The sequence below is a fragment of the Chiloscyllium punctatum genome, chromosome 29, assembly GCF_047496795.1.
Source record: "Chiloscyllium punctatum isolate Juve2018m chromosome 29, sChiPun1.3, whole genome shotgun sequence".
Classification (NCBI taxonomy): Eukaryota; Metazoa; Chordata; class Chondrichthyes; order Orectolobiformes; family Hemiscylliidae; genus Chiloscyllium; species Chiloscyllium punctatum.
The window spans coordinates 25,103,383-25,175,471 of record NC_092767.1 but is presented as its reverse complement, the minus strand read 5'-3'; the positions used below and the strand labels follow the sequence as shown (position 1 = coordinate 25,175,471).

Sequence of the window (72,089 nt, the reverse complement as noted above, 5' to 3'; positions counted from 1 at the left end):
GGAAGGGACATTGACTCTGATCTTCTCGGCACAGGTACTGATCTGAGACATTGAAAGAATTCTCGCTCCCGTACGCGAGGAATACAAACTTCATCTGGACTGTGGGATAATGAAAAACTCTGGAACACTCAAGACAGTATCCAAATATTGACTGAGATCACTGCAGTACGAGAACTATAGATGGGTCAGTTTTTGTCCACTGTGTGCGGGAGGGCTTCCTGACACAGTATGTAGACATGCCTTCAAGGGAAGAAGCCACTTTCGATTTAGTACTGGGTAACGAGCCTGGCCAGGTTTTAGATTTGGAAGTAGGTGAGCACTGTGGAGACAGCGATCACAATTCTCTCAGGTTTACTTTCGTGATGGAAAGGGATAGGTGTACTCCACGGAGCAAGAGTTTCAGCTGGTGGAAGGGAAATCACGATGCAATGAGGTAAGATTTAGGAATCGTAGAGTGGGGTAGGAAACTGTAGGGGGTGAGCACATTAAAAATGTGGAGGTTATTCAAGGAAAAGCTCCTGTGTGTCCTAGATAAGTATGTATCTGTCAGGGAGGGAGTAAGATATAGAACGCGTGAGCCGTGCTTTACTAAGGAAGTGGAAACCCTGGTCAAGAAGAACAAGAAGTCTTATGTTAGGACAAAACGTGAAAACTCAGTTCGAGCGCTCGAGGGTTCCAACGATATCAGGAAAGACCTAAAAAGAGAGCTGAGAAGAACCAGGAGGAGACATGAGAAGTTGTTGGCAGATAGGATCAGGGTTAACCCTAAGGCTTTCCATAGGTATGTGAGCACTAAAAGAATGACGAGAGTTAAATTTGGGACAATCAAGGATAATAGTGGGAAGTCGTATGTGGAGTCAGTGGAGATAGAGGAAGCACTAAATAAATATTTTTCGACAGAGTTCACTATAGATAATGAAAATGTTGGCGAGGAAGATAGAGAGATACTTGCGTCTAGACCAGAAGAGATTGAGGTTCACATGGAAGAGATATTAGAAATACTGCAGAGTGTGAAAATAGATAAGTCATCTGGGCCGGACGGGATCTATCTGATGTTGTTCAGCAAATGCACGACAGGAAGGTACAAATCAAGCTGATGCTAACAACGGCTCGTTTTGAGCCGCTAATTTGCAGTGATGTGGCGGCGCCAATAAAAGGTGTCACGCAGCTCGTCTAATTCCACATCCTGAGCTCGAAATGACCAGATGTCTCTCGCAGAGTTTCGGCAGGGTCTTGCTTAGACGACACCATGACAGGTTTTCACTGGAGTGGATCATGAATTCGCGTCGGGACTGCGAATAAAACGATGGAAACTTCCAGCGGAGAAGGAGGCGACCCTGAAGCAGGCAGCTGAGGACAAATGTTTCACCTTTGCCAGTGAAAGTCACTGCTTCAAAATTTGGAAACTTCGAAGTGAAGCAGTGTTGGTGATTTTCTTCGCTGCTTGTTCACCTTTTTAATTCTGATTCCGTGAAAGTCCATGGCATTACATATCGACATTCTGCCAGCGCTGAGCGTGTCGGTTGGGCCAGTGGCGTAATGGATAACGCGTCTAACTTCGGATCAGAAAATTGTAGGTTCGAGTCCTACCTGGCTCGAGAGGAATGTCTGACTTTAACCGTGCCCCACGTTGACGCTCCCCTGTGATGTCCTGCCGGGACGTCGCTTCTGTGCTTCCATATTTGAAACTTGCATTTGTCCTATTATCAATTTCAAATTCCAGCTCACCACAACGGAGACCTCTGTCGCTTTGGGGGTATCTTTCTGTGTGTCTCCCTTTGTGGGTGAAAATGAGCATAAGTTCCTCAAAAGAGTTACAAGTCGCTGTGCAAAGGTCACACATCTGCCCCATTATTGTGCCATTTAAGAACACAGGATAACGTCATTGACATTTGCACTGGGAACATTAGAACACACGAGACTTTGGGCCAAAGTTGGAAACTGCGACTGGAATGATTGGCTCTCTGATTAGCCGCGATGCACACAGGTGGAATGGCCTTTTCCCACTTTGTAAATCTACGAAGACAAGTTGAAAATGTTCATAAAGTGTGTTTTATTTACACCAAATACGACAGTATCTATCGCCTTGTCTTGTTATTTACATGTGAGGATTCCATACTCTCAGAACCGTGGCCCGGATCGTATTCCAGCTCATGGAATGCTGGTATTGTTCAGCTAACATGTCGGTGTTCCAGTACTTCTGCCGATTTTCCGATGCTAGGAGGTCATTGGTTTTGTCCAAAACATTATGAATGTTAACATAATACGAATAGCTGCAGTTGCTGGAAATCTGAGCCAAAAACGAAAATTGTTTGCGGAACGCAGAAAGACTGGCAACAGAAACATCGACTTTCCTGCTCCTCGGATGCTGCTGTGCTTTTCCAAAATTTTCTGATCTAAAATCAGGTTTCCAGCATCTGCAGTCCTCACTTTTGCCGAGTTCCTTCAGTGTCGCTGGTTCCCAATTCAAGAACTCCATCTCTAGCGGTTTCATGTCTGTACCTCCATGCTGTCGAGTTGAAGAGTGAAGAAAAGTAACTCACCCCCTCCATCTCTGGGGTAATTAGGGGCTGAAAGTGAATCGTACCACATTGAAGTGTATCTACAAGCGACTTAATCTCTGTCTTTTATTGGGAACCATCTCTTTCATTGTAACCATCAGGAAAGACCATTTCGTTCGCTAAAAAGAGAAATGAATATGTCACTAACCTTTGTTTGTTTCATGGCCAAGAATACTCAGATCAATAGCTCCCTTGATTACCTCTGCTGGTCATGTTCGCAAAGAGGTCTAGCAAATTGCCAAGTGTGATTTTCCTTTCAATAAATAATGTTTAACCAATTTTGCTGCAAATATCTTGTCCTAACTTTGTGCTTTTCTTCTTTTACATTGGTGTCTCGCACCTTACAAATGACAGCAAAGGTATGAATGGAAATGGAAACATGTAACTCAAGTCAGCTGCAGCTTTCAATGAGATCACGGCTGATTTGGTCACTGCTCAACGATGCCGCTTTGTCTGTCGTCATGGCCGCGTGGTTAAGCTGAATGATGAGAAGTTCTTTGGGGTTTCCCCACGTCGGTTCGTGTCCTGCTGACGTACGTTGTGAATGCTTTCCCGCTGGAACAATTTCTACTCGATGTTCAGAACGCTAATCTTGCAAACCAGACCGGTAATTTGATTAGACTTGGGAAATTCGAGTTCTTCATCAGAAATGTTCTGTATTTAAAGCATTATCTCTAAGAATGACGAGAGTTAAATTTGGGTCAATCAAGGATAATAGTGGGACGTTTTGTGTGGAGTCAGAGGAGATAGGGGAAGCACCAAATTAATATTTTTCGACAGTGTTCGATATAGAAATGAAAACGTTGGCGAGGAAGATACAGAGATACTTGCGTCTAGTGTAGTAGAGATTGAGGTTCACAAGGATTAGGTAATAGAAATACTGAAGATTGTGAAAACAGACAAGTCCCCTGGGCCGGATGGGATCTGTCCTAGGAACCTTCTGGGAAGCAAGGGAAGACATTGATGAGCCTTTGGAATTGATCGTCAAATCATCGTTGTCTACAGGAATAGAGCCCGTGGAATGGAGCATAGCATATGTTGTTCTCTTGTGCAAAAGGTTTCGTAGAGACAACCCTGATAATTACAGACCAGTGAATTCACTGCAGTTGTTGGTAACGTGTTGGAAAAGGTTATTTTCGATAGGATTTATGACCATCTCGCAAAGAATAATCTGATCAGGGACAGTCAGCACAGTTTTGTGATGGTTAGGCCTTGCTTAACGAATCTCGTTGACTTTTTTGACAAAGTGACCAAACAGGTAGATGACAGTAACCCGGTTGATGTGGTGTATATGGGTTTCAGCAAGTTGTTCGATAAGTTTCTCCACAATAGGCTTTTATACAAAATGCGGACGAATGGAATTATGGGAGAGTTTCCAGCTTTGATCAGTAATTGGCTTGCCAACAGAAAACAGTGTTGTAGTTGATGTAACATGTTCTTCTTGGTGTTTAGGTCCTGGCGCTGTAACACAAGGGTTGGTGTTAGGTCCACTGCTGTTACATGAGATCTAACCTTGCCAATCAGTCTCCCATGGGAAACATTATTGAACACCTTACTGAAGACCGTATGGATCACATTTACTGCTCTGCCCTCATCAATCTTCTTTGTTACTTCTTCAAAAAAATTATCAAGTTTGTGAGACATGATTTCCCACGCACAAAGCCATGTTAATAATCCCGAATCAGTCCTTGCCTTTCCAAATACATGTACATTCTGTTACTCAGGATTCCCTCCAACAATTAGAGTAAACTTGGCAGATGCAGTTTCATGTAGGGAATGCGAGGTCATATACTTTGTTGGGAAGAATCAAAAGACACACTAGTGTTAAAATCGATCGATAAATAAAGAAGTGCGGTGCAGAGGAGTCTCAGTGTTCTTATACATGAAACGAACAAAGGTTCATCACGTATTTATTTCTTGCTGGCAAAACAAAGCCTTTTCTGATGCTCACAATTAAAGAGATGGTTTGCAAGAAAATAGGAAAATTAAGTCACCAGTAGAGTCATCAATTACCAAGATATCCCTCGTGATGTTTTATGGGACACCTGGCGGGAGGGTGGTCCTCCAACCAATCAAAGTGAACTAGAGGCAGAACTAGACTAAACCACGTGATCACCCTCGCGCGCGGAGGAGAGTCGCTGTAATGAATGATCGGGAAGTTATGGAGCGAAAGGATACGGTAAGGAAAGAAATAAATAAACAGAGGGAAACGGGAGAAAAACTGTGTTACTATGAGCGGAGAGGTTTTACAAACATGTTGTGCACGTCGGAAAACACAAATTTGAAGAACCCAGTCCCGTGTTTGTCGTAAACGGGGAATTGCCTCAGCGCGGCTGCAGGCCTGAGTGAGCGCCGCCATCTTTATTCGGGGCAACGATTCAGTGGACACGTGTGCGGCCGCCATCTTTGTAGGGGGCAAGGTGCAGCATGGCGCATGTGCAGCCTTTCTCTGGTACAGAGTCATTGGGCAGGATTTACACAGAACACATTCACACTCAGAGTAATGGATGTTTATTTCTGGATTTGTTTCGTCATTCATTTAAATGACTTGCTGTCGTAACTGAGTTTGCATGTCATTCAAAATTGGAGGTATTGTGCATAGTGAAAAAGGTTACCTCAGGTTACAGTGAGATATTGATCAGATACGGATTAATTTAGATAAATGTGTGGTGCTGCGTTTTGGAAAAGCAAGTCAGGGCAGGACTTATACACTAGGGGAAAGTGAAGACTGCAGATACTGGAGATCAGAGCTGAAAAATGTGTTGCTGGAAAATCACAGCAGGTCAAGCAGCATCCAAAGATCAGGAGAATCGACATTTCGGGCATGAACCCTTCTTCAGGATTCCTGAAGAAGGGCTCATGTCCGAAACGTCGATTCTCCTGATCTTTGGATGCTGCCTGACCTGCTGTGCTTTTCCAGCAACACGTTTTTCAGCCCAGGACTTATACACTGAATGGCAAGGCCCTGGAGACGCTTGCGGAACAAAGAGACCTTGGACTGCAGGATCATAGTCCTTGCAAGTCAAGTTGCAGGTAGATAGGATGATGAAGAAGGTGTTCAGTATATTTTCCTTTATTAGTTAGAGCATTGAGTATAGGATGTGGGAGGTCATGTTGCTGTACAGGACATTCGTTCGGCCACTTTTGGAATATTGTGTGCAGTTCTGGCCTGCCTCCAATCAGAAGGGTGCTGTGAAACTTGAAAGGTTTCAAAAAAGACTTACAAGGATGTTGTTAGGGTTGGAGGATTTGAGCTATAGGGTGAGGCGTAAAAGGCTGGGGCTGTTTTCCCTGGAGTGCCATTGGCTGAACGGTGATGTTATGGAGGTTTATACAATCATGAGGAGCATGAACAGGGTAAATGAACAAGATGTTTTCCCTGGAGTAGTGGTCTCCAAAAGTAGAGGACATTGCTTTAGGGTGAACGGGGCAAAATTCAAAGGGGGCTGAAGGGCAACTCTTTAATGCAGTGAGTGGAATGAGCTGCCAGAGAAAGTGGTGGAGGCTAGTACAATTAAAACTTGTTGAAGGCATCTAAATGGACACGTGATATGAATGGGAAGCGTTTACAGGGATATGGGCCAAGTGCTGACAAATGGGAATTGATTAGGTTCGGATACCTTGTTGGCATGGATGAGTTAAACCGAAGGGTCTGTGTCGGTGCTATACATCTCGATGACTGTGGGATCATAACAGCTTAGACAGCTTTGCTTCATCTCTGGGCTCCCTTATGACCACTTTGTCAATATCTAGCTTGCTCAGTACCGAACAATGGGTGTATTTTTGGTCTGTTTAGTATTTTACAATTACTTTTACAGACATTTTTGTAAGTTAATTTTTCTCTGCCGCCCAGCCCCTGACCATGTGCTGCTTATTAACTTTTTCTGGAAAATCTTTGACAGTCAAGAATTCATTTTTCCAATAAGCAAGTGTATTTTCCTTCCATTTCTGACGATCACATTCTGCACCATTTTCATTCCCTGTAATCTGTTTTGCAATCCCTGAAACATCAACTGTGTTTCTCCTTCCACAGAAACCAGTGATTAATGCCAAAGCCCTGTTGCTTGTTGAGAGGGTGATGTTTGACTTTCTTGTACAGCTGCAGTGGTGAAGGTGCTCCCACAATGTGGTTGGGTAAGAGACATTACAGAGTATTCATTACAGCAACAGTGATGATTTGAAGGTAATGTCCACATCAAGAACAGTTTGTAGTTTTATTATCCTGCTTATAATTTCACAAAAATATTATTGGGAACTTTAGACATGAGGCCAGAGAAGGATGATATTAGGTCAGGTGACCAAAAGCATTGCCAAATAAGCAGGCTTTGAGGAATGTCTTAAAGGAGGAAAGCAGACCTGTGAGGTTTTGGCTGCGAATTTCAGAAAATGTTGCTTTGGCAACTGTAAAAGCAGCCACACAGGTGAAGTAATCAATTAACAGGTCATTGGGAGTCTCGAACAGAATGGGTTGTCGAGATCTTCAAGGATGTGTGATGCAGCGAGCTAGGGATGATCACAACCAGGAATTAAATCAAGGGTGAGAATTTTAAATTGAGGGATGTGGACCGGATGCTGGCAGGTGGGACGGAATTGGGTTGGAATATCTGGTCGGCATGGACGGGTTGGATTGAAGGATCTGTTTTTCATGCTGGACATCTCTTTGGCTCTATTTTGTTGATTATGAATAGGAGCATTTTGATGGATCGACAAGTTTTGGTACGAGGGAGTACTTGGGCAGCAGAGATTCAGTTTTTAAGATTACAGGGAGATTGAATGTGGGAAGCTGGCCAGGAGTGTGTTTGGATACTGAAGTCTGGAGATAACACAGGGTGGATGAGAGTGTATGAGCTGAGACAAGGGTTTTACACAACTAGAAATCGTAGTCTTGGAGTGGGACTGGGCTGTCACCCACACCTCGCCTCTGGGATTCAGTTAGTTGCCAGGTTGTGAATCAGGGCAGTAACACAATCGGGAGCTGAGTGGCCCTGGTGGAGCCTAAAATGAGTGTCACTCAGCTGGCTGTTGCTGAGCAGCAGCTGCTTGATAGCCCTGTCGATGACATCTTCCATCACTTTACTGCTGATCGAGTGTGGACTGATAGATGGAAATTGCCTGGGTTGGGTTGCCCTGTGTTTTTGTGTTGAACATTCCTGGGCAATGTTCCACATTGTCGGTAGATGCCAGTGCTGGAGCGGTACCTGGCTTGGTGGGTGGTAAGTTCTGGAGCTCAAACCATCAGTATTATTGCCAGAATATTGGTCGGGCCCGTAGCCTTTGCACTACTTAACCATTTCTTGATGTTATTCGCACTGAATCATACAGGCTTAAAACTCACATCTGTGATGTTAGAAACCACTGGAGAAGGCTGAGATGGATCATCCCACTTTGCACTTCTGGCTGCAGATTGCTGCAAATGCTGTCATATTATCTGGTGCGTGGGTGTGTGAGACCCCTCCATCAGTAAGGGTGGGGATATCTGTGATGTTTTCTCCAGAGAGTTGTTCAATTGTCCATCACCGTTCACAACTGGGTGTGGCTGAACTGCAGAGCTCCGATCTGATCTATTGGTTGTGGGATTTGTTTACCTCTGTTGCTTGCTGCTGATGCTGTTTGACATGAAATAGCTTCAGGAAATGGTTTAAGTAGAAATCAAAGAGATTAAACAAATATATCACAGACAAAAGTTGAACTGGACCAGAGAATAGGACCCCTTAAAGATTAACGAGGCTGTCTATGGAACCACCGGGGGGTGGGAAAGATATGCAAATATTTCACGTCCTTTTTACTGGAGAAAGATATGGAATCTCGAGAATTTGGGGAAATAAACAGAGAGAACTTGAAAAGTATCCATGTTACAGTGGAGGTGTTCCTGGACGTCTTGAATCGCATCAAGGTAGATAAAGCCCTGGGACCTGATCAGATGTATCCCGGAACTGTCTGGAAATCTAGGAAAGTGATTGTTGGGCCTCTCCTGAGGTATTTGTATCATTGATAGCGACAGGTGAGGTGCCATTATTTTAAAAAGGTGATAAGGAGAGGCCATGGAACAAGAGAATAGTGAGCCTGAAGTCAGTGGCAGGCAAGTTGTTGGAAGGGATTCTGAGGGACAGGATATCCATTTATTTGGAAAAGTAAGGAATACTCATTGACTGTTGTCACTGTGGCTTTGTACGTGCACAATCGTGTCTCACTAACTTGAGTGAGTGTTTTGAAGTGACAAAGAAAATTGATTAAACCAGGCTGTGAACATTGTTTATGTGGACATTCGACAAGGTTCCACAAAGCAGACTGGTTAGCAGGGTTAGATAACATGGAATGAAGGGAGAACAAGCCATTTGTGTACAAAACTGGCTTCATGGTAGGAGACAGAGGGTGATGATGGAGATTTGCTTTGTGGACTGGAGGCCTGTGAGCAGCAGTGTGCAACAAGGATCGATTATTGGGTCCTTAAATAAATGACTTGGATGTGAATATATGAGGTATGGTTAGTAGCTTTACACAAGACACCAAAATTGGAGGTGTAGTTGACAGCGAAGAAGGTTAGTTCAGAATACAACAGGATCTTGATCAGATGGGCCAGTGGAGCAAGGAATGGCAGATAGAGTTAAATTTCGATAAATGTTAGCTGTTGGATTTTGTAAAGGCCAATCAGGGCAGGACGTATACACTTACTGGTAAGGTCCTGGGGAGTGTTGCTGAGCAAAGAGACCTTGGAGTGCAGGTACATAGTTCCTTGAAAGTAGAGTCACATGTCGGTAAGGGAGTGAATGCAGTCTTTGTTATGCTCTCCGTCATGTTGTGGCTGTACTAGACATTGATTAAGCCTCTTCTGGAATTCCGTTTTCAGTTCCAATCTACCTGTTCCAGGAATGATGTTGTGAAACTTGAAACATTTCAGAAAATGTTTGCAAGGACTTTGCCAGAGTTGGACAGTTTGAGGGCAGTGCATGTTTGGAGTGAGCTGTCAGAGGAAGGGGTGGAGGCTAGTACAATTACAACATTTAAAAGACATTGATTAAGCCACTTCTCGTATTCTGTTTTCAGTTTGAATTTCCCTGTTCTGGGAAGAATGTTGTGAAACGTGAAAAGGTTCAGACAAGATTTACAAAACGTTGCCAGGTTTGGAGGATTTGGGCTACAGGGAGCGGCTGAATAGGCTGGGGTTAATTTCCCTGCAGAGTCCAAGACTGAGAGGTGACTTCATGGAGGTTTATAAAATCACGAGGGGCATGGATAAGGTGAGCAGCCGGGGTTCTTTTTCCTGAGGTTAGGTGGGTCCAAAACTAGAGCACATGGTTGAGAGGGCAACGATTTAAAAGGAATCTAAGGGCAACGTTTTCAAGCTGAGTGTGGTGTGTGTATGGAATGAGCTGCCAGATGCAGTAGTGGAGGCTGATAAAATCACAACATTTAAAAGGCATCCGATTGGGTACGTGAACAGGAAGGGTTTTGATGGATGCAGGCCAATAGCTGGCAAATGGGACTCCAGTAGTTTAGGATTCCTAGTTGGCATGGACGAATTGGACCGAAGTTCTGTTTCTGTGCTGTATATGTCTATGACGTTAATAAACTAAGATGCGTTCCTCTTTTGTGGAGAGCAAGCTGCAGCACAGATAATTGTCCTTGGAGCTGAGAAGGTGAAGCAGTGATTTTGACCTGGTGCAGATTTGGTTCCAAGGTCTTGAATTTGTGGAGAGAGAGGAATTGTTAACACTGTCCCAACTTTTAGTAACTACTTTCAAGTAATTGGCAAATAATACAAAGTGAAAATGTGAACACTATTTTACTCGGTAAGTTCTGAGCATCTGGAACAGTCTGAACGACACAGATTCAGCAGGCATTCTGAAAGAGACTTGGAATTTTAATTTTTAAGGAAAGATTTGCGGGGCTGTGGGCAAATAGAAGGGGAATTGGGACAGATTTGCAGCATCTCCAGAGGGAGAGAGTCCAGCCCCAATGGGCTGAATAGCCCCCAGGCCCTGTGATGTGTGTATCTGTGATACTGTCCCATTCACTGTGAATGATGAAGCTCATCCCAGGGCAGAGAGAGGGAGGAGCCCTCCACTCTCATCACAATGGGGCCTGGCTGATTGACGGCAGCTCCAGACCAATGGGAGGAGAGTCTGTGTGGTCCTGCAGCCAATAAGAGTGAATGAGGTGTGTGGCCAGCAAAATGACACCTGTCGATGAGCTCTGCAGGTGCAGTGTCACTGTTTGGGGTTGGGAGAGACAGCAGAGACTGGGACAGAGGCTGTGGGACCTGAATTACAAACTCCCGGTAAATAAAAACCAAAAGAATTGTGGAAGATGTAAATCAGAAACAACAACCAGGAGGTTCTGGAAAAGCTCAGCAGGTCTGGCAGCATCTGTGATGAGAAATCAGAGTTAAAGTTTCAGACCCAGTGTCCCTTCCTCAGAACTGATAATGAGAGAAAAAATGTTGGTTTACATGCAGCAGGTAGGGTTTAGGGGAGGATTTAAGGATTAAAGGATAGGTGGGGATAGAGCGAGAAGAAGGGAGTGGATAACGATCTGGCTGGGGGAGGGCGACTAGCTGTTACTGGAGCCTGTTAGTGGTTAACCATTGGTAGTATGTAATGGCAGGCTGTGAGAACAAGGTCTGGTGTGTGGGGATAGGGGGGCTAGGACATGGGGTTGTTAAACTATGGTCAGCCACTAACTGTCTCCGTTGTAAGCTGTTTCCCACAGACATCACTCCATGATTGGAGCTGCAGAGGACAGCTGCAGATGGGCGGCACGGTGGTATAGTGGTTAGCACTGCCGCCTCTCAGCGCCAGAGCCCTGGGTTCTATTCCTAACTCAGGCAACTGTCTGTGTGGAGTTTGCACATTCTCCCAGTGTCTGCGTGGGTTTCCTCCGGGTGCTCCGGTTTCCTCCCACAGTCCAAAAATGTACAGGTTAGGTGAATTGGCCACGCTAAATTGCCCGTAGTGTTAGATGTAGGGAAATGGGTCTGGGTGGGTTGCTCTTTAGATGGTTTGTCTGATCTAAAAAACTCTTCAATATCCTTCCCAACCCCCTCTGTACTCCTCCTCAAAGATGTATCTTAAAGTTGTTCTCTTTAATCAATGTTTCCAGCATTCGTGAAGCACTTTAGCAGAATAGTCAGTGCGAAAGGCTCCATCCAATGCAGGTCGTTGTTGTTAATGTCTGACATGAGGAGAAACAGGAATGAACACTCTCTCTTATACCTGATGAACAGCAGCAAAAGCAGGAAGCACTGAGCATGCTCCAACCCACAAAGGGCCTCTGGTGATTGATCTCAGTGCAGGACCAATAAGAGGATGGGGATGGGGCTGGAAGACAAGGTCGTGCCGGTTGGTCTGAGTGAATGAGGGGCGTGGCTACACTCACCCACGTGATAAGCTTCTGGATTAGTGGTGCTGGAAGAGAACAGCAGTTCAGGCAGCATCCAAGGAGCAGCGAAATTGACGTTTCGGTCAAAAGCCCTTCATCAGGAATAAAGTGATACAACGTGATAAGCTTCACTGGCAGCACTGTGATGTTGTGACCAAGACATTGGAAATGTGTGAAGGTGCAGGGCATGGTTAAGGAAAGACATATTGACCAGGAAGATAAGGAAATTTTAATGGAACGGACTGAGACGTTTTACAGAACTTAGTGCACATCGGAAAACACAAATTAGAAAATCCCAGGCCCGTGTTTGTGGCAAATGGCAAAATGCTTCAAATGGTGAAAGGTGTGAGTGATCACCGCCATCTTTATTGGGGGCAGTGATCCACGGGACACGTGTGTGGCCGCCAACTTTGAGAGGGGCAAGCTGTAGGGGGACGCATGCGCAGCCTTCCTTGGTAGGGAGTGATAGGGCAGGATTTACACAGTGTCAGAGTCAGGATGTTTTCAATGTCAAAGAGTGTGATGCTGGAAAAGCACAGCAGGTCAGGCAGCAGCCGATTGGTGGGAAGGAAGATGGAAACGTAGGACAGCTCAAGAGGGCAGTGCCGAGTTGGAAGGCTGGATCTGGGATAAGGTGGGGGAGTGGAAATGAGGAAACTGGTGAAATCCACATTGATCCCATGTGGTTGGAGGATCTGAACACAGATGATGAGGCGTTCTTCGTCCAGGCATCAGATGCCTGGGATTTGGCGGTGGAGGTGGCCCAGGACCTGCATATCTTTGGTGGAGCGGGAAGGGGAGTTAAAGTCTTTGGGCACAGGCAGTTTGGCTTGTTTAGTGTTTTACTGTTACTTTCACAGACCTTTTGTAAGTTAATTTTCCTCTGCTGCCCAACCCCTGACAATGTGCCGCTCTCTCAACGGACTAAATTTTCCACAGTATCTTGGATAGTGAATAATTCTTTTTTTCAACAAAAGAGTGCATTTTCATTCCATTTCTGACCATCAAATTCTGCAACATTCTCACTTCCTGTAATGCATTTAGCACTCCCTGAAATATCAACTATGTGTTTCTCCCTCCACAGACACCAGTGATTAATGCCAGAGTCCCATTGCCTGTGGAGAGGGTGATGTTTGACTTCCTTGTCCAGCTGCAGTTCGTGTGGTGAATGTGCTCCCACAATTAACTTGGGGAAGAGATGTTGCAGATTATTCACTCAGCGACAGTGAAGAGTTGACAATGTGTGTGCAAATCAACAACGGTTTGTATTTTTATAATTTCACAGAAATTGAGAATTTCTGACATGTCCCCATTCTGATGGGGATATTGGGTCAGGTGATCAAAAGTATTGCCAAATAAGCAGGTTTTCAGGAATACCTTAAAGGAGGAAAGCAAGTCTGAGAGGGTCAGGGTGCGAATTCCAGACAGTGTTCCCTTGACCGTGTCGAAACAGCCAGACCGGTGAAGCAATGAATAAATGCATCTTTGGGAGTCTGAAAGAAAATTAGTTATCGGGGTCTCTCAGTTTGTGTGGTGCAGGAAGACAGGGATGTTCACAGCCAGGAATTGCATCAAGGGAGAGAATATTAAATTGTTGCTTGTTAATAGGAGCCTTTTGATGGATCAACAAGTTTTGGTACAAGTGAGCACTTGGGCAGTAGGGTTTTAGATACTCTTGAGCCTATATGTAAGTTGAATGTGGGAGGCTGGCCAGGACTGTGTTTGGATAACGAAGTCTGGAGATAACACAGGGCTGGATGAGTATTTCAGTAAATGAGCTGAGACTAGGGTGGAGTTGGGTGATGTCACTGATGTAGAAATAGCAGTTTTGGAGTCTGGCTCCTCCCCATCACTCCCCCTCCCCAATTCACAAATATTGTTCCTTGTTCTGTCTGTCTTTTCTGGTTATGTCCTTCTCTCTAATTCTGCTAAGAACTAATATTTGACCTCAAGGTTGTTGGAAAATCCTGCTCCATCTCCACTCTCCCTTTCATTTCTGAATTCCTCGTATGTGGTGTCCATCCAGGATCTATCTTTGTTCCCTCCTGTATCTCACCTACACACTGCCAGGAGGTGACATCGTATTGGTTTCCCATGTACACTGGCAATGCCCAGCTCTCTCTCCCGATCATCCCTCTCCATTGCTCCACTGTTACCCATTCATCAAACTGCTTACCACACGCCTACAACTCGATTGGCTGCAATTTCCTCCAATGAAACACTGCAATGGTTAAACCCATTGCCTTCAGTTGCTATTCCTTTCCCTTACTGCTGAGCCCCTCCCTCTTACTGGGAAATGCCTGAGGCAGAACTTCACAATATTGCTCTCATATTCTGACCCCAAGGTGACCTTCTAATCAGACATCTACATAATCGCAAACACCAGGAATTCCAATCTCTAAAATGTTGCTTTTCTCCATCTCACCCCAGCTCCATTGCTACTGAAACCCCTTACCCATGTCTGTGTTGCATTAATGTTGACAAATCTAAAACAGAACCCTTGATTCTGTAACTGACCCAGAGTCTGGTTCTAGGTTCCCTCATGATGGGACACATCCTCTCAGTATTTACCCTGTCATACCTCTTAATAAGCCTATATGTTTCAATAAGATCCCCTCTTATTCTCCCCCAAATCCAGTGAGTCGAGTCCCAACTTCTTCAGCCTTTTCTTCAAAGAGAGTCCCTACAAACCAGGGATCATCCCAGTCAATCTTCTCTGAATGTTTCCGATGAAGTGATGTATTTCCTTAAATAAAGGGACCAAACCTTCTCTCATTACTCCATATTGCGTCTCACTCGCACTATATAATGTGGCTCTCAGGTATATACTCCAAACTCTTATACTGCAAATCCCCTGAAATCAGGAATAATATTCCATTCCCCTTCCTGATGACCTGTTGTAACTGTGTGCTAGCTTTCTGTGTTTCCTGCACAGTTACCCCCTGGTCCCTTTTGTGTTGCAGGTTCCTACAGTTTCCACCATTTAAATAGTCCTCTGTTCTTTTATTACCTCCTCCAAAATGAACAACTTCACATTATCCCAAGTTATGCTCCATTTACCAACTTGTCCACTTCTCCGAATCCCCCTTTGTAAACTGTTTATAATCCTTTTAGAAGTTTACTGTTCTACATTTTCTAGGAGATTCCCCCCTCATTCTTCTAAATCTTTCCAGGGAGCACCGGACAGTGGGAAACATGCTGAGTTGCTGTCTTTTCAGAGAGACTCTTTGGAGTGACTGGGAGGATCTTGCTGCCCATTGGTCAGAATGGAGACAACTTGCCCATCGAGCTGCATGAGCCTTTCACCCCCCATGTCTTATTGATGAGGCACAGCGGCAGCACGGAAGGGAAGAAAAGGAAGAAAATCCTGCTGTCCGCATCTCACTGACAGCAACTCAGCATGCTTCCCACTGCCCGGTGCTCCCTGGAAAGATTTAGAAGAATGAGGGGGGAATCTCCGAGAAAACGTAGAACAGTAAACTTCCAAAAGGATTATAAACAGTTTGTCCCATGTCTCAAAGATCTGCCCTGTTCAGTCACATGAAGTCCCAAGGTGGAAACTCATAGAAACCCACACAGATTTCCCCCTGAACTGATTGCTGACCTCCACAAGGGGTAATGTGTCCAGTCATCCTGGACCAGGAGGAGGGGATGGTGTGAGTTTCTAACCTGACCTGACAGTGACAGATTTTATAAACTTGTATTACAGGATACTACAGGTGGATATTCAGATGGGAATCTCAGTAATTGTAACGCCAAACTCTGATTGAATTGCTCCATTCATCAGGACCTGGATATTTGCACTCTGTGTGAGTATTTTGTTCCAGCTCAATTCCATTTTCTGCATAAAAATTCTCCTTTGAATCAAACCGTCCTGTCAACAGATCTCCCCAAAATCTTCAATATGTGTCCAGTCATCCTTTTATGATGAGTTGATGAGTGTAAGGTTTAACATCCTACTGTATATGTTTTGTAAGCACTTGTCTCTCAGCTCCCCTCAATTCCCTTTGCTACAAGGAGAACAATCTCAGTTTTCCCAAACCCCTGCTTCCCCAATGTCTGTTTGCTCTCTATAAGGCACACATCAGGATCGTGTTGGAACATTCTCCACTTGCCTTCATCAGTGCAGCCCTCAACAGTATTAAAGAAAGCGAACAAAACACTGTGCCTGAGTGGTGTCCCATCCACCACCTTCAGCATTCCCTCTTTCCACCCCCGAGGCACAGTGGCATCACTGTGTAAAAGGTAAAGTCAGCATTGTCCTACCAGACCATAGGGCTGCTCTCTTATTGGGGAGAGATGTCTGGTGGTGGTTTAACCTGAAGGTTACCACAGCCCAGGCAAGGGGAGAGATTGAGAATGAGAGTCCATCTATTCTAGATGGATGTTTTTGATATGTATTAACAAGAATACCGTTGTGGTAAGTAGCCAAGGGCTGAAATTTGCTTGTTGTATTCTTTAGACCCAGTTTTGTTTTAAAATAAAGGTTAGCTTTAGAGGGATGGCAGTGAAGGCAGTGCAGTGTTCCTCCTGCAACATGTATGAGGTGAGGGATGCCATGGACGTCCCTGCTGATTACACTTGCAGGAAGTGCACCCATCTCCAGCTCCTCCAAGACCGTGTTAGGGAACTGGAGCTGGAGTTGGATGAACTTCGGATCATTCGGGAGGCAGAGGGGGTCATAGATCGGAGCTATAGGGAAGTAGTAACTCCAAAGATGGCAGACAGATGGGTGACAGTGAGGGGGACAGGGAGGAAGCAGCCAGTGCAGGGACCCCCTGCGGTCGTTCCCCTCAAGAACAAGTATACAGTTTTGGATACTTGTGGGGGGTCGACTTACCAGGGGTAAGTGACGGGGCTCAGGCCTCTGGCACGGAGCCTGTCCCCGCTACTCAGAAGGGAAGGGTGGAGAAGAGCAGAGCAATAATAATTGGGGACTCGATAGTTCGGGGCACAGATAGGCGGTTTTGTGGGAACGAGAGAGACTCACGTTTGGTATGTTGCCTCCCAGGTGCAAGGGTACGTGATGTCTCTGATCGTGTTTTCCGGGTCCTTAAGGGGGAGGGGGAGCAGCCTGAAGTCGTGGTCCATATTGGCACCAATGACATAGGTAGGAGGAGTGCTGAGGATGTTAGACAGGCTTTTAGGGAGCTAGGTTGGAAGCTCAGAGTTAGAACGAACAGAGTTGTTGTCTCTGGTTTGTTACCCGTGCCACATGATAGAGAGTCGAGGAATAGGGAGAGAGAACAGTTAAATGCGTGGCTACAGGAATGGTGCAGGAGGGAGGGATTTCGGTACTTGGATAACTGGGGTTCTTTCTGGGGAAGGTGGGACCTCTATAAACAGGATGGTCTGCACCTGAACCTGAGGGGCACCAGTATCCTTGGGGGGAGTTTTGCTAGTGCTCTTGGGGGCGGTTTAAACTAACTCTGCAGGGGCATGGGAACCCAGACTGTAGCTTTAGGGTGCAGGACCTGGAGTGTAAGGAGGTTAGGAATATGGCATCAATCTTAAAGGAGGGTGCCTGTAAACAGAAGAGTGGCTTGAAGTGTGTATACTTTAATGCCAGAAGTATACAAAATCAGGTAGGTGAACTTGCAGCGTGGGTTGGTACCTGGGACTTCGATGTTGTGGCTATTACGGAGACATGGCTAGATCAGGGACAGGATTGGCTGTTGTGGTGGCTTTGCTTGTCAAAGATCGTATTACAGCGGTGGAAAGGAAGATGGACGAAGATTTGCCATCTGAGGTAGTTTGGGTTGAGGTTAGGAATAGGAGAGGTGAGGTCACCCTGTTAGGAGTCTTTTACAGGCCTCCTAATAGTCCTAGAATCGTTGAAGAAAGGATTGTGAAGATGATTCAGGAGAAGAGTGACAGTAATAGGGTGATTGTTATGGGAGACTTTAACTTTCCTGATATTGATTGGGAAAGCTATAGCTCAAGTTCGTTAGATGCGTCAGTGTTTGTGCAATGTGTGCAGGAGAGTTTCCTGACACAATATGTAGATAAGCCAACAAGAGGTGAGGCCATACTGGATTTGGTTCTGGGTAACGAACCAGGCCAGGTATTAGAACTAGAGGTAGGTGAGCACTTTGGGGACAGTGACCACAATTCGGTGATTTTTACTCTAGTGATGGAGAGGGATAAGTGTGTACTACAGGGCAAGAGTTATAGCTGGGGGCAGGGAAATTATGATGCGGTGAGGCATGACTTAGGATGTGTGGATTGGAAAAGTAGATTCCAAGGCAAGAGCGTAATTGATATGTGGAACTTGTTCAAGGAGCAACTATTGAGTGTCCTTGATAAGTACGTACCTATCAGGCAGGGAGGAAAGGGTCGAGTGAGGGAGCCGTGGTTTAATAAGGAATTGAAATCCCTTGTTAAATGGAAGAGGGCGGCCTTTGTAAAGATGAGGCGTGAAGGTTCAATAGGGGCGATTAAGAGTTATAAGGTAGCCCGGAAGGACCTGAAGAGAGAGCTAAGAGCAGCAAGGAGGGGACATGAGAGGTCCTTAGTTGGTAGGATTAGGGAAAACCCTAAGGCTTTCTATAGGTATGTTAGGAATAAAAGAATGACTAGAGTAGGAATAGGTCCAATCAAGGATAGTAATGGGAAGTTGCGTGTGGAGGCTGAAGAGATTGGGGAGGCACTGAATGAATACTTTTCGTTAGTATTCACTCAGGAACAGGACATTGTTGTCGATATGAATACTGAGGCATGAATAAGTAGAATGGATGGCTTTGAGATATGTAGAGAAGAGGTGTTGGAAATTCTGGCAAGGGTGAAAATAGATAAGTCCCCTGGGCCTGATGGCATTTATCCTAGGATTCTCTGGGAAGCAAGGGAGGAGATTGCAGAGCCATTGGCCTTGATTTTTGTGTCCTCTTTGTCGACAGGAGTAGTGCCAGAGGACTGGAGGCTAGCAAACGTGGTTCCCTTGTTCAAGAAGGGCAGTAGAGATAATCCTAGTAAATATAGGCCAGTGAGTCTCACTTCTGTTGTGGGCAAAGTCTTAGAGAGAATTGTAAGGGATAGGATTTATGCACATCTGGATAAGAATAATGTGGTCAAGGATAGTCAGCATGGTTTTGTGAAGGGCAGGTCGTGCCTCACAAACCTTATTGAATTCTTTGAGAAGGTGACTAAGGAGGTAGATGAGGAGAAAGCGGTAGATGTGGTATATATGGATTTTAGTAAGGCGTTTGATAAGGTCCCCCATGGTAGGCTACTGCAGAAAATACAGAGATATGGCATTGAGGGTGAGTTGGAGGTTTGGATTAGGAATTGGCTCTCTGGAAGAAGACAGGGGGTAGTAGTTGATGGCAAAGCTTCATCTTGGAGTGCCGTCACTAGTGGTGTTCCGCAAGGATCTGTTTTGGGACCATTGCTGTTTGTCATTTTTATAAATGACCTGGAGGAAGGGTTAGAAGGTTGGGTGAGCAAGTTTGCGGATGATACGAAAGTCGGAGGAGTTGTAGACAGTGAGGAAGGATATGGCAGGTTACAGCGGGATATAGAGAAGCTGCAGAGCTGGGCAGAAAGGTGGCAAATGGAGTTCAATGTAGCTAAGTGTGAGGTGATTCACTTTGGTAAGAGTAACAAAAAGATGGGGTACTGGGCTAATAGTCGGATACTTGGTAGTGTGGAAGAGCAGAGGGATCTTGGTGTCCATGTACAGGTCCAAAGATGTGCAGGTCAGGTGAATTGGCCGTGCTAAATTGCCCGTAGTGTTAGGTAAGGGGTAGATGTAGATGTAGGGGTATGGGTGGGTTACGCTTCGGCGGGGTGGTGTGGACTTGTTGGGCCGAAGGGCCTGTTTCCACACTGTAAGTAATCCAATCTAATCTAATCTAATCTAATCTAATCTAATGTACACAGATCTCTGAAAGTTGCCACCCAGGTAAATAGTGCAGTGAAGAAGGCATATGGCGTACTGGCTTTTATTGGTAGAGGAATTGAGTTCCGGAGTCCTGAGGTCATGCTGCAGTTGTAAAAGACTCTGGTGCGGCCGCATCTGGAATATTGTGTGCAGTTTGGGTCGCCATACTATAGGAAGGATGTGGAGGCACTGGAACGGGTGCAGAGGAAGTTTACCAGGATGTTGCCTGGTATGGTAGGAAGATCCTATGAGGAAATGCTGAGGCACTTGGGGTTGTTTTCATTGGAGAAAAGAAGGTTTAGGGGTGACTTGATAGAGGTGTACAAGATGATTAGGGGGTTAGATAGGGTTGACAGTGAGAACCTTTTTCCACGTATGGAGTCAGCTATTACAAGGGGGCATAGCTTTAAATTAAGGGGGGGTAGATATAGAACTGATGTGAGGGGTAGGTTCTTCACTCCGCGAGTCGTAAGTTCATGGAATGCCCTGCCAGTAGCACTGGTGGACTCTCCCTCTTTATGGGTATTTAAGTGGGCATTGGATAGGTATATGGAGCATAGTGGGTTAGTGTAGGTTAGGTGGGCTTTGATCGGCGCAACATCGAGGGCCGAAGGGCCTGTACTGCGCTGTATTCTTCTATGTTCTATGTTCTAACACCCATGTCCCTGCAACTAAAATCCCTCATTCCTTGAACCATCCTGGTAACTCTCCTGTGCCCCCTCTCCGGGACCCTGCCATCCTTCCCAATGTGTGGGCGATCTCTGGTTTGCACAGACCCAGCTGCTCTGTGTTCCTGTGGGTGATGTCATCATCGAACAACAGTTGCACTAAACCTCACTGTCTGTGAGGGTGGGAGACATAAATCCCCAAAACATTTGAGATGTATTTAGTGTGCACTTGCTCTGCCATGATAGTTGACACTTTTCCACAAGTACTGGAAAATAGCTGAGGATAGTAGTATGGTGGTAGTTTTCGGTGATAATTTTCTTTCTCACAGACTCGATGGACCACCAGTGCCTTTTTCTGTTCTGTGGACCGCTGAGATGTTTATTATAGGAATACGACAGGCTCCATTGGACATCAGGTCAGAAGAGGTGATACTAGAATAGATGACACGTGATTGGTCGATTTTCTTGTGAGGAAAGTGAGACGCAGAGGTTTAAGAGGAAATTCAGAAGCTCAGCGCAGGAATTGTAAAGGGCTATTATCAATGAGAAATAAACATTGGGCATCCTGAAAGCTGGAAATAACGAAAGGCACGTATAGCAGAGCTTTGAGAGACTGGAGGGGATTAGACATGGGGAGGATAATGAAGCTGGAGGAGATGCAAGTTGGAAAGGATTGTGAGGATGGAGGATGTTACAGAGATAGAGATATTTGTGATTGAGGTTTTTGGATTTTGAGGCTGGAGTGGAATTATAGAGATGAGGAAGATTTGTAAGGCTGGATGACGTGGCACTGATAGGGAGAGTTCCAAGCAGAGAGGAATTTACAGAGATAACGAGTCATAAAGTTACACAGCATCGACACAGACCCTGTGGTCCAACCAGTCCGTGTCGACCATAAATTCGAACTGAACTAATTGCACCTGCCTCCACTTGGTCCAAGTCCATCCTGGCATTCCCTATTGATATACGAGTCCAAATGGTTTTTTTCCTATTAGAATCCCATTCCCCTACCCTTTTGCTCTATATTTACACCTGACTAATTCACTCAACCCTATCATCCCTGAACACTATGGGCAATTGAGCACGGCCAGGTCACCTCCCCTGTACATCTGTGGATTGTGGGAGGAAACGGCAGCACCTGGAGGAACCCACGCTGTCATGGGGAAGAATATGCAAACTCCACATGGACAGTCACCCAATACAGGAATTGAGCCTGTGTCCCTGGTGCTGAGAGGTAGCAGTGCTAACCGTTGAGCCACAGTGCCACCCTGAAATTGTAATTGTATTCACATCTACCACGTCCTCTGCAAGTTTATTCCACATGTGAACCACTCTTTGTGCAAAAACAAAAAATAAAATCCCGAACTTCTTTTGAAAGCCTTACTTTTTAACGTGAGAAACGTATGTCCCCAATCTTGAATCGCGCCCCCTCTTGGAAAGGGCACCTGCTGTTCACATTACCGAAACTCTTCAGGATTTTATAAACCTCTAATAAGGTCACCCCTCAGCCTCCTGTGCTCCAGTGAAAAAGGACCCAGCCTATCCAGACTCTGCTTATAACTCAAACCATCGATTCCCATCACCATCCTGGTAAATCTCTTCTGAACCTGCTCCAATTTAATAATATCCTTCCTATAACAACACAAACAGAACTGGGCACAGTATTCCAGAAGAGGCCTCACCAACATCCTGTACAACTTCCCAACTCCTATATTCAAAGATCTGAGCAATGAAGGCAAATGTGCTAAAGCCCTTCTGAACCACCCTGTCTGCATGTGACACATAGTTCAAAGATCTGAACCCCTCGGTCTCTTTGTTCCATATCACTATCCAAGGCCCAACTTTTAATCAGTGTAAGTCCTGCCCTCGTTTGTTTTACCAAGATGTAATATTTTGCATTTATTCCAATCCAACAAATCACAAATATCCTTTGAGTATAAAGGCAAGAGGAGTATACTTAAGAGTAAAATCAGTAAGGCAAAAAGGGGATAGGACACCGCTTTGGCGAATAGGGAAAGGGTTTTTAGAAATACATTAAGAGCAAATGGGTCACTAGAGAGAGAATAGGCCACCTCAAAGATCAACAAGGCAGCCTTTGTGTGAAGACGCAGGAGATGGGGTTGTTGGGGGGATACTAAACGTGTGGCATCAGTGTTTACTGTGGAGAAGGACAGATTTGTGGAGGTTGTCAAGATTAGAGATCGTGAGGGTGATGAGACAGGAGGAGATTGGAGGATGTTACAGAGATTGAGATGTTTGTGATACCAGAGATAGTGATGGTTCTGAGGCGAGAGAGGATTTCTAGAGATAAGGAAGAGATTAGTCTGGATGAGGTGACAGTGATCTGGGGAGTTTTGAGCATGGAGGAATTCACAGAGATAGCGTCATAAAGTGATACAGAACAGAGACAGACCCTGTGGTTAAACCAGTCCGTGTCGACCATAATTCCCAACTAATCTAATCGCACCTCCCTCCGCTTGGTCCACATTCATCCAAACATTTCCTGTTTATGGACTTGTCTAAATGTCTTTTAAACATTGTAATTGTATTCACAGCTGCCTCTTTTTCTGGGAGTTCACTTCACACATGGAAAAGTAAAAACAAATCCCCAATTTGTTTTTTAAACCTTTCTCATCTATTTTCAAATTGTATGCACCCAGGTCTTGAATTCCCACCCCTGGCCATTCACCTTGTCTACACGTTTCATGGTTTTATAAACCTCTAAGGTCATCCCTTAACCTCCTATGCTCTAGCGAAAAAGCATCCCAGCCTATCCAGTTTCTCCTTGTGACACAATCCCTCCATTCATGCCAACATCCCGGTTAGTCTCTTCCGAATCCACTCCAATTTAATAATATCCTTCCTATCACAGCACAACCAGAACTGGACACAGTATTCCAGAAGAGGCCTCCCGAACATCCTGTACAGCCTCAACCTAAATTCCCAACTCCGGTACTCAGAGGTCTGAGCAATGAAGGTAAGTGTGCTAACCACCTTCTTAACCACTCTGTCTACATGTGACACAGACTATGAAGACCTGAACTCCTCGGTCTCTTTGTTCCATATAACTACTCAAAGCCTTACTTTTAATGAGTGTAACTCCTGCCCTTGTTTGATTTATCAAGATGCAATATTTTACATCAGTATTTACTGTGGAGAAGGACATGGGAGATGTAGAATGTGGGGAAATAAATGGTGACATCTTGAAAATTGTCCATACTACAGAGTACTGGATGTCTGGAACCGCATAAAGGTGGATCAATCTCCAGGCTTTGATCAGGGGTATCCAAAAATTCTGTAGAAAGCAAGGGAAGTGATTTCTGGGTCTCTTGCTGAGATTTTTGTATTATTGATAGTCATAGCTGAGATGCCAGAAGACTGCGAGTTGGTTAATATGGTGCTACTATTTAACGAAGGTGGTTTGGACAAGCTCGGGAGCTACAGATGCTGTGCTAGACTAGGTGTTGGAGGGAGCCCTGAGCGACAGGATTTGCGTGTATTTGGAAAAGCACGGACTGATTAGGGATAGTCAGCATAACTTTCTGTATGGGAAATCATGTCACGTACTTGATCTGGTTTTTAAGAAGTAACAAAGAGGATTGATGAGAGAAGAGCAGTCGATGTGATCTATATGGACTTCAGTAAGGCGTTCGACAAGGTTCCCCATGGGAGACTGGTTAGCAAGGTTAGATCTCCCGGAAGTAGCCATCTAGATATAGAACTGGCTCAAAGGCAGAAGACAGAGGGTGGTGGTGATGGATGATTATTTTTCAGACTGGAGGCCTGTGACTAGTGGAATGCCACAAGGATCTGTGCTGGGTCCACTACTTATCATTTATATAAATGAATTGGATATGAACACAGGAGGTATAGTTAGTAAGTTTGTAGATGGCACCAAAATTGGAGGTGTAGTGGACAGTGAAGAAGGTTACCTCAGATTTCAATGGGATTTCGATCAGATGGGCAAATGGGCTGAGGAGTGGCAGATGGAGTTTAATTCAGATAAGTACGAGGTGCTGCAATTTGGAAAAGCAAAGCTTCGCAGGACTGATACACATCATGGTCAGGTCCTGAGGAGTGTTGCTGAACAAAGAGACCTTGCTGTGCAGGTTCACAGCTTCTTGAAAGTAGAGGCGCAGGTAGATAGGATAGTGAAGGTATTTGGTATGATTTCCTTTATTGGTCAGAGTATTGAGTAAGAAAGTTGGGAGGTCATGTTGCAGCTGTTCAGGACATTGGTTTGGCCACTCTTGCAATATTGTGCACAATTCTGTTCTCCACCTATCACAAGGATGTTGTGTAACTTGAAAGGTTCACAAAAGATTTATAAGGATATTGCCAGGGTTGGAGGGTTTGAGATATAGGGAGAGGCTGTACAGGCTGGGGCTGTTTCCCTGGAGTGTCAGAGGCTAAGGAGTGATCTCAGAGGTTTATAAAATCATGAGCATGGATCAGATAGATAGACAAGGTATTTTCACTGGAGTGGGGGAGTCTAGAACTAGAGGGTATAGATTGAGCGTGAGAGGGGAAAGATGTAAAAGGGGCCTAAGGGGCAACGTTTTCATGCGACGGTGTTGCGTTTATGGAATGAGCTGCCAGAGGGAGTTGTGAAGGCTGCTACAATTGCAACATTTATTAGGCATCTGGATGGGTATATGAATAGGAAGGGTTTAGAGGGATATCGACCAAGTGCTTGCAAATGGGACGAGATTCGGTTCGCATATCTGGTCGGTATGGACGTGTTTGACTGAAGGGTCTGTTTCCGTGCTGTATGTCTGTGACTCGCAGCCGGGGATCAGCTCAGTGGGTTTCAGTCTCTTAAAAGGTAAATCTTACTCTGTTTTACTTTTTAAAATCCGCAACATTCAGTAGGGTGAATGTTTACTAGTTTAAGTGCCTCTGTTATGATCTTTTGGTTGAATGTTTTAAATATAAAATACAGGTTCTAATGTATTTGAGAGTAGTCTTTTGTAAAGCTGTAAGACTCTGCCTTTTTCTGGGTCTACAGATTAAGGTGCAGAGATGGCCATTCGTACAGTGATGTGCACTTCCTGGAGGAGAGTAGGGGGGGGGTTTGAATGATCCTGATGATAGCCTGCAGGAAGTGATACAAATCCTCTTGGATCACATGGATTAGGTGGAGCGGTGCTTAATGGTAATGAAGAATTTACAAGAGTCAGGATGTGTGATAGGTGGTAGTTTCAGGCCGGAAACCTGCAAATACAGTCAGGTAGATGGGTTACCTCTCGGAAAGGTAGGAGAGGGAGGTAGGTAGAGCATGAGTCTCCTGTGGAGAAAGTGAGGACTGCAGATGCTGGAGATCAGAGCTGAAAAATGTTTTGCTAGAAAAGGGCTTCTGCCCGAAACGTCGATTCTCCTGCTCCTTCAATGCTGCCTGACCTGCTGCGCTTTTCCAGCAACACATTTTTTCAGCCATGAGTCTCCTGTGGCTCTCCCCATCTCAAACAAGTTTACTGTTTTGGATAATATAGGTGGTCATAGACTTTCAGGGAATGTTGCACTGACAGCCAAGTTACTGGTACTGAGATTGGCTCCACTATAATGAGAGGTATATCAGATTTCAAACGCTCAAGGATAATAAGGGACTTTCTAGTCGGGCACAGACTGCTGTTTCTGCAGCTGACAGTGAGACATCAGAATGGGGTGGTACCGCCCTGGTGCCAGGGTCAAGGATGTTTCGGACAGGTAGCAGAATATTCTCAAAGGAAAGAATGACCAGTGGGAGGTCATTGTACATTGGTACCAATGACATAAGAAGGGGAAAAGATAAAGTCCTGATGAGAGAATATAGCAAATTAGCCTGGAATATAATAAACCAGGTCCTCGGTCATAATATGTGGATTACTCCAGGTACTACATGCTCGTGAGACTAGGAAGAGCAGGATGGAGGAGATTAATGATTGGCTAAGGAGCTGGTGTAGGGCAGAAGGATTCACATCTTTTGATCATTGTAATCTTCTCTTGAGTAGAGTTGATGTGCATAAGATGGATGGATTGTACCTGAATTGGAAGGTGTCTGATATCCAGGCAGGGAGATTTGCTCGTGCTACTCAGGAGTCATTAAACCAGTGAGGGAGTGTGGGTAAACTCAAAGAGATAGTGAGAAAAGAGGTAAGTCTGAGGCTGGTACAGTTCAGAAGTCAGACAGTCAAGGCAGGCAAGGGCAAGGCACAACCAGGTAGAACTGACAAGTTACACTGCATTGACTTCAATGCAAGTGGCCTGACAGGGAAGGCAGATGGGCTCAGGGTATGGTTTTGAATGTGGCACTGGGATATCATGAGTATTACAGAAACGTTGCTCAGAGATGGGTAGGACTGGCAGCGTAATGTTCCAGGGTATCGATGCAAGAGGAAGGATAGAAAGGGGGACATGAGGAGGTGGAGTGGCCTTTTTCATTAGGGGTAGCATTACAGTTGTGCTGGGGGAGGATATTCTGAGATTACGTCCAGCAAAGTTACTTAGGTTGACCTGGGAAATAAGAAAGGGATGATCACCTTGTTGTTATTACCTGCGTGGGTTTCGTCTGTTTGCTGTGGTTTCCTCCCACTATCTAAAGATATGCAGGTTGGGTGGATATTCCAGGCTGAATTGCCCATATTGTTCAGGGATGTGCAGGCTAGGTAGATTAGCCATGGGGAATGCAGTGTTACAGGTTTAAGGTAGGAGGCTTTGAGGGTCAGTGTGGATGTGATGGGCCGAATGGCCTGCTTCCACACTCTCAGGATTCTCTGATAATTCTGCTAGTTTTAAAATAGTTACAGAAAATAATAAACCAGATCTAAACGGTGTTCTAAATTGGACAAAGGCGAATTTTGACGGTACAAGGCAAGAACTTTCAATATTTCTTTGCTGTTCCCAGGTAAAGGGACAGCTGGAAAGTGGGAACATAAGAACAGAAGGAATAGGAGCAGGGGTAGGCTACCTGGCCCCTCAAGCCTGCTCTGCCATTCAATAAGATCAGGGCTGATCTTTTCATGGCCTCAGCTCCACTTTCCTGTTCTCTCACCATAACCCTTAATTCCTTTCCTTTTCATAAATCTACCTTTTGACCAAACGATAGTCAAGTTGATAACGTCAACTGCTGCACTCAGCAGCAAATTCCACAGATTCACAGATTTATCTGAAGAAGTCCATCCTGAACTCAGTCCTAACTCTGATATCCCCTTATTTTGACTCTCTGCTCCCTAGTTTGCTCCGTCCCCAGTGGAAATCACCTCCCTGCTTCTAGTTTATATACTCCCTTCATAATTTCAATTTTTTTCCTATCCAACCCCCCATATTTCGAAATTCCGATGAGTATAGAACTAGTTTTCTCAATCTCTTCGCATACGTCAACCCTCTGAAATCCTGACTCAAACTAGTGATCCTCCACTGCACCCTCTCCAGTGCCAGTACATCCTTCCTGAAGTAAGGAGACCAAACCTGTACACAGTACTCCAGGTGTGGCCCCTCCAGCACCCTGTACAGCTGCAGCATAACCTTCCCTCTAGCAATGAAGGACAATATTCCCTTCACTGTCTTATTTACCTGCTGCACCTGCAAACCAACCTCCTATGATTCATGTACAAGGAAACCCAGCTCCCTCTGTACAGCAGCCTGCTGCAAGTTTTCACCATTTCATCAGTTAGCTGTTAGTCCGACCAAATGGATGACCTCACATTTCCCAACATTGTCCTCCATCTGTTCGACCTTTACCCACTCACTTAACCTATCCGTATCCCACTGCAGACTTACATTGGCCTCGGCACACATTGCTCTACCACTCAGCTTAGTGTTGTCTACCTCTCATGAATCGATGCTGTGTCTGCTCTGAGACAATTTCTATCCAGATAGCTCACTATTTCTTCCTTGAGAGATCGAGCATTTCCCCCACGACAGAAGTTATGCTAACAGGTCCATTTTAAAATATTGGCATCACATTTGCAGCTATCTAATCTGTCAGAACCGTCCCAGAGTCCAGCACATTTTAGTGAATTATCACGAGTGCGTTTGCTATTTAGCCTCTGCCATCTGTTATAGTCCACTGGGCTACACTCCATCACAGCCAGACAATCCATCTACCTTTAGGCTGTTACCTTTCCCAACACCACCTCTTTACTGAGAATGATTGCTTCTCTGTCCTCATCTGCCATTGCATCCATAGGCCTGCAACAACGAGAGGACACAGACAGTATGTTCCTGTTAAGGCCAAGGCTGGGAGGGGTAAGGAATGCTGCCTGTCGAGAGAAATTGAGGGCCTGGTCAAGAAAATGAAGGAGGGATTTGGCAGGTACAGACAGCTGGGTTTGCGTGAATCCCTCCAGGAGTAAAAGGGCAGTAGGAGTATAGTCGGGGGAAACCATGAGGGCTAAAAGGGGACATGAGATAGCTTTGGGAAATAGGTTTAAGCGAGAACCCAAAGGGATTTGACAAATACACCTCGGACAAAAGAGTAACCAGGCAGAGATTAGGGACCCTCCAAGATCAGCAAGGCTGTCTGTGGAACCATCGGAGGTGGGGGGATTTCATGTCAGCTTTTACTTAGAGGATGTGGAAGTGAGACAGTTTGGAAAAATAAATCGGGATAACTTGACAAGTGTCCATATTACAGGGAATGAGGTACTGGATATCTTATAATACATAAAGCTGAATAAATCCCTGGGACCTGATCAGGTGTGTCCCAGAACTTTGTGGGAAGTTAGGGAAGTGATTGCCGGGCCCCACGCTGAGATATTTGTGTCACCAATCGCCACAGGTGAGGTGCTGTAAGACGGGCGCCATTATTTGAGAAAGGTGGTGAGGAAAGTCCAGGGAACAATACACCGGTGAGCCTGAAGACAGGTAAGTTGTTGGAAGGGCTTCTCAGGGACAGGATTTGGATGTAATTGGAAAGGCAAGAAATAATTTGGGATAGTCAGCATGGCTTTGTGCATGGAAATCACTAACTTGGTTTTCAGAAAGTCATTCAACAGGTTCAACGTAACAGACCGGTTAACAAATTATACAAAATTGGCTGGAAAATTGGATACAGAGGATAGTGGTGGAGGGTTGCTTTTCGGACTGGAGGCCTGTGATGAGCAATATGGTGTAAGGATTGGTGTTGGGTCCACTGCTTTTCATCATTTATATAAATGATTTCTATGTGAATATCTGAGCTATGATTAGTGACTTTACATCGACACCAAAATTGGAGATGCAGTGGACAGGGAAGAAAGTTACCTCCGAGTACAATGAGACTTCAATCAACTGGGCTGAGGAGGGGCAGATGGAGTGGAATTCAGATAAGTGTGAGGTGCTGCATTTTGGAAAAACAAATCAGGGCAGGACTTGTACATTTAATGGGAAGGGCCTGGGGAGTGTTGCTGAACAAAGAGACGTTGAGGTGCAGGTTCATAGTTCTTTGAAAGTGGAATAGGCAGGGTGGTGAAGAAGGCGTTTGGTTAACTTGCCTTTATTGGTCTGTGCATTGAGTATAGGAGTTACGACATTATTTTGCAGCTGTACAGGACATTGATTCAGCCATTTCTGGAATTCTGCTTTCAGTCCTGGTCTCCCTACTATCGGAATGATATTATAAAACTTGAAAGGATTCAGAAAAGATGTGCAAAGATGTTTCCAGGGTTGAGGGTTTGACCCATACAGAGAGGCTGAATAGGCTCGGGCTGTTTTCACTGGAGCATCGGATGCTGAGAGGTGACCTTCGAGGTTGATAAATCGTGAAGGACATGGTTAGGGTGAACAGCCAGGGTCTTATTCCCAGGTTAGGGGAGTCCAAAACCAGAGAGCACAGACGGGAGGTGTGAGGGAAAAGATTTAAATGTGATCTAAAGAGCAATGTTTTCAAGCTGAATATGGTACGTGTATGGAATGAGCTGCCTGAGGATGTGTGGAGGCTGGTACGATTTACATTTAAAAGGCATCTGATTGGGTACGTGTTTAGGAAACTGAGAAGGATATGGGCCAAGTGTTGGCAAATGGGCCAAGATTAATTTAGGATATCTGGGCGGCATTGACAAGTTGGACCGAAGTGTCTGTTTCTGTGCTGTGCATCTCTATGACACTAATAAATTCAAATTAAGATAGATTTCTCTTTTAATGAGAGTTAGCAAAAGACCTGACAATTCTCCTTGGAGCTGAGATGGTGAAGCAGTGATTTCAACCAGAAACAGATTTGTTTCCAGGATATTTAATTTACAGAGACACAGAGAGAAATTATTGTCACAATTTTTAGTAACTACTTTCAGGTAATTGGCAAATAATGCAGGTTAAAAATGTGAAGGTTAATTTACTCAGTAGGTTCTCAGCATCTGGAACAGTTTGAATCACAGCTGGATGCAGCTTTTGTTCTTGTCAAAACAGATTTGGAATTTAACTATTTGAGGATAAATGTGGAGGGCTACTGGTAAATGGGAGTGGAGTAAGGGTAGATTGGCAGCATCTCCAGAGGAAGAAAGTACAGCCCCAATGGGCTGAATAGCCCCCAGCCCCTGTGCTCTGTGATACTGCCCCATTCACAGAATGATGAAGCTCATCCCAGGGCAGAGACACAGTCATGTACAGCAAGGAAACAGACCCTTTAGTCAAAGCCATCCACACCGACCAGATATCCCAACCTAATCTAGTCCTATCTGACAGCAGTTGGCCCATATCACTCTACGCCCTTCCCATTCATATACCCATCCAGCTGCCTTTCAGATGGTGACAGCTTGTATAGTTACACCACTTCCCAAACAGTAGATTCCATACACACACATGAAAATAGTTGCCCCTTGGGTCTCTTTTATATCATTCTCCTCTCCCCTTAAACCTCTGCCCCCTCGTTCTGGACTTCCTAACCCCAGGGAAAAGGCCTTGTCTCTGTATCCCATCCACGCCCCTCATGATTTTATAAACCTCTGAGGTCACCCCTCAGCCTCCTACCACTCAAGTCACAATGGGACCTGGCTGATTGATGGCAGCTTCAGACCAATAGGGGAGTCGGTGTAATCCTCCCGCCAATGGGAGTGAATGAGGGGTTTGGCCAGCAGGCCAACATGTGACCATGAGCTGTGCAGGTGCAATGTCACTGTGAGGGGGGGACCCAGTGAGTGTGAAGGGAGTGGAAGAGACAGCAGAGACTGGGAGAGAAATTGAGTTTGTGGACTGGGTGGGTTGATAAACACACGCTGTTGGCTGCTGGACCTGAATTACCAACTCCAGTAAATGAAAACCAAAGGAATTGCGGATGCTGTAAATCAGAAACAACAACCAGAAGATCCTGAAAATGCTCAGCAGGTCTGGCAGCATCTGTGAAGAGAAGTCAAAGTTAACATTTCTGATCCAATGACCCTTCGTCAGAACTGATGTTCCTGAGAAACAATGTTGCTTTTTATGCAGAAGGTAGGGGTTAAGGAGTAAATGATAGGTGGTGATAGATTCCAAAGAACGCGATGGGAGCAGTTGGACAAAGGAGTGGATAACGATCTGGCTGGGGGAGGGTGAATAGCTGTTTATGGAGACTGTCAGTGACTAACCATAGGTGGTTGTAATTGCAGGCGATATAATAACAGGGCCTGGTCTATGGGATGGGGGCTAGGACACTAGTACATAGGAGAATTAGGACCTAAAATTATGGAATCCAATATTGAGGCCAGAGGGTTGAAGGGTCCCCAGGTACAAGATGAGGTGATGTTCTTCCAGCTTGTGTTAAAGTGTGGTGCTGGATGTGCACAGCAGGTCAGGCAGTATGCAAGGAGCAGGCGAATTGACATATTGGGCCTAAGCACTTCTTCAGGAATGTGAGGGTGGGGAAGAGGACAGATAATAGGATGGGTGTATAGGGCTGGTGGGAAGGTAGTTGGGAAGGCGATAGGAAAATGCAGGTGGGGGTAATGGTGAGAGGATGGAGTGGATAATTGGGAAGGAAGATGGACAGATGGGGCAGTTTGAGGGCGGTGCTGAGTTTGAGGGTTGGATCTGAGATAAGGTCGGGGAGAGGAGATGATTAAATGTTGCCATGTTGTTGAAGGGTGAGTCCATCCCTTCTATTATTTACTCTTTTACCCCTATCTCCTGCAGTCCAAAGGTGTGAAGGTTAGGTGAATTGGCCAAGCTGGATTTCCTGTCGTGTTCAGGGATGTGTAGGTGAGGTGCGTTGTTCAGGAGAAATTTAGAAAAACAGAGTTGCGGAATGGGTCTGGGTGGGATACTCTTCAGAGGGGCAGTGTGGATTTGTTGGACCGAATGCCCTGTTTCCACACTGTAGGGGGTCTAATTTTCCCAGCTGCCATCGGTTCTGAGGAAGGGTCAATGGACCCGGAATGGCCCTTGGTGTGTGCAGGAGACGGAAACTGGGAAGAGGGAGGGGCAGCGGAAACCAGGAGAAAATGATTCAGTTTAGACTGGGAGGTTTTATTTACACGTCTGTACATGGTGTTAGTCCTGAATTAGAAACTCTTGGTCGCATGTTTACAGGAAATGGGAAAACGGCTGTGGGCCTCAGTCAGTGATAGGTCCTGGGTTATGGCCGCCATTTTTACTGGGGGTACGGTACAGCGAGGCGCATGGACATGTCCTCTTCCTGGGTGGGGGAGGGGTGATTTGATAGAGGAGCATTTACACATCAGACACATACCAGAGAAATATTTGTCTTTCCAATTCATCCTGCACTTGTTTTGTGAATTCTTTTTATGGGATATTAAATGAGAATAATTGAGGACGGGATCTCAAAAAAGCAGATTTCTGCACTCAGCGGAGTCATCAGGATCTGAATATCATTAGCATTTTATTGTGGAAGGAGAAAGGGTTGTCTGTTCTGTCTCTGGGAAAATATCTCCAATACTTTTGTAAAGCAAAATGCAGAATGATGTTCAAATTTGTGGTTGAATCCCCCATGGGTGATTTGGCCTGAGTGGGAGCACAGATTTATCCAGATTATACTTAGTCTCTTTGCAGGAACTGTCAGATTTAGTCCCAATCACTCACTTCATGATGTTAACCTGTAAACTCCTAATTTTCAACTGCCTGCAAAATTCTCATTAAAATTCTTTGTGAACTCAAATTCCAGCACATTTTCAGGTGGAATGTTCCAGGTTCTGACAACTGTCTGTTCATCCAGAAACTGCTGAGTTCCATGTTGACTCTGGGGTTACAAAGGACTGAGCTGAAAGATGAGATGCAGTTCCTGAGCTCCCATTGAGATGCATTGGAACAGTCCAGGAGGCTGAGGGCAGTGTAGGTGTGACCAGACAATGAAAATGACGGGGCTGCACTGAGTGTTGCTTGACTCAATGAGTGCGTTTTGGAGTTAGGTGAAAACAGAGGGAAGTGAGACAGGGAGAAGTTGAAGATGAAACTCTAGTTTAGTTCAGGCCATTGAGAAATTCACATGGTCCCAATGGGAACAGTCAATTTGTAAGTGATACCTGCAGTGTATTTGTTAAGTTTTTAAAATATAACGTATCAGCTTAAATAAAGATTGGGGCTTTTGATATATAATGGAAATGTTTGAAGTGAAGGAAGGTTGAAAGCTCTTTTAAATTCTCTCAATGGGAGTAATTAGCTGAATCTAGAGAGACGTTGTGACAGGAGCCCTCAGACCCGTGGGGTGCTCCTCTTGTACAATGTGGGAAAGAAGGGATACTTTCATTGTCCCTGACGGCTTTGTGTGCAGGAAGTGAGCCCACCTGCATCTGCTGGGAAACTGCTTTTCAGACCTGGAGTTATGAGTGGACTCAGGGATACAGTAAAATGTCGCTCCTGAAATAAAATAATGTCAGACGTACTCACAGTGCCATGTGCTAGTGAGAGCAGGAATAAGAGGATAGATCAGCTGGACGTGTGACGGGCAAAATGGTGGACCAGAGAAGGGTTTAGATTCTTCAGGCACTGGGACAGTTTCTGGGTGGGTCCTGTACCAGTGTAGACTTAGATGGGTCAGATTCAGGACAGGGAATGGGAGGTAGAATATTAGTGATGTAGTCAGCGGCTCAGAAAACCAAAGGAAAGGAGGATGAAATGAGGATTGAGTCCCTCTTCATCCATCAGTCCTACCATCCCAGGAATTATAGTCAGCAAAATATGGAGCTGTACAGCTCTCTGACTCTAAGTGCTTGAGCAAAATGGGGGAAATCCACAATAAAAACAAAACGTGCTGGAGATCCTTAGCAGGTCGGGCAGCATCTGAAATAGTGACAGATGCAGGAAACATTGCAGTCTTGAAGAAGTGTTTAGATGATCACACCAGGCACTATAATATCGGTTACACGCTGATTGCCAGAACGTGGGACTAGAATTAATAGGTGCTTGATGACCAGCATGAATACGATGGGGTTGGAAAGGTGACGTTTCGGGTCAGGACTATTCATCAGGGCAAACAAAGGGTTCCGACCCAAAACATCAGCCTTCCTGCTCCTGTGATGCAGCCTGACCTGCTGCACTTCCCCAGATCCACATTGTATAGACTCTGACTTCCAGCATCTACAGCCCATAACTATCTCCACATCCCAGGACTCAGGCTGGTGACCTTCCTTTACTCTCTCAATAACCAGGAGAGCCTTCCTTGGGAAAGGGGAACAAAGGTGTCCACAGTACTCCAGGTGTGGTCTCACCAAGGCCCTTCCAGAAAGGGATCCCTGCTCCTGTACTCGAATCCTCTCACTAGGAAGGTCACCCATCATTTACATTCTCCACTGCTTCCCACTCCTGCCTGCTTCCGAAAAAGAGGGAATCGCAGAGAAACATGGAATCAAATGAGGTCAGAGTCTCTGGTATAAAACTGTTGAACACAATGCCCCCATCTTCTACATACTGGCCATCAAGCGCACGTGCCTGGTGTGATAATCTAACCACTTCTTCAAGGCTGCAATGTTTCCTGCATCTATCAGCGTTTCAGATGCTGCCAGATCTGCTGAGGATCTCCAGCACTTTCAGTTTTCTCTGTTGTGTAGTTCTGAAAGGGGGGATTTGCAGTTGAGAAATTCAAATTGAACTTCATGTTCAGTTTTGATAGTTACTGTATCCGTGCCGATCTGAATGTCGTTGGCCTTATCTGGATGGAAAGGTGTGTATTCTGCCCGTGGACGAATATTTCAAATGTCAGTGTGACTGGGAAAAAAGTACTGAGACAGTGAAGTCCATGTTAGTGTGGGGACTGTGGAGAGAGATTTCATTGGTTTTTGAAAGTCTAAAAAATCATGGCACATTTCCCAGGAACAGTTAAGCCACTGGTTTTGTATGAGGGCAATTAACCATGAAACCAGAAAGACAAAAGGATTCCTGCATCATGGAAAAAGCTATGAAAATGGGATTGTTGTAATGGGGTAAATTATCGATCATTGATTGTAATCCATTGGTGTTGTCATGTCTGTTCCAACGCCGTGGGGAAACACTGGAAATGTGATGAATGCAGTGTAGGTTTCAGTTATTAAACTGGAAAAGGTGCAGAAGAAATTTACAAGGATGATGTCAGGGCTCAGGGGTCTGAGTTACAGGGAGAGGTTGGACAAGCGAGGGCTATTTTGTTTAGAGCAGAGGAAACCGAGGGGGAATATTTTATAAAAGTGTATAAGATCATGAGAGGCGTGGGTAAGGTGAATGCACTCAGTCTTTTTCCCAGGGAACCAAGGACTGGAGGGCATCAGTTTAAGGTTAGAGGAGAAAGAATAAAAGGGAAGCTGAGGGGCAACTGTTTTACACAGAGAGTGGTACGTATCTGGAATGAGCTGCCAGTGGAAGTGGCTGAGGCGGGTAAACTAACAACATGTAAAAGGCATTTGGACAAATACATGGATAGCAACGGTTCAGAGGAAGAGAAGCCAAGTGCAGGGAAATGGGGTTAGCGTGGATGGACATTCTGATCGGCATGGGCCATTTTGGGCCAAAGGGCCTGTCTCTGCTGTAGGATGCTGTAACTAAGTGCATTTGCTATTTCTCCCACGAACTCTGTTGGTATCCTGGGATGTATTCCATCAGGGCAATGAGACTTGTGTAACTTTAACTCCATTACCTTGCCCAGCTCTAAGTCTTTCACGATAATGGTTATTATCTAGGTCCTCACCTTCCTCAGTCTCCTTATCAATTACTGGCATGTTCTTCGTATCCTCCATTGTGAAGACTGACTGCAGTGTGCTCATATTCCTGAACCCTGCTGGATAGGAATTACAAGGCACAGAACTCTGAGAGGTCTTCTTTGAGTATTTATTGATGAGACATGGTAGTTACCTGGGTATTTTATGTACAAAACGCCTTCAGGCAGCATCAGGTCCGATGTACAGCTGCCATTCTTCTACCTTTGTGATTTGTGACTTTGCATAGAGACTGTCTTTCAGGATTAACTCCATGGCAACAACAGTTAAAAAGTCTAGTTCAGTTCAACTCTGTGGTTAAACCACACACCCCTCCCCCACACCCCCGTGGCTCCCTCAAGTACCTGACCGGCCCTTCAGTTTCCGTGGGGCTGTCTATCAGGATTCTGATGTGGAGGAGCCGGAGTTGGGGTGGGGTGGACAAAGTTAAAAACCACACAACACCAGGTTATAGTCCGACAGGTTTATTTGGGAGTACAAGCTTTTGGAGTGTGCTGTGATTTTTAACGTGATCAGGATTATCTCTCTGGTAACTGTTAAATGCTTCAACAATTACAGAGGCCATATGTTCACCAAACAATAGGTTTCCCTCTAACAGTGTAAACTGCTATTCTGTCCCTGGGCATTGCTACCCATCACTATTCATACCCAATCCCATTAAGCTTTCAGTTGACCTTTGAAGTTTTTCTAATCGCCTAATTTCTCCTTGGTCTTTGCCAATTTGTATGCCTTCTATTTCAATTTGATAGACTCCCTCATTTCCTTAGACACCCACGGCAGATTACTCCTTTTCCGACAGTCCTTCCTTTTCACTGTTATATACTTTTGCTGAGCACTTCGAAAAATTGCTTTGATATTCCTCCACTATCTGTAAACTGTCCCACCGTAAAGTCTTTGCTCCCAGTCTACATTACCAACTCCTGCCTCATCCTATTGTAGTCTTCTTTGTTTAAGCACAGGATCTTCGGACTGGATTTAATCTCCCCGCTTTCCATCTGTGTTCTAAATTCAACCAGATTTATCACGCATCTCTTGTCAGATTACGAGGTGAGACGATGTTTCCTGGGTGTTTTGGTTTTCATTATCAGTAACCTTGGCTTTGTAATAAATTACAGAATAGATATTTACAACAGAGTATTATGGACAGTGTGAATGTACGACACAATCCATAACCATAAATCACTGTTACCCCTCAGTTGAAAATTGCAAAATCATTACTTTCTACACACTTACTCACTATCTCAGTTTTGAATGCTATTCCACCTGACTATCCTACATTTTCCGAAAATCTCCTTTGGTGAAGGTGGTGAGTTTTGGATTCTGCTTTCCAGTTATTACCGTAAGAAGATAAGCCCTGGGCACAGGAGAGGCAATGCAGCCCTTCGAACCAGCTCCACCATTTAATACCATGATGATTGAGCTCACCTCGGTCTCAGCTGGATTTTCCCGCCTGCTCGCTCTCTCTCTCTCTCTCTCTCTCTCTCTCTCTCTCTCTCTCTCTCACCCTTCAGCTCATTGCAAATTAAAAATCTGTATCTGTCCATTAAATTTGCTCATTGTCTTGGCATCCACTGTGTTTTGAATAGGGAATTCCTCAGATGCACAACACATCGAGATAGGTACATTCTTCTTCATGAGAATAGAATAGAATCCCTAAAGTGCAGAAGCAGGGTATTCATCCATCGAGTCCACACCAATCCTATAATTCAGACTCACCCATTCCCAGTATTTCCCATGGTTAATGGCTTAACCTGCACATGCATGGACACTGTGGTTTATCATGGCGAATCCACCTAACCTACACATTTTTGGACTTTGGGAAGAAACTGGAACACCGAACAAAACCATGCAGCCACTGGGAGAACGTGGAAACTCAACACAGTCACCTAAGGCTTGAATCAAACAAGGGTCTCTGAAGCTGCGAGGCAGTGGTGCTAGCCACTGAGCCACCTCTGCCTAAAACTGCTTCCCCTTATTGACCCCTCCACCCCGCAATTGACTGAATCTATATTCCTTACGTCAGAAATTGGGTTGTCTAACCAGATGTCTCAGTAAAACCCAGTGACAAGCCATATGTCCTGTCTGTCTGAATGGGGATCCTATACATAACACCCTTCCACCCGACACGTTTCATTCACTTTCCAGAGACAGGGCTCCAGTGACTTCATGGGGACTGTAACTTCCATATTTCCTGAGGCAGGACCACAGGTTTATTGGGAAACCCGGCACTGTATATGTACAGAATGTGGGCGGGTTTTGGTGCATGTGTTTTGGGGTAATTAGGGGAAAGTATTTCACACTGTGATTGGCTAGAGGAGGAACGTATCTGCTTGGAGTATTGATCAGGTGGGGGGTCAAAGTGTCACTCCACCCTCGTGGGACCACTCTCCATCCCCAGTTCATTGTAATGCTGGGAATAAACTAATGGGAAACAAGGAAGAATCTGACCCATTCTCCCAGACTGAAGGTTCCTCTTGATGTCCAGGATCTGCCACCTCCCTTTCTGTTTCCATCTGTTTCATTCTGCTCTTACATTATTGACTTGCAGCCACTGAAGGGAAAGGAAGTGAACCCAGAAAGGGTGCAGAGTCTAACCAGGGATGGGAAGTGGTGGCATGGATCTGTTTATCAGTAACTCCATGAGAATGAGGAGGGTGTACATTAGGGGGCAGCAGAGTCAGAATGGTGGGAGAGAGTAAGTGGGCTGGAGGGTTACAGCTTTGGGGGAAGAAAGGGGATAAAGATATTCCAGAGAAACTAGAATAGTCTGTTCTGAATTTCTAATCTGTGCATATTCCTTTACACAGGGTGCGAGATGGTGAAGATTTGCAGACTGAAATCTCAAAATCATGTGCAGATTGTGATTAAGTTAACCAGCATTTGAAGAACCAAAGATGGAGAATCACTTGGCCAAAATCCTGCAACACTCTCCCTCCCAGCATTGTCGGTCTATCTGCGCCAAATGGACTGTGAATGGTTGAAGACAGCAGCTCACGACCATCTTCTCAATGGTACCTAGTGATGGGGTATAAATGCTGGCTGAGCCAGTGATGCCCATATCCTGGAAATGGGTTCTATCTCTAGTTGCTGAAACCCAGTTGATGTTCCTGCAGGATGATGAGGGACGCTGAGTGTGTCCTCCAGGAAGAGCACCATCACATTACCCCTGCCTACACCCAGCAATAACACGGCAACATCGCTGGTATAAAAGGCAGTGAAGCCCAAGGAGGACTGAAATATAGTTCTTCAAGGTGAAGTCATGAAAGGGGATTGGAACACAGCAGGAACAGGAGACTGAGCTGGATGGTCAGCTGTTTCCCATTGAATGGTGGAGCCAGATTCAAAGGCCGAATGGCCTTCTCCTGCTGCTATCTCCCAGGTATGTATATAGCCATGGAGCCCGGGTAGGAAGAAGTATTCAGGGCAGGGATTCTGCAGGAGATTTCACTTCCACCTCAGTTTTCAGTGAGGGATGGTTTGATGGATTTTATTTAACATTTGTCTTTAACGCTAGGAAGGTTTGTGAATTTGTTTTTTTTTAAAGTACAAGTTTATTCCACAATAAATAAAACTTAAAGAATCGAAACTATCTGCATATAACAGTTTTTAAAATTTCAAATGCCCTTTAAATCAAATCCTGTCTACTCCCGGACCCCATCACTTTTCAGTTACTCAAACTCCAGGGAAATATTCCTTCCCTCTCTGAACCTTTGGTTTGATTGAACTACTTTCAGTTCTTGTTCTGTGAGCTGTGAAGCATTTTCTCCCATTTCTCTGACCCAGAAGTGTTATCTCACACAGCTGAGCAACCTTCCCACCAACAACATCATTATTCCATTATTTTGCTTTTTGTTAACGTATAATCACCAGCAGTAGCACACCAGTGTCATCAGTTGAATATTTACAAACAAAGCCCATTATGGGCAAAGCAAACCATTACAAGTGACAGAGTGGGAAGGGCCTAAATCAAAGTAGAGTTGGGGGTGAGGGGGTGGCGGTGGCGGTGGAGATAAAGCTCTGTATCCCCTGCGGTGCCCACCTCTATCTAATGGCATAGAGAGCATTGAAACACTCCACATGCTCCTCCTCCAAGGAGACCCTGAGAAAATTCTTTATCCTCAATCATAGAATATAATCCCTACAGTGTGGAAGGAGAGCATTGGTCCATCAAATCCCACCAACCATCTGAAGAACATCCCGCCCAGAGCGCTCCATCCCTGTAACACTGCATTTCCCATGGCTGATCCACTTAGTCTGCACAATCCTGGATACTGTGGGCAATTTATGACGACCGATCCACCTAACCTGCATATCTTTGAATTGTGGGAGAAAACCAGCGCACATGGAGGGGGCCCCCACTATTATGGGGAGAATGTGGATACCCCACATAGGCCGTTGACCAAGGCTGGACTCCAACCTTTTACCTGGTGCTGTGAAGCAGCAGTGCTATGATCACAATTTAAATCAATACAGATGAACCCTGCTCCTTGTCACATTGCTGTTTGTGGAGACTTACTGCCCAGTGAGACATCCTGAGGTTCAGAAAGTAGCAATATAAATTCAGTCACCTCCAGCCCAGTTAATGTGGTTAACAACAACAACATCAATACTCCAGCAGTGTCATCATGTACAAGGTCCACTCCTGACTCTGATGGACAGTAACATCAGAATCCGAGTCCTGCAGTAATGTGTGAACTCTCCACCACACGGAGCAGGGGGATCACCACTTCCCTGTGAGCACTCACTGGGCTCTCAGTCGTGTTGAGTCTCAGCAAATCCCTTGTCACACCGAGAGGGAAACAGCTCCTACCCAGTGTGAACCAGCTGGTGTCTCAGGGGGTCAGGATGAATCACTGAATCCCCTCTCACACACTGACCATCTGAATGTCCTCTCCCCTGTGTGGGCTCACTGGGGTCTCAGGGGGTCAGGATGAATCACTGAATCCCCTCTCACACCCTGACCATCTGAATGGACTCTCCCCTGTGTGGGCTCACTGGGGTCTCAGGGGGTCAGGATGAATCACTGAATCCCCTCTCACACACTGACCATCTGAATGGCCTCTCCCCTGTGTGGGCTCACTGGGGTCTCAGCAGGTGGTGCATTTGAGTGAATCTCTCCCCACATTGGGAGCAAGTGAATGGTCATTCTCCAGAGTGAGCTCACTGGTGTTTCAGCATATCAGAGGACTGAGTGAATCCTTTCCCACACACGGAGCAGGTGAAGGATCTAAATCCATTGTGCCCCCTCTGGTGCCTCAGCAGATTGTAAGATCGAGTAAATCCCTTCCCATACGTGAGGCAGGTGAACAGCCTGTCCCCAGTGTGACTGTGTCAGTGAGTGTCCCACTGGGAGGGGTAAGGAAATTTCTTCACATTTACACAGCTTCGCCCTGGTCCCGTTACATTGGTGTCTTCCCAGATCACATGACCAGTTAAATATTCGACCAGCTGCCTAACATGGGAATGATTTCTCTGAGCTAGGAATGCTGCTTTCCCCTTTTATATTACTGATAAGGATCAGGACCTGCAGAATTGGACGACTCTGCAGTTGATGTGATGTTAAAGCTGAGTTTTCTATCTGTGAACTCTCTCTCTCTGTGAAACAAGTTTTTTCCTATCATTACTACAACTCCCAACACCAGCTCTCCCTTCAGCTCTCCTGAATGTCTAAATTTGGACTAATGCAAAGACCTCAGGAATGTGCTTTGCTCTCACTTGTTTCTGAAAGTAAATTGGAGTCAAAATGAATAAATTTATACACTTTACCAGCAGAACTCATGCCGACTCTGTGATTTACGATTTGTAACCTCTGGGAAATTTGTTCCCATCTTCGATGAACGTTATAATGCTCTGCCCACTTCTCTGGTGCCAGGATAAGTCAATTCTAACAATTACCAATAGATTGGATCTAAACAGAATGTCCCAACAACAGTAGGCACTCTGACACTCAGTGCCCATCATTTAAGTTCTTTTTCTTAAAGCCCCTCATGTGTCTGTCAATCTGGCAATACAATCGAAGATATTTTATACAGTAGCCTTTCAGTCTCAATTGCCAGTTCCAGTCCATGAAGCAGCCAGTAACACGCCATAGTGACTTGAATTCCAACAGCAGCATTGCCTTGGCAGAAGAGATTGAGGAGAATGAAGCTGTCTTCTCTGGACTATCTAAACATGAAACACTTCAAATGAACAAAAATCTTAAAGAGATCAATATGGTAGACACAGCAAGGATGTGTGCCCTGGCTGGTGTGTCTGGAATGAAATAAGCACTAACTGTGGTATCTTTACCCAGCATCCCCTTTAGCTGCATAAATGTTTAAGGTTTATTTGCTGCTCTAATTCCACTCTCTTGATCACTCCCATTTGTAACTGCTGTAATGTTGGCAGCCGTGCAAATTGATAACATTTGATTTGATTCATCCCAAAACCTCTCTGTATCTGTGTCTCACTTCTGTTCACTGAGACCCTCATTCAATCTGACCTCTTTACAAACCCTGCCCTGATATTCCCTTAGAGGGCTCAGAATAAAATGTTCACAGAATTGTAAATGCTGAAAGGAGGCTGCTTCACTCATCAGCTCTCCAAAGGTAAGAGGGCTGAGAGGTAAATAAGAGGGGGGTGTGGGGTTGGTGGGATGGGAACTCTGAAGGCAATAGGTCGATGTAGATGGGAGGGAATGATGAGAGGGTGGGGTGGATAATTGGGAAGGAAGATGGACAGGTGGGACAGTTCAAGAGACCAGTGTCGAGTTGGAGGGTTGGACCTGAGAGAAGGTGGGGGGAGGGGAGATGAGCAAACCTTAATGCCGTGTGGTTGAAGGGTCCCAAGGTGGAAGATAAGGTGTTATTCCTCCAGGCATCGGGTGGCTCGGATTTGGCGATGGAGGCAGCCCAGAACCTGCATGTCCTTGGTGGAGTGGGAGAGGGCGTTGAAGTGGTCGGTCACAGGGTGGTGGAGTTGTTTGGTGCATGTGTTCCAGAAATGTTCTCTGAATCAAGTTGGGGTCCTGACTCCCCAGTGTAGAGGAGACCACATCGAGAGCAAAGGATAAAATAAGTGAGGTATTTGGACGTGCAGGGAAATCTCTGCTGGATGTGGGAGGATCCTTTGGTGCCATGGATTGACGTGAAGTGAAGATGTGGGGACAGGTTTTACACCTCTTGAACTGGCAATCAAAGGTGCTGGGAGTGGAGGGTGGGTTGGTGGGGAGCATGGATCGAATGAGGGAGTCGCAGAGTAAATGGGTCTTTGTGGAATGATGAAAGGGCTGGGAAGGGAAATATATCTCTGATGGTGCGGTCTGATTGTAGGTGGTGGAACTGGCAGAGGATGATGTTTTGTATCTGGGTGGAAGGTGAGGACTGGGGAGGGTTCTATCCTTGTTGCGGTTAGAGGTGTGGGGTTCAAGAGTAGAGGTGCAGGAAGTGGAGGAGATACACTGGAGAGCATTGTTGACCACATGGGAGGGGAAATTGTGAATCCTTGAAAGAGGAGGCAATTTGGTATGTTCTGGAGTGTTCTGCCAGCTTGCATCAAGTTTCACTGGAACACTGCAGTAAGCTTGAGACAGATGTTGCCCAGGGAACAGGCTCGTGTGTTAAAGAGCAGGCAACTGGAAGCTCAGGGTCTTTTTTGCAGCAGAACGTAGATCATCAGCCACCATTTCCACCACCTCCACTGAGATGCTGCCAGACACAGGTTCCTGTCCCCTCCATTAACAGCTATCCTCCCCCCCCCCAGCCAGATTGTAATCCACTCCTTTGTCTTTCCAAATATTCCTGTCTCTCTTTGCACTCCATCTCAACCTATTATTTACTCTTTATCCCCTATCTTCTGCAGTCCAGAGATATGCAGGTTCAGTAAATTAGCCAAGCTACATTTCCCGTAGTGTTCTGGGATGCATAGTTTAGGTGCATTAGTCAGGGGAAATGTAGAGTAATAGGGTCGGGGAATGGGTTTGGGTGGGATAATCATCAGAGGGTGGTTGTGAGCTTGTTGGGCCAATGGCCCTGTTTCCACACTGTGGCTGGGAAAATTTAGAATTCCTACAATCGGATCTAAGGAAGGGTCACAGGTACTGGAATGACCCTTGGTGTGTGAAGGAGGTGGAAACGGGAAAGGGGGAGTGGCAGCGGAAACCGAATTAAATGTATCAGTTTAGACTGGGAGGGGTTTAATTCCACTCTGTACAGGTCGCTAGTCCTGAATTGGAAACTCCTGCTCCCACGTTTGCAGCAAATGGGAAAATGTCTGTGGCCCTCAGGCAATGATAGGTCCTGGGTTCTAGCCACCATCTTTATTGGGGACAAGGTACAGCGAGGCGCATGGACATGTCCTCTTCCTGGGTGGGGGCAGGGCGATTTGAAGAGGAGCATTTCCCACTAGCCAGTGGGCCATTTCCTGCAAACAAATTACTCCAGTCTACCCCTGCAAGATCCTGTCCAATCCCATCAACATTCCCCTTGTCCCAATTTAGAACTTGAGCCTGTGGACCAGCTTTGTCCCTCTCCATAACTATTTGTAAATTAATAGGACGATGATCACTGGTCCCAAAGTGCTCCCCCACTGTCACCTCAGTCACCTGTCCTGCTCTGTTTCCCAAGAGTTGTTCGAGTTTTGCCCCTTCTCAAGTAGGACCCTCTACATACTGCTGGAGGAAACTTTCCTGAATTCACTTATCGGATTCCACTCCATCAAATCCCTTCACGCTCTGGCAGTCTCAGTCGGTTACAAAAATTAAAATCCACTCTTATGACAACCATATTCCTCCTGCATGTCTCCCTTCTCCCTGCATATTTGTTACTCAAATTCACGTTGACTATTTGGAGGCCTATAGTACAACCCCAGTGGCATCATCATCCACTTCCTACTTCTTAGCTCCACTCGCGAAGCCTCACTGGATGATTGGTCAGTTATTTTATCTCTGATTACTGCTGTGATAATCCCCTTAATCAAAAATTCAACTCCTCCTCCCCTCCTTCCACCATCCCTGTCCCGCCTAAAGCACCTGTACCTGATGCGTGAAGCTGCCAGTCCTGACCCTCGCTTAGCCATGTTTCTATAAAGGCTATATTATCCCAATCCCATGTTCCTATCCACGCCATTAGTTTATTGGTCTTACCTGCCAACCCTCTTGCACAGAAATAAAAGTAGTTTAATCCAACAGGCATTCCTTACTCCTTATCATGTTCCAGCCTGACCTGTCTCTTCACTTTATTGTTTCTGATTACTGTATCTCCTACCAGCCTCGTTCTTGCCTCCCTGATCATGACGGTATTGTTCCTCGCCAATATAGTTTAAATCCTCCCCTGTAACATGAACAAAATTCGCCAACAAGATACTGGTCCCCTTCCCAGTGCATGGACCACCTGTCCCTCCTGATCAGGTCAACTCTGTCACAGAAACGACAACAATGTAAAAATCTGAATCTCTCTGCCTCCCCCCCCCACCCCCCCCCCCACCCGCAACCCCCACACCAATTCTTTAGTTACTTATTTATCTGCCATATCCTCCTGTTCTTACTTTCATTAGCTCACTACAATGGAAGTAATCAGGAGATTACCACCATCAAGGTCCTGGTTTTTAACTTTTCTCCCAGCTCTCACTAATCACTCTGTACGACCTCATTCCTACATCTACCTGTGTCATTTGTGCCAACGTGCATAATGATTTCTGGCTGCTCCCCCTCCCCCTTGAGAATGTTCTGCAGCCGCTCGGAGACATCCTGGACCCTGGCACCTGGGCCGTAACTCAACATTCTGGATTCCCATTTGAGGCCACAGAATCTCCGTTCTGTCCCTCTAACAATCGACTCTCCTATCTCTATGGTCCTGTTAACTGTTACCCTTTCCCACTGTGCCCCAGAGTCAATGGTAGTGCCATCAACCTGGCTACTGCTGCTTTCCCCTGGAATGTATTTCCCCTGAACAGTATCCAAAACGGTGTACTTGTTTTCGTGGGGAATTGCCATAGGGGATTCCTGCATTCTCTGCCTACTCCGTTCGCCATTCCAGGTGGTCGCCAACTTCCTCTTTGTCTTGAACAGAACAGGGAGCAAGGACTCCTGTTGGATTAAATTGCCTTTATTTAAATGCAACAGGACAGATAGGTAAGCCTGATGTACTCATGGCATGGATCTTAACGCAGGACTGGGATATTATAGTCATTACAGAAACATGATTGAGGCAAGTCTTGGGTGTGACCACAACACGGAACCTCTTATCTATGAAGTTCTCAATATCTCAGATGATCCTGAGTGCATCCAGCTCCAGCTCCCGAACACAGTCTCCCAGGAGTTGCGGCTGGGTACATTTTTCACACGTGTAGTTACCAGGGACTGTGGGAATTTCCCTGAACTCCCCACATCCCGTAGGAGGAACGTTCAACAGTCCTAACTGCCATCTCCATTGCTGCAAGACTAAAGTTGAGCTTGCCTGTAGTTTTTGCTGAGCTGCTGCTGTCCAAAACCTCTTGAGCCAAACATTACTACTGACTCTGCTACCAACCGCATGTCTCTCTACCCCTTCACATTTATTTTTGGTTAGGGAAGGAGGGAGACACTGCAGTGATGTAGCATTTGGGCATTAAGCACTCCTTGACACCTGGCTGCTGACTACCTGCTCTCCATCCAAGATCACTGATTGGCCTTGGAAGATGTCTTACTGAGATTTTCCTTCTGGTAGTGCTAACTACGCTGATGCTAATCTTCACCCCGACAGCCAATCTGCGTTGTCACAGTCCCTTGATCCTTTCTGTTTAAGAGTACTGCATTTATTAATTCTTTGAATCCGTCGACTGCATTCCAAACTGTGTCCCACTCCACAGCGAGAGAGTTTGAAGTTCCAGTGAATACAAGGCTATTGTAAAAATGATACAATTAGACATAGGGACAACAATATGTCTATCCGCTCACTGAGTCTGCTTTTCCACTCAATTAGGTGAGATCAATTTTGATAATCCCCCATTCCACTTGTCTATATTTTCCCCATAAAATCAGTCTGCCTCAATCCTAAAGATATTTACTGAGCCAGCCTCAACAGCCCGAAGAATTTTCGAAAATGATTTCCCTCTCACTGATGTGAGACTTGGTGGTCTTTAACCCCATGCGGTATTTCTAGCACTCTGTTTGAAAGTTGTATCCAATATTAGATGTTATCCTGTCCTATCACACCTTCTCTGTGGCCAGAGGCAAAACAGAAATGAAAAGTTAAGAGACTGTAATCTCCTCACGTCAGCCTAAGATACAGCTCATCCTGGTCTGTGTATTTGCCTACTCTCTATACCGCAAAAACTTCCAATTCATTGTCAGCTTCTGTATCAGTTCACTCAAGGATCACACGGTCACTCTCCTTGAATCCAGGAACTCCTTCAAACTGAAGATCGGAAGAAAGTCAGTGTTTAACATATTCTCTGGCTCCGTGCACAGGCTGCCCCCTTGGTCCCTAATACTCCCCATTCTCTCCCGCGTTATCCTCTTCCCCTTAATAACCCGAAAGAATGTCTTTGAATTCTTGCTCTTCTCTACCCTCGAATGTTTTAGCTCCCCGCCACCACTTCTGCTCTTCTACTGACTTTTTAAGTTTTGCCCTACACTTTCTATATTCTTTTCAGACCTCCGTTGACCTGCTCACTTTGTAACTGCTTTAAGCTTCTTTTTCCTTTTTAATTCTGTTCAGAAATGTGTCAACACCCGAGGTTCTCTGGGCTTGTATTCCTAAAATTCATCTTCGGTGTAACATGCTGGGCCGACACTGTCATCAATTATATTTTGCTCAAGTGACCCCCTAACTCGCGCCCCACGCTGTTCTGCTACAGTTGCACCCAGAAGCATCTGCACTTTGGCCAGATCCTGTCATATATTTTCATAAAATCAGTCTCCCAAATGCAAAAAAGCTTTTATTTTTCAAACATTTTTGGGTCTTTTCCTTAGCAAACTCAAGACATAGGAGTCACGGTCACTGGTCCTTTCATGCTCACCCCAACCCTGCCTGCAACATCTGACTGGCTTCGTTCCCCACGGTGAGGCCCAGCACAGCCCCGCCCATTGTTGTATCTGCTACACGTTGACATAACAAGCTCCCAGGAATAAATTTCAAGGCGTCTGTCCCCTCTTAAAAATGTTATCACTGCCCGAATGAATGTTTGGAATTGAAATGACTGAATATAATGATCCTATTGTTGTATTAGCACACCTCAGTAAATTGGTTCTCTTTCAGCTCCTGTACTTTCTTTTGTTTGGGAGTCTATAATATATCCCCAGCGGTGTGTCTTCATGGTTTTGATCCTGAGCTCTAACCACCAAGCCTCATTAGATCCTTCTTACTGCAGTAACTAACTCTACAATTAGTAATGCAACCCCACTTCCTCTTTTACCACCTCTCCTGTCGTGCCTATAGATCTTGTATCACAGGATATTGAGCTGTCAGCTCTGACCTCCCTCAAACACATCTCTGTGAAGGCAAAAATGTCACACTTCCCGATTTCACCTCATTCCGTTATCACATCTGTTTATCCGATATTCCCAGCATTAAAGTAAACGACATGCAGCCTGGAATATAACACGTAGAATACTTTATAATGCGGAGTTCTTTAGTCATTCATTGTTTGTTCTCACGCTGCCCAATTCATGAACAAAAACTGTAACTCTGGGAATGAATTGTAATTTCTCTTTTAATAAATGTATTCAACAAATGCAACTTCCCAGAATTAAACAGTCAGCTTCACATGCAATGGGTTTCTGCTGATTAATTCCCTGTTCAGTGTGCAGAGGGGAGAACTCTAAGTAATGGAGAAAGTGAGAACTACAGGTACTGGGGATCAGAGTCGAAACGTGTGGCGCTGGCAAAGCACAGCCAGTGAGGCAGCATCTGAGGAACAGGAGAGTCAAAGCTTTGGGCATCAGCAGTTCATCAGGATCTGCAGTTCTCACTTTCTCCATTACTTCGTTCAGGAAAGTTGCATTTGATGAATTCAAAGGAGGATGAGAGATGACTTGATAGAGGTGTATAAGATGACGAGAGGCAAAGATAGAGTGGATAGCCAGATACTTTTTCCCATGGTGCAAATATCTATCATGAGGGAGAAAAACCTAAAGGTAAGTGGAGGAAGGTTGAATGGAGATGTCAAAGGTAGGTTCCTTTCACAGAGAATGGTGGATGGTTGGAATGTACTGCTGGCAACTGTAGTAGAGTCAGCTGCATTGGGGATATATTAAGAGACCATTGGATAGGCAATTGAATGATAGCATAATGAAGGGTATGTAGGTTAGTCTGATGTTAGAGTAGGATAAAGAGTCGGCAGGACATCAAGGCCAAAGGATCTGCACTGCACTGTTCTATGTTTCACTCAGCATGTGGATTCTTTTCAATTGTTGAATGTGTGAGAGAGTGATGTGCGTGAGATCAGGACGCTCTGTAGGGGTGTTAGGCCAAGACGTCCACTTCTGGGGTGCATTCTTACAATCACCTGAGTACCAGTACAATATGTGTGTGATGACCTACACCAGACAGAATCAGTCAAGTTCTGTTATTAAGGTGATTCTGGACCTGTCATTTGCTGCTGTGTTCTTCAGATAGATTTTGTTGGTTGACCCATGTATTAATTTTTCTCCATCAACAGAGATGTACAATTTTGTACAATTGTATACTGGTGAATGTGAAGGTGACATTTATTGGACACGGTTTTGGAGCTTTCTTTGAGAGACACAATGTGCTGCAGAATACTGTCACCTTGTTAACATCTTTACCCAGTGTCTGGTCCCGATAGCTTGGAGTCTGGGAGGCAGGCCAGATATCATCACCATAATTAACTTGTGCGATGTGATTCTGACACTCCATGTCCATTCATCTGCCCCCAGTCAAGGCTCAGACCGAAGATGGAGTCGAAATAATTTGTTGTGAAATAATGTTTGAATGACGGCCGTGACCCAGGTGGAAGCTCTCTGGATTCATTTAAGAGCAGACAATTGTCTTACCCAGTATCACAGGCAGCTGTGACTGAATTCAAATCTTTTAAAGTCTTTTTTCAATGTAGGTTATGATTGCAATCTGATCTGAAAAAATCAGATATTTGCTATGTTCGTGAATTGTGATTCACAAAAGTGTGAAATATCATTATTCAACCAAACAATAATTGCATCACCTCTGAAAACAATTAGTTCCATAAATATAACATCAGCCTAAAATATACTTTCCTGCCAACATTTTATGATACAAAAATAAAGATTGTATGTTTTATTTAATACCGAACAAAGAACATGTTATCTGACTATAGTGCTGATCACAATTACATGCTTTTGCATACATGAACATCAAGTAACCACAAAAATACATCATCCTGTCTCTAGTATTCTCACAAACGGATGAGTAAGAGCATCACTTCAACTGGGACAACACATCCATCCTAGGACAAACCAAATAGAGGCACGCACGAGAATTCCTAGAAGCATGACATTTCAACCTGAAGTCTATCAACAAAAACACCGAGTTAGACCTCAACTATCACCCCTGAGAAAAGGAGCAGGATGTGACTTCACCACAGGAAATGACATGACCAACCCAAAGAAACTCAAGCATATAAATAGAAAGCAGGAATATTCAGCGTTGGTTCCCCTGAGGCCCACTGAAGATGAAGATAGTAAAACATCTCGAAATGAACCTCCCAGCTCAGCAAAGAAGCCTACATCCAAAACTTCAACCTGAGCTACAAATCTTCACAAAACTCGCTACAATTACATACTCATTGTCAGTATTCAAATGAATACATTGTTGCTCCAACATTTGGAAAGTCGTTGGCGTCTGAATGATTGTATTTTTCGAGTGAGAAACGATTGAACAGTCATATAGAAATTGCGTTCTTACATATTTATACATAATCGATCAGTTTAATTTCTCACTAAATGTGCGAGCTTCAGTTCTTTTCCAACAATTGAAAAATGACAATAATTCAATATGAACAGAGAATATTAGATTAAATAAATGATTTGTGTTATTAAATTGAAGTGAACAACAATTTGAAACCTTGCAATTTTCAGAATGAATGGTATTAATGTGAAATGTGAAAAAGAATGAAGAACATATCCATGTGAGTGAACAGTCAGACATTTTCGAAAGAGGTTTGCGGCAAAGCAAAGGAAATATTTGTTTTATCTGTTGGGATACAAAATTTAAAATATTCGTGTGCTGAGTACTAATTAGACTTCATCATCAAGCTGAACTTGCAATACTTGCATTATAAATGGTTATGCTGCAGCAAAATGATCAGATATTTGCAAACATTTACAGCTGGAAATAATCTGATACTGGCTTTGACTTGCATCTGTACATGATAGAGTACAGAACTTTAATGTACACAAGGAGGCTATTTGGCCACTGTGTATGCATCAGCTTGTGAAATGTCTCCCAAATCCTCCCATTTGCCACCTCTATCACTGTTGCCCTTTAATTTCGGAACGTTCAAATATATATCCAGTTCCCTCGAGTCTTCTTTAAAAATCTCCCAGCTAGGGCATTCCAAATCCTAACAACTCTCTCAGTAAACAGCTTTTGCCTTATCTCACTCCAAGGTCTTGTGCCGATGATCTTGAAAATGGGATGCTGTAATGCCAGCTAAGAGAAACGAAGTATTCTTATTTTACCCTTTTTTTCATAATTTTGATCACTGCAATAAGTTCATATCTTCGTCTGTTCTGATCAATCAGGAGTAATTTCATTACTCGAATTTCTCGCATCCTACCTTTAACTAATTTCTTCATTCCACTTATCATTCTGATTATTTATAAGGTTCCAGGTATTCTTCTTCAAAGTAGTGAAGGGTGTGTGTGTGTGTGTATGTGTGTGTGTGTGAGAGAGAGAGAGAAAAAAAAACAATTCTCTGTAATGTCTGAATTACACCCAGTGCCTCGTGTAAAAGAGGTAAGGATTAGGTAACGATTAACATATGGTAAAAGAGCTAGTTCAGGGGCGACGGTTTCAGATTTCTGGATCATTGGGCCCTCTTCCAGGACAGGTGGGGGCTTTAAGAAATGGAGAGATTGCATCTTAACTGGATGAGCACCAACAACCTAGTGGGGAGGTTTTCTCGTGCAAATTGGGTGGATTTAAACTAATAAACCAGGAGGCTGGGAAACAAAGCAGCAGGTCAGGAACAGAGCAGAATGTCGAGGTGAGTAGTACATCAGGCACGGCCAGTCTCATAACCATGCTGCGAGAAGGAATCAAATCAGTCCAAAATGTGAGTTGGAGATTGGAATAAATGATAGAGATGTCAGCAATAAACAAATGAAGATAGAATGTATGGGGTTCGTGAAGGAGTGAGGTGTGAGATCAGGAAGCTCGTACTCAAACAATTAACGGGGAAAAATAAATCGAAAAAGACTTATTTAAAAACCTTAGGCCTAAAAGCACACAGTATTTGGAACAAGATTGATGAGCTGGCAGTAGGTACTGAGATAAATGGGTATGACCTGGTAAGGATGATTGTAACATGGTTACAGGAAGATCAGGACTGGACAGTGAACTGTCCATGGGTACTCCGTATTCCGAAAGGATAGACATGAAGGTAAAGGAGGTGGAATTGGTGTGATGGTTAAGGATGATATCAAGGCTATATTAAGAAATTATATTGGCACGAGGGAACAAAATTAAAATCAGTCCAGGTGCAAATAAAAAGCAACTGAAGAAACCTCTTTGGAAGAGTAATTTTCAGCCACCGTCTCCCCAAAGTACTTCTGAGTTCGGAAATGATGAGGGTTCGTGACAAGGGAACAACGGTGGGATAAATGTGCATATTGAATCAATTAATCAACTTGGCAAAGGGGAGGCTCCAAGTACAAATCATAGAGTATATGAAGGATTGTTTCTAAGAACACATGTCATGGAGCTAACCAGAGAGCAGGGTACTTTAGATTTGATATAAGCAAGGAATGAAAAACGATCTTGCAGGAAAGAATCCTCTTGGAAAGAATGACCACAACATACTGGTGAGAACAGTCACATACGAGAGCCTTAGTGTTGGGCAATACTTACAGTGGCCTAAGGAAGGTGTTGGGGGGGGGGGGGGGGGGGACAGTCAAAGGCAGGACAGATGAAGAAATTTGGCAAATACCTAAGGGGATACTAAATACGTCTCAAGTAAAGTATATTTGTGAGAGAAGAGGAATTGCATGACAGAGAAAATTTATCCATGTCTAGATAAGGAATTCAATGACAGCATGAGGGCAAAAACTCGGGCAAATCATACTGCACAAGTTAGTCATGCTCCGGGGATTGGGTAAGGCAGTGGCCTAGTGCATTACAGCTGAACTGCTCGTCGAGAGACCCAGATAATGTTCTGGGGAGCTGGGTTCGAATCTTGCTATGGCAGATGGTGGAATTTGAATTCAAATTTGGGATTAACAAACTGATGGTGAACATGAATAGATTGTCAGGAGAAGCTAATGTCTGTTTCACTAATGTCCTATGGGGAAGGAAACTGCCATCCTTCGCTGGTCTGGCCGATATGTGACTCCAGACCCACAGCAATGTAGATAACTCCTAACTGTCCTCGGGGAAATCAAGGATGGGCAATAAATACCGGCCCACGCAGCAATGCCCTCTTCCTGTGAATTAATGAAAGCAACAAAAAAAATCAGCAAATGGCTAACATACAACATTAAAAGAAGCTATCTCTGGGTTGTTGCCGGTGCCACGTGACAGAGAGGCAAAGAATAGGGAGAGAGTGCAGTTGAAGACGTGGCTGCAAGGATGGTGTAGGAGGGAGGGCTTCAGATATTTGGACAATTGGACTGCATTCTGGGGAAGGTGGGACCTGTATAAACAGGACGGGTTGCACCTGAACCAGAAGGGCACCAATATCCTGGGGGGTAGGTTTGCTAGCACTCTTCGGGGGGGTTTAAACTAATTTGGCAGGGGGATGGGATCCGGACTTGTAGTCCAGCAAGTAAGCTAGCTGTGTGTCAGGATGTCCAAGACTGTAGGGAGGCTGTGGAGAAGGTAGCACTGACAGGGACTACTTGCGGACACAGAGATGGGCTCAAGTGCGTATACTTCAATGCAAGGAGTATCAAAAATAAGGTGGGTGAACTTAAGGCGTGGATCGGTACCTGGGACTACGATGTTGTGGCCATCACGGAAACATGGATAGATGAGGGACAGGAATGGCTGTTGGAGGTTCCTGGTTACAGATGTTTCAGTAAGATTAGGGAGGGTGGTAAAAAAGGAGGGGGGGTGGCATTGCTAATTAGAAATGGTATAACGGCTGCAGAAAGGAAGTTTGAGGGGGATCTGCCTCTGGAGGTAGTATGGGCTGAAGTCAGAAATAGGAAAGGTGCAGTCACCTTGTTGGGTGTTTATTATAGGCCCCCCAATAGCAGCAGAGATGTGGAGAAACAGATTGGGAAACAGATTTTGGAAAGGTGCAGAAGCCACAGGGTCGTAGTCATGGGCGACTTCAACTTCCCAAATATTGATTGGAAGCTCTTTAGATCAAGTAGATTGGATGGGGCGGTGTTTGTGCAGTGTGTCCAGGAAGCTTTTCTAACGCAGTATGTAGATTGTCCAACCAGAGGGGAGGCCATATTGGATTTGGTACTCGGTAACGAACCGGAACAAGTGGTGGGCTTGTTAGTGGGTGAACATTTTGGTGATGGCGACCACAATTCTGTGACTTTCACCTTGGTTATGGAGAGAGATAGGTGCGCACAACAAGGAAGTTTTTACAATTGGGGGAAGGGAAATTACGATGCTGTAAGACAGGATTTGAGGAGCATACGTTGGGAGCATAGGCTGTCAGGGAAGGATGTGGTGGAAATGTGGGACTTTTTCAAGGAGCAGATACGACGTATCCTTGATATGTATGTACCGATCAGGCAGGAAAGAAATGGTCGTGTGAGGGAGCCTTGGTTGACGAGGGAGGTTGAATGTCTAGTAAAGAGGAAGAAGGAGGCTTACATAAGGTTGAGGAAACAAGGTTCAGACAGAGCAGTGGAGGGATACAGGATAGCCAGAAGGGACCTGACGAAAGGGATTAGGAGAGCTAAGAGAGGGCATGAAAAATCCTTGGCGGATAGGATCAAGGATAACCCCAAGGCATTCTATGCGTATGTGAGAAACCTGAGAATGACGAGAACGAGGGTAGGTCCGATCAAGGACAGTGGTGGGAGACTGTGTATTGAGTCGGAAGAGATAGGAGAGGTCTTGAACAAGTACTTCTCTTCAGTATTTACGAACGAGAGGGACCGTATTGTTGAAGAGGAGAGTGTGAAACGGACTGATAAGCTAGAAGAGATACCTGTTAGGAAGGAAGATGTGTTGGACATTTTGAACAACTTGAGGATAGACAAGTCCCCCGGGCCTGACGGGATATATCCTAGGATTATGTGGGAAGCAAGAGAGGAAATTGCAGTACCGTTGGCAATGATCTTCTCGTCTTCACTGGCAACTGGGGTGGTACCAGGGGACTGGAGAGTAGCGAATGTTGTGCCCCTGTTCAAAAAGGGAATAGGGATAACCCCGGGAATTACAGGCCAGTTAGTCTTACTTCTGTGGTAGGCAAAGTAATGGAAAGGGTACTGAGGGATAGGATTTACGAGTATCTGGAAAGACACTGCTTGATTAGGGACAGCCAGCACGGATTTGTGAAGGGTAGGTCTTGCCTTACAAGTCTTATTGAATTCTTCGAGGAGGTGACCAAGCATGTGGATGAGGGTAGAGCAGTGGATGTAGTGTACATGGATTTTAGTAAGGCATTTGATAAGGTTCCCCATGGTAGGCTTATGCGGAAAGTCAGGAGGCATGGGATAGAGGGAAATTTGGCCAATTGGATAGAAAACTGGCTAACCGGTCGAAGTCAGAGAGTGGTGGTAGATGGTAAATATTCAGCATGGAGTCCAGTTACAAGTGGAGTTCCGCAGGGATCAGTTCTGGGTCCTCTGCTGTTTGTAATTTTTATTAATGACTTAGAGGAGGGAGTCGAAGGGTGGGTCAGTAAATTTGCAGATGATACAAAGATAGGTGGAGTTGTGGACAGTGAGGAGGGCTGTTGTCGGCTGCAGAGGGACTTAGATATGATGCAGAGCTGGGCTGAGGAGTGGCAGATGGAGTTCAACCCTGCCAAGTGTGAGGTTGTCCATTTTGGAAGAACAAATAAGAATGCGGAATACAGGGTTAATGGTAGGGTTCTTGGTCAGGTGGAGGAACAGAGGGATCTTGGGGTCTATGTACATAGATCTTTGAAGGTTGCCACTCAGGTGGATAGAGTTTGTAAGAAGGCCTATGGAGTAGGGATTGAATTCAAGAGTCGTGAGGTGATGTTGCAGCTGTACAGGACTTTGGTTAGGCCACATTTGGAGTACTGTGTGCAGTTCTGGTCGCCTCACTTTAGGAAAGATGTGGAAGCTTTGGAGAGGGTGCAGAGAAGATTTACCAGGATGTTGCCTGGAATGGAGAGTAGGTCGTACGAGGATAGGTTGAGAGTTCTCGGCCTTTTCTCGTTGGAACGGCGAAGGATGAGGGGTGACTTGATAGAGGTTTATAAGATGATCAGGGGAATAGATAGAGTAGACAGTCAGGAACTTTTTCCCCGGGTACAACAGAGTGGTACAAGGGGACATAAATTTAAGGTGAAGGGTGGAAGGTATAGGGGAGATGTCAGGGGTGGGTTCTTTACCCAGAGAGTGGTGGGGGCATGGAATGCGCTGCCCGAGGGAGTAGTAGAGTCAGATTCATTGGCGACCTTTAAGTGGCATTTGGATAGGTACATGGATGGGTGCTTAATCTAGGATAGAAGTTCGGCACAACATCGTGGGCCGAAGGGCCTGTTCTGTGCTGTATTGTTCTATGTTCTATGTTCTATGTTCTATGACAGGAAATGAACTGAAACATAAATACTGATACCAGTAGCTTTCACTAGTAGATAAAAAAGAATCGCAGAGTGAAACTAAGTGATGGCTCTTTGCAGGATGAAACTGACAAGATAATGATGAAAAACTCAAAAATGGCAGAGGCACAAAAGCAATGTTTTCTGTTTTCACAGACTACACTAAAAACTGTAGTTCCTACAGAGGAACTTGTTGGGATTACTGCTGTTTGTCATTTTAATAAATTACCTAGATGAGGGCATAAAATGATGTGTTAGTAAATTTAATGATGATACGAAGGTTGGTGAAGTGTGGATAGTGGTGAAGGATGTTGCAGGTTACAGAGGGACATAGGTAAGCTACAGAGCTGGGCTGAGAGGTGGCAACTTCAGTTTAATGTGCAAGAGTGTGAGGTGATTCATTTTGGAAGTAACAAAATGAATAAAGAGTACTGGGCCAATGGTAAGATTCTTGGCAGTGTCCATGAGAAGAGAGATCTCAGTGTCAATGTACGTAGATCACTCAGTGTTGCCAATCTGTTTAATAGGCTTGTTAAGAAGGCGTAGAGTATGTTAGCTTTTATTGGAAGAGGGATAGAATTTTGGAACCACATGATCATACTGCAGGTGCACAAAACTCCGATGTGGCTGCACTTGGAGTACTGTATATTTCTGCTTGCTGCATTACAGGAAGGACGTGGAACGTTTGGAAAGGGATCAAAAGAGACTTACAAGAATGTTGCCTGATTTTGAGAGAAGGTCTTATAAGGAAAGTCTGAGGTAGTTGTCGCTGTTTTCATTCGAGAGAAGAATGATGAAAGCTGTCTGAATTGATCTACATTAGATAATCAGAGGGTTAGATAGGGTGGACAGTGTTATGAATTTTTAAGTGTACTATAGCTTCAAGAGAGTTGAAAGGCTGGCCAGAGTACTGGAATAATTAAAAATGTAATATTTGGTCAAACAGCTAGCAGGATCTTGGTTGCTCTGAGACAAATTCAAATTCAGATTCAGCCAATCAGTTTAAATAATGTGCCAAGATGCCAAATGCTAATCAAGTTTGTATTTAGTGTTTTTAAAATATTAAAACCAATGAAACAATCCAATCTTTTGGGGTATAAATATCAAACATTTTGAACAGTTGGCCAGAGCGGCAAAGAGCAGCAAGCCGCTAACAAGTCCAGCCTGGCAGCAGAAAGATCTGCTCTCTGACAGGGACCTTTATCAACCAAAGACCAGGGAAGCAGAATCCCCCAGAATAAGAAAAGAAGACAGGAATATGGAGAAGAATCGACAGCTGACTAGTTTTGAAATAAGAGTTTTTTAAAAAATCTTCATCAGGATTTTTTGATCGGACTATTATTATCGAGGTGGAGGTATCCGTGTGCATATCAGTCTATTGGTGCGTAAAAACGGTGAACTTGCAAAATTTTGGGCAATACCATGATGACCTTTGACAAGGTTCGGTGCTTTTCGGTGATTAAACAGAAGAACAAATGTCTGTGGGTAAGCAGTTTCCAGGTGCCCAAATTGACAGAATGGATCAAACCCGTTCAGTTTTCAGGCCCAAACAGCATTTTTATCCAGGCAACAGTTCAAATGCTGCCAATTAACTTAAAACGGCACTTGGAGATTAAGGATCCATTTTAGCGTTAACAATATGAAACCAATCATATACGAAGATTTTCTTGTGTCAAGGAGATATATATAACAGAGAGGCAATTGGACAGAGGGGAAGAGTCCACTGCTAGCTGAAAAAACGATGACAGGGAAGTGTCATCTGTGAAAGAAATATTGGGGTCTCACAAAAAATCTCCATGCTCTGCCTAAAAAGCTCTATCCATCAATAAAGGTACACAACACGCTGAGCAAATATTCTTGAAACCAGAAAACAACTGAGAAGGCATTTCAGACAGAGAAAGACGAGGGAATAAGATACAGAAATTTCAAGACAGTCCATACTGGATGAACTTTGAGAGACTAAGTTTTAATTTTACTCTTAGTAATAATGGATTTATGAGTGGAATCTGCATTAGTGAAACAGCATATCAGGAAAATCTTGATTTTTTTTCCGGAAAACGTAATTAGGAACAGAGAGATTGTTCAGTTTGTAAGTGATTTGTTCAGTGTTAAAGTTAGAATCATAGAATATGTAGGTAGGGAAACAGGTCCTTCGGACGAACAAGGATCACACTGATCCTCCAAAGAGTAAACCACTCAGATGCATTCCTCTACACTATTGACTATATTTACCCCTGACTAACACACCTAACTTACACATCCATGAACACTACGGGCAATTTGGCATGCCCAATTTAAGTAACCTGCACATCATTGGATTGTGAGAGGAAACAGGAGCACGTGTTTGAGCCCACGCAGACACGAGTAGACTGTGATAACTCCACATAGACAGTTGCCCGAGGTTGGAATCAAGCCTGGGTCTTTGGTGATTGTTTTAACCATCTCAAAGGGTTCTTCGTCTGTGGGAACTTCCCTCCCAGAGAGTGATGAAAGGTAAGACAATGAATATTCCAAGACACAGTCAGACAGTTTATTGGCTATGAATTATGAATTAAAGTTATAGGGCATAGCCACAATCAGATCATCCATGATCTTATCACATTGCAGACTTGGTTCAAGTTGTCCAATCACTTACTCCTGATCTTAGTTTCTTTGTTGCTATTGCTGTTAGATACTGAAAAAATAATGAAAGCATTCTCCGGTGCAAAAAGGCTCTCCCTTTCAGAATGATGAGCACACCTTGCAAATGTGCTTTTTAATCAGCACTGCAAAAGCACTCGTGGAAGTTTCATGGAGTTACAGAAAGATCAGATGCTTAGGTGAAAGTAAAAGCCTCATTAAAACTGCGTTAGAAATCAGATAGTTTAGAATGGATGCCGTTAATTGAGCAGATTCCTGTCAGTTGTTCTTGTAAGGTGAATTCCGTTAGCAAGACCAGCATTTATTGCCTATGTCTAATTTCCATTCAGAATATGGTGGTGAACCCCAGTGATCCTCGTGGTGCAGGGACACTAACTGATATGTTTCAAAGAGAGCCACAGAATTCTAAACAAGTGACAGTGAAGGGACAATGATATTGATTCAAGCCAGGATGCTGTGTAACCTTGGAGATTGTATTCCTCCCCACATGATGCTCACAGCGATGGAAATAGTGGGACAATCTCTTGCTGTTCTTATTTTGGGGGGAATGTACAGAGTGATGTAGTTAAGGTCATTTCTGAGGGAGTCTGAAGTAGCATTTTGAACACAGAGCTGAACTCTCCTTTTACGTACGCTCTGCCAGCTCTGCATGTTTTATTTATAAACCTTGTGAATAATTTAGGATGAAAATGTGTTGCTGAAAAAGCGCAGCAGGTCAGGCAGCATCCAAGGAGCAGGAGAATCGCCGTTTCGGGCATAAGCCCTTCTTCAGGAATGAGGAAAGTGTGCCAAGCAGGCTCAGATAAAAAGTAGGGAGGAGGGACTTGCGGGAGGGGCGTTGGAAATGCGATAGGTGGAAGGAGGTTAAGGTGAGGGTGATAGGCCAGAGTTGGGGTGGGGGCGGAGAGGACAGGAAGAAGATTGCAGGTTAGGAAGGTGGTGCTGAGTTCGAGGGTTGGGACTGAAACAAGGTGGGGTGAGGGGAAATGAGGAAACTGGAGAAATCTGAGTTCATCCCTTGTGGTTGGAGGGTTCCTATGCAGAAGGTGAGTCGCTCTTCCTCCAGCCGTCATGTTGCTATGGTCTGGCGATGGAGGAGTCCAAGGACCTGCATGTCCTTGGTGGAGTGGGGGGGGGGGTATTTGAAGTGTTTTGCCACGGGGTGGTTGGGTTGGTTGGTCCGGGTGTCCCAGAGGTGTTCTCTGAAACGTTCGTCAAGTAGGCGGCCTGTCTCCCCAATATAGAGGAGATCACATCGGGTGCAGCGGATGCAGTAAATGATATGTGTGGAGTGCAGGTGAATTTGTGGCGATATGGAAAGATCCCTTGGGGCCTGGCAATTAGACTTTCTCATTGCTAGGACTAAATCTAAAGTTGCCCAATCTCTAATGGATTATGCTATGGTAAATTTAAACTGAGGAGTTGTGGGTGGTATTAATTGTACATTTGTCATTGTACATTCCCACTTTTGAACTTATGATGGAGGGAAGGACATTGATGAAGCAGCTGGATATGGCTTGGCCTGGGATATTTCGCTGCAAAACTGGGCCTTTGTAATGCAGTACTTGGAGGTGCATAGTAAAATAGGACTGAGTCAGCATGACTTCGTCAAGGAGAGGTCTCGCTGACCAGTCTGGCAGAATTCTTTCAGATGATAATGTGCAAGTTTGACAAGGAAGGATGTGATTTGATTGGCTAATTGGGACTCTGCGAAATATGAATCTGCCTTAAATTGAATTTTGTTCATCTATTGGTTACAAGTTGCATAAGTAGAGATATAAAAACATTTAAAAATAAAAAAAAACAAATTCAGCACTTGCTAAAATCAATAACGATGGTGGGTCAGGGGATGTGTTATTTCTGCATCATGTGGGAGCTGGAGACATTCACTGTCTCGCTCAGCAATCCTAACTTGCGGTGTGACCAGTTCACGAAATGTGCTATCCACTCCCTCCTCAGCATCGCGGATACTCCACAGTGAGTCCATCCGCAGCTCCAGAGCCATCATGCGGTCAAACAACAGCTGCAGCTGGACACATTTCTTGCAAGTGTAAGAGTCAGGAACGACAGACACGTTCCTAAGCTCCCACATCAAGCAATAGTCACAGGGCACGTGTCTGAGGTCCCCTGCCATTGTAAGCTTAACTTTATATGAACTAACTAAAACCAAACAATGCACTTAAATAAATGAAAAGGATGGATAAGATATAAAAGCCTTACCTTACAGGATCGTTTTCTTCTGGTTAGTGGAGGGGGGGCGTTAGGGAGATATACGTGTAGTATCTCGGTATAGCCACAGCCCAGATATAAATTAAGCCCTAACCTTCCCATCAGCCCTCGCTTCACTCCTCCTCCTCTCCCCGCCGCTCTGGAAAAATGGAGGTTGTTGTCAAGCAGGTTTGGTGGAGGTGATAGATATCAGATCCTGTAATCACTGGACTGATTCAGAGGACTCCTCTTTCCCAGTTAATGAACTCACTCTTAAGTATTTATTGTCAAGTCTGTCCATTTTAAAGACAATGTAATTGCCGGAGTTGTGCTGAAGTGATATTTACATTTTCATGCGACAAGATTATTCAATGCGCCAATGAGGTTAGGAATAGGATGGAGGTAGAGTTAAATACATGGGCAAAGAACTGGTAGAGGAGGCAGCACTTCCGATATGTGTATCATTGGGATTCCCAAGTCCATCTCTCAAACAAATCTCTATAATATGAACATAGCATTGATATATACTCACCCAAGCTCCACGTTCATGCGTCTTGCCTGTCATACTCCTCACATTATAATCAGTGCACTTCAGACTGCCAGGCTTATTGTGTTCAGTAACCTCTGTCTGTTTGTTGTTGGTCTTAGTTGTATTGGGATTAGTCACCAACCCCGCCTCAGTCGTGTACTTGTGGACCTACTGCTCTGGTACCCACTGTTTCCCCCCTCCCCCCAACGACCACACTAGCTTAAACCCTCCTGTTTGACAACAGCAAACCTGCCTGCCAGGAGATTGCTGTCAGTTCAGGTCCATCCCGTTCTTCTTGCGAACATCCTACCGACCTGCAAATCCCAATGATCCCCATATCGGAGACTGCTGCCAATTAAGGTCCATCCTGTCCTTCTTGTGTATACCCTATCGACTCAGGATCTGATGGCATTGGGCTGAAGTGTGTTTATGTCAATGCAATGATTATTATGGGTAAGGCAGATGAGCTTACAGCCTGATTCAATACGTGGGACCATGATGTTGCAGTTATTACAGGCATTTAGTTTGGAGAGGGACAGGACTGGGCGTTCAACATTCCAGGGTATTGTTGTGTTAGATGAGATATAAAGGAAGGTAAAAGAGGTGGAGGAGCTGTATTACTAATCAGGGATCATGTTGCATTTGCACTCAGAGAGGTCGTACTGGAGGGCTCATCCACTGATGCAATATAAGTAGAGTACAAAAATAAGATTGATGCAATTACTGTGTTCGGATGATACTATAGTCCGTTCAACAGCCACCGAGGCTTTGAGAACAAATGTGTGGACCAGTTATGGAAAGGTGTAATAAAAACAGAGTTGTCATAGTGATTGACTTCAAAATCCCCAATATTAACTGGGACTCCCTTAGAGCAATTGGCTTACACGGGGCAGAATTTGGTGCATCCAAGCGGGTTACTTGAATCGGTATGTGGGTAGTCCACTCCAGGAAGTGCCGTACTGGACTTCGTATTGGCTAATGAGCCTGGACAGTTGACTGACATTTCAGGGACAGCATTGTGGAATCATTTTGGAAACTCCTTCAGTTTTAAGATAGCTAAGAACATGCATAAGTCAGGACCTTTTGAGAAGCTATGGAATTGGAGTAAGGCAAGTTATGTCAGTATCAGGCAGGAGCTAGGGAGTGTTAATTGGGAGGAGTAGCTATCAGACAAATCCACATTTTGTATGTGGCAACTGTTTATTAAATCCTGATTGCAATATCACCTGGCGAACGTCCTCTCGACTGTTCGAATTTCAATCTATTTTATTTGAACAGATATTTCGAAGTCGCTGTATACCAGAGAACAGAAAGAGATAATGGATGATTGTGACCTGTGTCCTTCACTGAATCAGATTGTCTCTACAGGCACCTAATATTTTTATTGTGGGTCAGAGCACCACAGAATTAATAGAGCACAGATGGAAGCCATTCAGTCCTTCATACATCCACGAGCTCTCCAACTATGCAATCAGAAAGCAGAGAGGGTTATTGGAGATAGACAGAGAGAGAGAGAGAGAGAGAGAGAGAGAGAGAGAGAGAGAGAGAGAGAATGAAATAGAAAGAAAGAATGTGAAGGGAGATGAACAGAGAGGAGAGAAAACGGAGTGACAGAGTGAGTGAGAAATGAAGGGGTGTGAAATGGGGATGAAATTAGGTCGATCAGGAGACAGCATGAGGAGACATAGACAGAACATGGAAGTTTTATTTAAACATTTCCCCTGAACCAAAAGGTCTTTGTTTGGGAGCCATACCCTGTGAGCACCATGGTGATACTGGTTGTGATCCCAGATCATTTATCTTCTATAATATCACAGAGTTGAGTGGCTGACAGCTAAACAGAATCCAATAGACCAATTGACTGGCTCCAGAGAGAAGGTGGATTAATTTAAATAGACTGTGCCAATGGTAGCAGGAACTGATAACCCCCTGAGACACTGTGCGAGTGACTGAGCCCGAGAATCTCAGTGAGGGGGATCACTGTCAGAGGGGAAATCAGCATCTCAGCTGTGGGTCAAGTAATGACTGAAAAGGTTTGCACCCCACTTCCATGGTTCAGTAATCCACATTTCACTTCATACAGCTCGTTATCATGAGTGTATTTTAACAATCTTATCTCTTTGTACATTTCATATTTTGGTTTGTCAAGAAAATCATTTTGACCCTGTATTTTGTGTTGAATAAACGCATATCATTTCTGGGGAAGAAAGTACCTGTTCTGATGGGACAGCCTTTATCAGATCCATGTTGGGACCAAGGTCCGAATGAATCACTTAACTAGGGCGATAGACAGAAATGTAAATGGAATAGGAGTGGGGGAACGGGAATCAGTGAAAGGGGTAATTAGAAACCTGAATTAAAAGAGGAGGTAAGAGTGCAGAATTCAGGATAGATTATTAAAATCTCCATCACAGACATAAATAGCATAGAGTATCTAGAAATGATTAACAAACAAACTTCAAGCACACTGGAATATGAATGACAATGAGAAGAGAGATGGTTAATACAGGACTGACAGCATTATATCTGAATGCATGCAGTATGAGGAATAGGGTAAATGAATTCGTGACCCAGAACGAAATTGGCAGGTATGGCGTGATGGGCATCACGGAGATATAGCTGCAAGGGGATCAGGTTTGGGAGCGAAATATTCCAAGATATGCACCCTATCCAAAAGATACGCTGGTGGGCTGATGAGGTGGGGTTGCCTTATCGGTAAGAAATGAAATTAAATCAATAGCAAGAAATAACATAGGGTCAGATGGTGCAGCATCTGCATATGTAAAATTGAGGAAGCACAATGTTAAAGCAACGACAGTTGGTGTCTTATACAGGCCTCCAAACAGTAGTGAGGAGCTGGGCCATCAGATATGTCAGGAGATAGAAAAGATGTGTAGGAAAAGCAAGGTTGCAGTGATCATGGGCGATGTCAATATTCAGGGGGGAATGGGAAAATCAGATTGGTAGTGGATTGTAAGAAAAGAAATTCATGAAATGTCTACAAGATTTTTTTTGAGTAGCTTGTGGTGCAAACCACGAGGGAACAGGCAAAACTGGATTTAGTGTTGTGCAAAGAGGCAGACTAGATAAGGGATCTTAAATTGACGCAAGCCGTCGGAAGCAGCGATGATAGCATGGTTGAATTTATACTACAATTTCAGAGGCAGAAGATAGAATCAGAGGCAACAGTACTTCAGCTGAATAAAGGCAACTGCAGAGGCATAAGGGAGAAGTTGGGTAGAGTTGACTGGGAGAGTAGCCTTGCAGAAAAGACGGTAGAACAGCAATGGCAGGAGGCTCTAAGAGTAATTTAGGAGACACAGCAGAGATACATTGCAAGGACAAAGAGGCATGGTACAGGAAGGATGAGGCAACCATGGCTGACGCGGGAAGTTAGGGATAGCATCAAAGCAAAGGAGAGCAGTATATAATGTGGTGAAGGGCAGTGTGAAACCAAAGTATTGGGAAGCTTATAAAGACCAACAGAGGGCAACAAAAATGTTTCAGGAGGGAGAAAATTAAATAATGAGGTAAGCTAGCCACTTAGATATATAAAATGCAAAAGAGAGGCAAAAGTAGATATTGGAAATGATTCCAGAGAGGTCGTGGTGGGGAACAAAGGAATGGCTGAGGAACTTTGCGTCAGTCTTCACAGTGGAAGACAGGATTACTTTCCCAAAAAAATCAACAGAGTGAGGGGAAGAACAGAGTATGGTGGTCATCACCAAAGAGAACGGGTTAGAAAACTGAACAGCTAGAATGCAGATAAATAATCTGGACCAGATGGACTACACCCAAGCCTTGTAAGGGAGATAGCTGAAGGTGTAGTGCAAGCGTTAGTTGTGATCTTTCAGGAATGACTAGAATCAGGAAAGGGCAAAGTGGACTGGAAAAACTCTAACGTGACACCCCGTTTAACAAGGGATTAAGGCAGAAGACTGAAAATTACAGACTGATTAACCTAACCTCAGTTGTGAGTAAGATTCTGAAATCCATCATGAAGGATGGGATTTCTGAATACTTGGATGTAGATGGTAAAATAGGGCAGAGTTAGCCTGGTTTCATCAAGGGGCGGTCATGCCTGACAAACATACTAGAATGTTTTGAGGAAGTACTGAGCAGATTCGGAGAGCCAATGGATATTATTACCTACACCTCAAGACGTCCTTTGACAAATTGCTACACTGGAGGTTACAGAGAAAGGGGACACATTGTGTCAGAGGCAACGTACTGGCATCGATTGAAGCCAACAGAGAGTAAGCATAAAATCTGCCATCTCACGATGGCAGTCAGTGACAAGCATTGCCGCAAGGCTCAGTGTTGGGAGCACCAAATTTCACCTTATACAGCTAACGATCTAGATGAAGGAACAGAGGGCACTTTGGCTAATTTTTAGTATTAGAATCACCATAGTGAGGAAACAGGCCTTCTGGCAAAATAAGTCCTACACCAACCCTCCGAAGAGTAATCCAAGCAGACCCATTTTCTGCTGACTAAGAACGTAATATCTTTGATGTTAAAAAGATGTTCATCTCCATCTCTGGTGTTGGCTTTATTGATGTTGATGTACAGACGTAAGGAACTTGTAAATTTCACGTCAGTCTCAAGACATAGAGAAGGAATGTCTTTTTAACACGACAGGAAAGAAACAGAGACGGCAAAGTGAGGGAAGGCAATTATTATGATCATCCCTGAGAGTGTTGTTGAGGCAGTATTTAGGGTATTGTGGGCAGATTTTCTCTCCTTTATAGGGAATGATCTCCTCGTCACAGAGAGAGTGTGAAAGAGTGTCAACAGACTAATCACTGGGATCATGGTACCATGAGGAGTGAGTGAAGATTAATCTGTAGCTCTGTGACAGAATAAGAGGTAATTGCATTGAAACTTGAGGGGAATGGACAATCACTCATTATGTTCGAAACAGACACTAAGAACGTGATAAATTCCATTGTTTGTTTTTTTTTTACACGGGTTATAATTCTTGATAGTTTAAGTGCCTCTGAGAACGTTTATCCTACTTCAACCCCACTCTCCATGTCGATTGACAGAGACAGGTTCAGGGTTTGCATACAGTCTCTGACATTTATATATAGTGCATTCGCTTTGTGTGATTCTGCACAGAACGTCATGTTATCCACAATCCCGACAGCAGCCAAAATACCTTCACTCTAAAACAGTTAACTATTCCCAACAGCTTCTGTCCTGGATGGAGAACATGGGTCTGTCTTCTCGGAGGGGGAAGATGTCTCCTTGAGACTTCGCACAAAATATTTGGCTTCTCTCCTCACTGCCAGGAAACTATGTTAAAATGGCACACGTTCCACATGCAATGGGGCTACGAGGAACATCATGGAGCCGTTTCTGAGTGCAGTCTCTGCTCCTTTTGTTTGTCACGTTGGAGCATCAATGACATCCTCCTTTTTCTGCATAAGCCCTTGAGGGGATGAATGTTCTCGTCCAGGTCGCATGGAACACGCTCAAGGGTCTGATTGGACTTTTCACGTTCCTGTTTAGCAGTTAGATGCACTGACGAGACTGCTTCTTTTCTTGTGGAACAGGCAGAAGGGTTGAATGGTTTGTCCCTCTTCTTGTTCATTCAATTCGATGGCCTGAATTACTTCCTCATATCCGGGTGCAACCACATTGAGATGCTGAATGAGCTCCTATTTTAACTGTGGAAATGTGCAGTATCTGGCCGTGCTGTATCATGAATGTTACCGACACTTTAACAGCACAAGCCTGAATGTTGTCTGGGTCTTGCTGCATATGGACGCAGACAGGTTCAGGAGCTGACAGTGTACAAAATGTTCTGAATATTGTCTGATCTTCAGTGACCATCACAACTTCTGATCTTATGGTGGTGGAAAGGATTGATGCAGCAGTTGGAGCTGTTTGTGTTAAGGACGTTCCCCTGAGGATGTCTTGAAGTGATGTCCTGGGACTGAAAGGATTGATGTCCACAAATCACGCATATCTTCTGTTGTGGTATGGATGACCCCAACCAGAAGAGATATTGTGGCTGATGCCCACTAAATGTAATTTAGTCAGCGTTCCTTGATACCATACTGAGTCAACTCCGGCCTTCATATCAGGATCTGTCACTCTTAGCTGGGCTCCTGTGTTCACCTCTCTTGAACTCATCAATAGGTTATTGTGTCTGTGTGGGGAGTGTTTTCTTCTCACAGAGGGCAATGCATGTCAGGAACTATCTGGATGAGAGAGTTCGGGGATCTAGATCACTGAAAGTAGTTACAGTGGAGGTAGATTGGTTTTTGCCCACTATCATTTTGTTGAAGGGTGTGAAGAATTGGGAATTGAATGGAATTGCTACCAACAGTGGATCAGCCATCATGGTATACAATGGCACAGCAGGATTGACTGGCCGAATTACCTCATCCTGTTCCTTATGTTCTGATATCTTGTATCTGGAAAGTTAATGGTTGTAATTTTCCTGAATGTTGCAGTCGGAGAGTGCAAATTATTTTGTGTATCATCTCTGAGTGATGTCTGTGGGCTGTATTCAATCTGGGCTGTAATCTGGGTCCACTACATGACCAACAAATGAACAGAAGGTTGCAGAGCGGAAACACTCTGTAAAGAGACCAGAGGCGTCTTTCAAACCCAGCTTGTATTACCAATAGCATTTTCCAACCCACACCATACTGTGTGTGTCAGTCTGGAGGAACTGAATGATATCCTATGTTCCTGTGAACCAGGTATTTGGTGCAAGTGTCTTCCATCTGTTCCTGTGCGGGGCTGAATAGAACATTGGAACATTTGAGTGAGGAGCAGGAGTGGGTCATTAACCACTTTGCCACTGCTATACCAGGTACTAAGTTCGTAGCTGATCTGGTTGTTGTCTTAGCAGCACTTTTCTGGATGCACCATTTTCATTCATTTCTCTGTTCAATACAAACACCTAGACATCACATACTTCTGGGAAAGGGAATTCCCACTTTTACAGCTCTTTCAGAATTTCTCATTCGTGTTCCAACCAATGTTACAGGGTCACTGATTCATTTTGCAGTCACACTCCTCCACTGGTTACAAGAAATGTCAAAGTTTAGTGATAAGGCCAATGATATAAGTGTCAGCCTGGCTCACCTTCTAGAGAAATGTGACAAACACACAAACATGCTGCTGCATGCACACATGAACACACACATTTTAAGACAAAATAAAAAAATGAAAACTTTCCAGAGTTCTTTAACAGCTGAACTCTTAACAAATGGAAAGATGACAGAAAGTCCCAAATGTAATTCGGTCCTCTGAAGTTCTTCCGCTCACACAAGCTGCTTGTAATGGGCTATCTCCCCGGAACAGTTGGATTTGGTTCAATTCACTTTACGTCAGATAGTGGAAAGATGCCAAAGAATCTTTCATCAGGAAACCTACACGATTGGTAAAGATGACGCAGGATTTTTGTTTCTCTTGTCAGGTGGAAGAAAATGAGGGGGGGGGGGGCACGAGGCTGCTGCTTCTGTGGCAGGTAACATTTTTATCCCTCCCTGTGTTAAACTATGCAATAATGCCAACTGAACACCAAAAAGGACCACGTGTGATTTCCTTGAAATTTCTCTGCAATGGATGATAAGATTCTATGTACAAATGCATCATTACTGCTGTTGTACACAGTGCCTTTTCTGAGCAAAAAAAACAAAATCCCAGCTGCATAATTTCATGGCATGTTTACATGTGTCTGCATAATTTTAAGGAATCGGTTGATGTCTTCATTATATCTGCGTTAAAATCAATGTTACGACAGAGTGTGAAGCCCTTCTGCTAATTTAAACCAGACACACAGAAAATAATCACTTCGCCTCATAGTCTGTAAAAGTGCGATTGACAAAGAACGACCAAATCCCACCATCTATCGAAAGCAATAATAGTTTATTCTTTAACTCCAAGAAAAAAAAGAGAACATTCAACAACAACTTTCTACACTGTACTCATCCTGGCCTGATCGGTTTATCTACTTCCCACTCTACAGCAATGTACTGATCCAATAAAACCACCCGATTAAGATTTACAAAAAAAAATTGAACTTCAAAACCCCCAGCGAGTTATGTCGATTTTCCTGTGAATCTTCATCTGTAGGTTTTCCCGGGTCTTTTCTTCGGTCTTCAACTGCACAGATTTCATAGAAACAGGTACCTTTCAAAGAGCGATTCTGCAGGCAGTCTGCATTTATTAGTGCTTTTTGCCGCCCTGGCTAACTGTTCAAAATGCCCGATTTTATACCACAAAACACCAGAATATCACATTGGTTTTATAGCATTAAAATTCAAATTCGTTTGGATTTTGGTTTCTTGGGGCGTATGTTAAACTGATCGGCCTAAATCGAATTTGTTGTATATCATAGCACTCAGCTCAACTGCTTCTTTCAGACAAATGTTACGTTTAAAAAAAAATTCAGCACGCTCTGTGTTTGTTAAGTCCTTGCCAACTTTTACTCTCTTTAAAAGGTGCAGTACACGCCTAAGCATTTTAATCAATCAACACATTTTATTCTTCACATTTATTCTGTAGTTTCAAACACCCTAACAAGATAAAATATGTATCCAGCTAATTTTTTCCCAAAATCGTGCATGGTTCAAAAAGATTTCGCATCCAATACCTAAACTCGTAATGCTTCTTATCAAAAGGCCTCCCAGAAACGTGTGTACAGGGAGAAGGAGAGGCATGTTTCGGGCACATTCCTGATGAAAGGCTTATGCCCGAAACATTGACTTTCCTGCTCCTCGGATGCTGCCTGACCTGCTGTGCTTTTCCATGGCAACATTTATCGAATCTGACCTCCAGCATCTGCAGTCTCGCTGTCCAGATGCAGTAAAACATTGCTATGATTAAACCCGATCCCCTTTCCCAGAAACAACATCATTTCATCCCACTTGCTACATCTGCAGACTAACTTCATGGATCGGAGCAGAAGTTGGCCATTCGGCTGCACCATTCAGAATGCTCAGGGCTGAACTGAATGTTCTGACCATCTTCTGGTCTGTTCCCAATAAACATTGACCCTCCTGTACAGGAAAGATCATTCGAGGTCAGCCTTGAATAGCTTAAAAAACCGTGTCTTTACTGCTCCCTGAGGAAAAGGGCACCACCGATAGCATAACACGAAAGGGAAAGGAACGTCCTTATTTCATTGCAGGACCCATTATTTTAAAATTGTTTTAAACTAACATGAAATTGCCACCTTTTTTGAAACATCAAGACAGAATAATTAGGAATAGACATAGACTATACAGCCCTCTAAACCTGTCCAACATTACCACTGACTCT

The 72,089-nt window shown here is 44.5% G+C and overlaps 1 long non-coding RNA gene and 1 other non-coding gene across 3 annotated transcripts; both read left to right on the top strand.

Annotated features, from left to right (window-relative positions):
• The first annotated feature begins 1,525 nt into the window (after window positions 1–1,525).
• Window positions 1,526–1,598, top strand: trnar-ucg (transfer RNA arginine (anticodon UCG)). The gene has a single exon. It is a non-coding gene; the product is annotated as a tRNA-Arg (tRNA).
• A 14,049-nt stretch (window positions 1,599–15,647) lies between these two features.
• LOC140454330 (uncharacterized) lies at window positions 15,648–39,959 on the top strand. 2 transcript variants are annotated; one of them, XR_011952669.1, is made up of 3 exons: window positions 15,648–15,748; window positions 23,359–23,463; window positions 39,361–39,959. It is a non-coding gene; the product is annotated as an uncharacterized lncRNA (long non-coding RNA). The 2 variants fall into 2 exon arrangements; XR_011952668.1 differs by lacking the exon at window positions 39,361–39,959 and adding an exon at window positions 27,370–27,419.
• Window positions 39,960–72,089: the final 32,130 nt, after the last annotated feature.